Source organism: Populus alba, chromosome 18, assembly GCF_005239225.2.
Source record: "Populus alba chromosome 18, ASM523922v2, whole genome shotgun sequence".
NCBI classification, from domain to species: Eukaryota; Viridiplantae; Streptophyta; class Magnoliopsida; order Malpighiales; family Salicaceae; genus Populus; species Populus alba.
In genome coordinates this window covers 12,802,341-12,863,512 of record NC_133301.1, presented here as the reverse complement: position 1 = coordinate 12,863,512, position 61,172 = coordinate 12,802,341, and the positions used below count along the sequence as shown (strand labels likewise).

Below are 61,172 nucleotides of genomic sequence, written 5' to 3'. Positions count from 1 at the left end.
GAATTAAAACAACATATGGGCTTAAGCCCAGTTTCTAGCATTGTAGATGCCCGGAATTCAAGGTGTTTGGTGCTCGAGACTATGGGATTGTTTGGATTATAGTTAATGATCAGTTAGTTTGCCCCTTTGTAGATAGATGCCCAACAAGTCCTGGCGTTACAATTATAATTACAAAAATATACTATAACGAGTAAAACTAAAATATTTGAAATACCTTTCCTTACACAATTACAAATATTTTTTTTAAAAAATAATTTTTAATATCACAACATCAAAATAACTTAAAATTATAAAAAAAATATATTTTTAAAAAATTAGCATCTTTAAAAAAATATAAACATCAAAATAAAAAATTATTGAAGCTTGTGTATTCCATTTGTTAAGTGCTAATAAATTTTAAGCTTATTTATAATTTAAAAAACTTATGCTAGCCTCTAAAATAAAAAATTTCATATATCAATTATTTTTTTATTATTTTTTAATTATTTTAAAAATATCATCGTTATTCAGTTTCATGATTTTTTTCACAAAATTTTTTGTTTTTTTTTTTAATTTAATCAATTTTTTAATTTTTAGATTTTTTTACCGACCTCATTGAAAACTAACCCGAAATTAATGTTCCAAAAATACCGATCCATTAATGCTAAAGCTCTAATGCTCTAGATCCACATCCAGTTAATGCCACAAAAAGAATTTACTCTTCAGATTTGTAAATTTCAAAGTGTTTTTTTTTTTTTTTAAGGAATACATCAAAATATTTTGAATATCATCATATCAAATTAATAAAATAAATATAAAAAAATAAACTTTTTTAAAAACTCCATTACCAAACAACATCAAATTCATTTCCAATTAACTTGACTAATGAATTGAAAAGATAAAATTCTACAAAAGCAAGCAAGGTATCAAAATTTATCACTAAGCTACCAAGCCAAAGCTAATTAATCCCAAATCTCGATTTCCCATCTCAGGACTGCCAAATAGTACAGTAAAACAGCCTCCTCAAGCCCTCCTTCAAACCCTAATGTTCCAGTGTCAAACAAAGCAATGTATTTATCCTAATGTCGTAATCTTTTTCCCAATTCTTGTTTTCCTCCTTAACTCAGCTGCATCCAAACATGGTAATTGGTAAAAAAGAACACAAAAACTGGGACACAGTAAAAGACAGATAGAGAGAAAAGTGAGGCTCAGATCAGCATATGATAATCAGACATTGAGAAGTGAGACACCACCATGGCTGCAACAACCGGTTGCCCGTTAAAAAAAAACCCATAAAAAGGTCAATTTCACATACCATCCGGGTCACCCCGCCAAGATAAACGGGCACCCACCTTCCCCATTTGCCTGATTAGACATTCCCGGAAAAGAAAGCTTTTTTTTTTTATATATATATATCATCACAGCCTCATTTTATTGAGAGAAGAAGAGCAGAGAAGAAATGACGGGAAAAAAAAAGAAATAAATAAAGAAAAAGAAATGAAGCACGGTTGATTTTCTCTAAACGGTAAGAAATCATCGGCTCTATAATGCAAGCAAGGGGCAGGAAGAAAAGCGGGCCTCATTCTTTCCTTCTTTTCCAGGGAATGTCGAAACCTAACTGGCAGGATTTGCTAGGGTTTTATAGTGGCCTGGTTTTGCAAATCTTCCCGTTTTGGCCTTGGTTCTGGGGGTGATATTGGGCGAGCGGAGATCTACTCTGGAGGGTGTCTTGGTCATTTACAAATATGGGATTGATTCATCCATATATATGCCCTTGTTCTGAGTCTTCTGACTTGGGAAGCCAATGGAGAAAATGTAAAATATTATTGATTTCATTTTTTTTCTTAGAAATTAGAGTTCTACCGTTTAAATCCCGACAACCTATAGAACTCGTTTGTTTTTCTATTTTAAAAAACGTTTTAATACACTAATATCAAAAACAATTTAAAAAATTTAAAAAAAAAATTATTTTAATAAATTAAAAAAAAACACCTTAAAAATTAATTAATAAATAACACATTTTCAAAAACATCAATGAATTCTATCTTTTCCGCTTCAATGAATTGAAAGTTTGGAGGGAACAAGAGGCGAACAATCACCTATCCAAGATGGCCAAAATGTTGGAGGCTAGTTTAAACACAATGAAGTTTACACCCAAAAAACCCAGTTCTGGCAAAAGGAATGGTTGACGAAGCAAATGCACCAGACTTCAACAATGGACGAAGCTTGGTCCTCAAAATTTTTAATTTACACCACCTCCTTACCGTGCTGTGTGATTACAGCTTCGTTCACGATCTCCCCAGCTGAGCTCACAAAATAGGTTGTCTGCCATGGAAAAAAATGAACAAGCTCAGGCTTCCTCAATAGATGAAGGGCATAATTCTATATAATAGATAATAAATTAGTCAATCATGAAACACAAAGTGCATCTCAAGGGACTGTAGATGTGCGTTATAATTCATGTTATAAATTATGACTAGTTAAAATCATCAGGATTTGTCCAGGACCAGCAAGTTTTTCCAAATGAACTCTAATCCACTGTGAAAATGATAGAATACATACAATCTCGAGGGAGCTAACTCTATGGAGAAGAAACCCATCATTAATCATCTCTCTGTGGAAGTCGAAAAACAAAATGAAAATGTCAGCTCAACTAGCATGGGTGAGATAAATGGAAAACATAATGTACCAAGAGCAAGGTACTCACTTTTGAATAGCCAATCTTCCATTTAAATTAACCAAAGGTTCACTACCAGTTGGGTCTGCAATGCCTATGTGTGCCACTCCATCTTGAACGATGCGACTAGTGCAGCCCTGGCTGCTCATGTACACATCCTAGAGAGCAAAAGAAAGAAATACAAATTACTTTCATAAATAGGACACAAGCGAGTTATTGATTTTTACTATATTCGATTTAAACTAGTTTGCTGCAAGTTCATTCTTCAGAAAAATATATACAAAAGCAAAGATATATGGAGCAATTTCAGTTGGTGTTAGTAGCATTTTCTATTGATGTGATCCAGTATTTAAAACCATAAAAATAGGAGATTTTCTCTTAGCTGTCAAAGTTTGTAGACCTTCACTTCTTACCACTCCATGTTTCATAAAGATATTATGCAGAGGGCCATTAATTTGCTTTGCTTCCAGTTGCTCCTTGTCACAAATAACCACAGGGTGAAATCCAGAAACTATGATCCTGCATGAATGTGAAAGATTTACTAAAAAGGATTAGGGTTCCATTCCTTTCTGAAATCATAATTCAAGTTATTGCAGCTAAAGGCTTTAACATGAATGTTAAAATGACCCAACAACGAAAAACATCCGAATCTTCAAATTCTGTTCCACTTTACAGCCTGCTGGTGCTTGAGCTGAAAAGGCTAGATAAGTTATTAATAAACAATATGGTATTGACTGATTTTACCAGTTGTCAGTGGTTGCTTCTAGTGATTGCGCCAGCCAATTTAACTGCCTATTCTTAAAGTCACTCGTTGATCCCATGAGCATTGAATCCTTGAAGTTCAAAATAGGCCTCCGTCAGGAAGAGATGAGGAAACACTAAAAGAAAAATAAGTACTAAGAATCTACGATGGTACTCTTCCAAAAACATCAAAAGTACTCTGCACTTTCGTTGAAGAGAAATTAGCCGTGTGAATGTTCTAACAAAAGGCATGCAGTAAAAGAAGTAAATAAAGCAGTTGAAATGCAGAGCCCTAATGACTTAATAAAAAACTTTTGCAAGTTTCCCTGACAAATTGTGTTAAGTGTGTAAAATCAATAACCATGTCTCTACTTCTACTTTAAATCCAACTTCAAACATATCTACATAATCTGTAACCCGATATGATCTATTTTCACTCTCAGCCTTGCCATGAACCTCATTGCTGAAGGTAAAATGTGATACATTAGACAAGACTAATGGAATCCTATATTTGCAAATAACATTTTATCTGTATTTTTTAATAAAAAAAAATGCATGGTACATCAAATGTAGTTTTCCAAGTCCTCTGTTGAACCAATCATTAGTTACAAAATTCACCAAGCAGGCCCTTAATAAAGCTACAAATATCTAAAGAACGGAACACATAATCATTATGAACTGCTTTCTACTCTAATAAAATCACCTAATGCTGTCAGTTTATACAGATATATAGTTTCCATCATCCTCGTATAGGAAATAAGATGGGAAACTAACATTCTAGCATGTTCTATGCTTCTAGCATATCTCATAATGAGCTCACGGAGGTGTACAAATTTATTAAATCCAAATTGCATGTCCTCTTTATAAGACTGCTCAGATTTAAACAGCCCCAACTTGTTGCTGCAAATATTTTGCAGTGAGCCAATGAAGTGTAGATTGGGCAAATTGGTCCACTTCCAATTCCACGCAAGCATCCCAACTTGGTTTTGTTGGACTTAAGTTAGAAACTTGTACCACAATAATCAATCAATCTAAAGAAGGGGATGGGGGATTGAAGAGGATATGCCATTAAACAAAACCTAACTATCAAAATATTAACCAAACAGCATCGCAGAGATGCAGATTCTGAGGGCATCAACAATTGACACTGCAACTTCATTGTTGTGAAGATATATATATATATATCAAAGACTTATGCGGACTAATACATATTTATGTCATAGAAAATGCAAATAGAGTGCGCTTTTACAAGCAAGTTTATACCTGAAACGACCCAGTGTCCAAACCAACAACTGTTAGCATTTTTCCACTAGTAATGTTGACATGCTCCAGGAAGCATCCAACTTTCCCATCATTTGAGACTTTAGTAGAGTACCTACAAGCACTATTTTTATCATCCCCGATTACCAGTTATTTGAAGAAAGTAGTTTAAAAATGTTTATCATCAACCGCAATTCAAGATAAGGCCAAAAAAAAAAAAACAGATTGCATGCAAAGCAACTGTATTGACAATTGAAGACAGGTAACAATTCCAAGAGTATGGTATACCAGGGTACTTTCTGAGGTGGGAAGAGCCTGCTTGCCTGCAAAAGATATTTGCAGGATTGTTGCTAGCTGTTTATGTCAATGAAATGTATTAAACTTGCGAGAAACCATTTCAAAGTTGAAACGTATTTACACTTGATTCTATTACAAAGAGTACCTCAGTACACTTTTTGCAAAACATTTTGATTTTCAAATTAACAAGAGCTTAGGATTGGATCACAAGAAATCCATTTGACAAGAATAGAAAAGGTGTACTAAAGAAAGAGATTACAGATTACAATAGAAGGGGGGAAAAGAAAGAGATCTTACATTCTGTTTGAGTGGATCATCTTCTCCCAGCTCACTAATGTTCACAACAAACCTAGCTCTGTAAAAGCTTGCCACTTTCTCCATCTTCATCAATAACAGTATCTCCAATCAAAATTAGGAACATCAAATGAAAAATCAAATGGAAATACACTGTGGTGATTTGATTAATCCTGGGCGAAGTTAATGAGATGTAAACTCAAAAGCATTAACACCGAGGACTTCCTATCGCAACAAATATGGATACACACCGAATCTCTTTACCACAAACAGAACCAAACCAGGAATGCCAACACAAATGAGACAACTGAGAAAAATGCAAAGAAACCCCTTGAAGAAATTAACTTGATTAGTTAAAACTATAAATTCGATTTCAAAATATTTGGAAAATGAAGCCACAAACACGAAACCAGATCATTAACTTATAGAACAGGGAAATATAACAGAAAAAATGAGGTGGTTGGATTTCCAGCCTCAGTTAGTAACGTTAGGAATTAATAATTATGATCAAATCTTAGATATAAAGAAGCGTGCTTCAATCTTCAATGAAGAAAAGAGTGGAAATTGACCACCTGTTTGAGAAGAAGGTTTTGCTGTTTAAGGGGTCTATATCCTCCTCTAACACTGAGAAAGTAAACATCAAGAGGTCTTCTGCTACTGCTAGTGCCATTTCTGTTTTGAAAAATGGACATCTGGGGCTGACCCAAGTTGAGAGCAAGGTAGAAGGCAATCAAGAGAGAGACTTGCAAAACAAAAGTGCAAGCCCAAGATCGCCTTTTCTTTTCCATCCTCACACAAATTTCCTCTATAAAATCCCACTTCTATTCGAAAGCTTGTAGCCTATGATAAGGAAAAGCTAAAGAAATCTATCTATTATAATAATAATAATAAAGCTAAAAGGCGTGGGATAACTAAAGAAATCTGTCTTTTAGCCAAATTTAACTTTGTGGTGCATAAGAAACCAGTATTTATCAAACGAGTTGTATTTTTTATATTTTTTAAGTTGGTTGTTTTTATTTTTTAAATGTAATTTTTTAAAAATTAAGTAATTTTTTATTTTAAATTAATATATATTTTTAATCATTCTATATATAAAAATAATTTTTAAAAAATAAAAAAATATTATTTTAATATATTAAAAAAATACTTTAAAAAATAGAGTATTATAAATACTGAGATATAATTACATCATGCATGCTATTTAAGATGTCATGTCAGTTTCGTAAACATAATCATCAGTCAAGTGTCATGTCAGCCATAGAAGGAAGGAAATCGACAGTGCCACAAGCTATCTGAGCCACAAAAATCATGTCACATCTTCATGTCATGTCCACCGCTCATTCTTTCTTAATTCTTTTTTATTAATACATATATCCGCACAATCTATATAAATCTGGACTAATTTTATAATTTTAAAATTAAAAATTATATAATTTTTTTATGAGTATTATATAAGCAACCATAAAATTTCAATTTCAAAAATCATAAAAAAAACAAATTTTTTATTCCTAAACTCTTAGTACTGGTTTACCTTATTATTAGATTAGATGTTGAAATAAATTAACGTCTTTCCAGGATCCAAAATGCAAGTCCATTTATTTAATTTTAAAATCTTGTTTAAAAACAAAATCTTGATGCACTGGCATTAGTTGGTTTATTAAATGTATATTAAAAGTTGATAATGACACTTAAATAATAAATTATTTATGAAAAAAAATTTTCTTGAGAAAATACTGAGATAAATATATTAATTTTTTTTTTTATAACTATTAGTTCCATATATAATTATTTATAAAATAATCCCCAATATTAACATTAAAAAAATAGAGACTACTTTTTTTTTGAATAGTTAAATGTTCACACTTCACATACCAGTATCCAACCGAACTGAGAGATTCGAATTGAAACAAACCGGATCAGGTCGGTTTCTGTACATTAAAATAAAAACCGGGAAACCGGGGCCATGGTGACTTTGCCACATCTATGTTTCCAGTAGTTGAGCCATCTTCTGTAGTCATGGAGAAACGTGGGCTCTTGTCATGTAAATCAGAATGATGAACAACTCTCTCATGCTTCCTTTGATTATTTAAATCATCAAATAACAGTCCATGCTTGTTACCCTATTGTTCAAAATTAATAGACGCATCTGCATCTGCATCTGCATTGTTCTTGGAAAGGTCATTGAAGAACTTCTCTTGAGGTTTCACTGAATCACTTCTTTGAGATCCAGCCCTTGAATCCTGCTTTTGGGTATTACATGAAGGGATTTTTTAAAAATCACCTTCTTCTGTCCTGGTATCTGAAGAGCTGCCACTTTAACCTTTGGATCTGGCAGATGATCCACCATAACCTAGACCCAAGCTAAGCTCAAGCCCATTCTCATCATCCATGTTCATGAACGAAAGATGCCAATCTGACCAAGTTACGTCCTTTTCCAATAATCTTTAGAGACAGAAATAACGAAAGATGTGCTTTTTTAAAAAAATTTAAGATGTTTTTTTATAAAAAATAATTAACATGTTTTTATATCAGTTTAATGTGTTATATATGTTATGTTAAAAATAATTATTTTAATATGTTTTAAAATTTCATGATGTTTATTTTGAAATGTAATAATTTGAACAACAGTAAAACAATAACAAGAGCCACAATAAACGAGAAAGTGAAATGCTATGCGTTTTTTTTAATTAATTTAAATTTGTTTGATTCTCATATATATATATATATATATATATATATATATATATATTGGACTCGAGCCCTTTTGTCCAATATTTTTCCAAATTCAACATTATTTTGGAAAAAACTAGCTGTGTGACTTCTCATTCCTCATTTCTACTCAAGGATCCGAAATTACAAAGGGGAAAATAAAAGAAAAATATATGCTCCTTGTGTCACTGGAAATCTAAGTAAGAATCACAACACTAATTTCAGGCAATTAGAAAAGACGGAAGACTTCACTCATCTGCCTTAAATCAACTGGCGTGTAATATTTTGGAATAACTCACCAGAAGCTCAACTAGTCAAATGAAGACAGCTAGTTCGGATGCAATGAAAAAATCAATGTGCAGCAGAAATATACATCTCCTTTTTTTTATGAGATTTCTGCACGATCGAGCATATCTACCAAGGTCATCCTTCTGGGGAACCTTGGTGGCAACCTCAAGTACATGGCATCCTCAATGTTAATTGGTAGATGAGTCGCAACAAACACAATCCCTCCCTTCTTTCTATGCTCTGCGATAATGTACTCGAGCAACCTCACCCCGTCATCATCTAATGCAACAGAAGGCTCATCCAACAACCAAATTGGCCTGTCAATCGCCAGTAACCTTGCAAGCTGCAGCCTTTTTCGCTGACCCATGGACAACATTCTTGCCTTATCCTTTGCTAATCTTCCAAGCCCCATCAACTCAAGAGCAGGCAGAGAATTCCCTTGCTTGCCTTCAAGAAGCTCAAACCACTGAACATTGTCAAGTACAGTAAACTTTTCCTTGATGGCATCTTTCAGGGAGAGCCAGTTGAGCTGAAGCTTGTACTGATGGAACACTCCAGATTCAGTCACATCATGACCATTCCACAGTATCTGACCCGCAGAAGGCTTAGAAAAACCAGCTAACATTCGCAAAAAAGTGCTCTTGCCCGAACCGTTGCTGCCTGTCAGTACAAGCGCCCCGCCATCATGAACAGAGACATTTACATGCCGCAAGATTTGTTGGGCATTTCTCATGCACGATACATTGTCAAGAAGGATCCGAGGGAGGGGTGCTTTCCGAAGCGACATTGAGGCTTAAAAAATTGAAAGTGTGCTGTTGTTCAAGATTTTGCGCACAAACTTTCACCTGTTTGAAATCCAAAAGAAACTTTAGAATCTAGACAACCAGTGCTCAACAAGAAGTTAAAAAAAAAGAAAATTTGAAATTTTATCCCATAAAAGTGCAGGATAACATCAAGATGGATAGAGAAAGAAGTCAACAACCGAAAGGAAAATATAATTAAGGATTAACCAAGGCCACAGAAGCACACAACTGCAGATGTTAATAAGAAGTTTTCATTTAAGTCATCTAAGAAGCACGAAATTATGCAAGTTGAATTTGGCCTTAACACAGAGTCATTAATGACACCCGAAGACCACAGCATCATCCAGTACAAATAAAACCCAAATAATCACCGAAAACCATCCCAAATAGTTTTTTAAAAAATAATGTAAAGACCACTTCCAATCGTATGAAATCTTTTAGCATCACATCCCATCATGGAACCAACATAAAAACTGGCCAGTATTCACAAGAACTATTGTGTCACTAAAACATTAACAACCCAAAACTAAGATTCAAAATTTAATCAAGATATCCAAATGAAAAAAGAACAAAAATCACTTGACTTCTTCCATAAAGAACCAAATCAATATCCATAACCACACTAAAGAGATGATCTTCTACCCATATTTATATGCAAGCAAGATTCAACCACGCTCAGAAGAGAACAAAATTTAAATGCTACCATAAACATAGATTCATTGAGAAACTAAAGATAAATGTAACGTCAGTGCCTATATCATCTCCTAGTTCAACAGGAAAGCACATACTGATAATATGCGATGCATGTGTTGTCTTGAAATTCAAACCTTAAAATTCTTATACACCTTCAAATTCAAACCTCTATTTTGGATTCTAAAAAATACGAACAGACAAAGCCTTCACACAATTCATGAGCATCCATTAACCAGACAAAATTTCAAAGCTATTCAACTTCAAGTTCCATATTCAGAAACCATCCATGAAGGACAACAAACGCAGGAATCGTATTTATGGTTCTGTGAACAGTAACCCCAAAAATTAAATTGAGGGTTTTGATCAATTTCCATATAAACATGCCTAGTTAGGGTATATAATGGTAAAAACATTTCCTAAACCCATTATTCAAACTCTCGATCCAAAAGAAAACTCTTACCTGTGTTCTTGAGTTCCAGGAGGGAGAGAGAGAGAGGGAGGGAGACCAAGATTGTTGAGTTCCAGACACAAAGGGAATCAACACGAGAGGAAATCAGAGAAAGCAGATGATTTGTTGATTTCGACTCCAGTTCCTCGTTTTAGTCAGAGAGAGTGGAAAACAGGGAGAGAGTGCCGAGCGATGAGAGAGGGAGGAAGAGAGAGTGATCGTGTGCGATGATTAATTCTTAATATAGGTGGCCATTTTGGTCATTTCATCCTTTTTATAATTTTTTTTGTTTAATGTAATTTATAAGTATAGAAAGAAAATCATAGGATTTTTTTTTTTTTTTTTTGTAATTATAACTAAAAGTAAATAAAACAGACCACTTCTCTTATCTGTAGGAAAATTAAGATTCTTCTCATCAAGGGAAAAAGATATTAGCAAGCTGCGGATTCTTATCAATTCGGAGGTTACTCTTTAGTTTGTATTTTTTTTTTATGTTTTTATTTTTATAGCTTTAAATTGATATTTTTAAAATGATTTTAATGTGCTGATTATCAAAAATAATTTTTTTTAAAAATAAAAAATATATATTTTTAATACATTTCAGAGTAAAAAAATTTAAAAAAACAATTTCTATCACACTTCCAAACACCTCTTAGTTCTATTCTAGATTTAAAAAGTAAATTTAAAAAAAATTATAAATTATATTTTTTTCTAAACAAAGATTTTAAGAGAATTTTGGCTTTATTTTTTTATTTTTAAATTATATTAATATTAAAAACAAATTTTTTAAAATAAAAAATATTATTTTAATATATTTCTGAAAAATTATATTTTTAAAGATAAATCAAATACCCGTAGAATTATATAACTACATATTGAATCATACAATGGTAATTTGAACCCGAAAGCACTACTTCTTAATAAAATCAGTTTATTTTTATGTTTTAAAAATATTTTTTTTAAAAAATAAATATTTTTGGTATAAATTTATTTTTCTTTTTGTATAAATTCATTTTTTTAGTATAAATTTATTTTTTTATATTTTTTTAAAATATTTTTAATATATTAATATCAAAAATAAATTTTAAAAAATAAAAAATAATAACTTCTCAAGGCAGCGATCCATACGTAGGGTGTTCAGTCAGCTACAGGGATTCCAGCGAGAAGCACGTACAAACAGGATATATAGAAAACCAAAACACTCAGAGTCATTAGAGGTGAAGGGCATCCACTAATATTTTATTTCTCTTCCCCTTCGATCATCTCCTATAACTCAATTCCTATAATACAAAAACGGATCTCTGATGGCATAATAGAAAGGCTGGGAATGATGAATCAACATACAAGATACATATAACAGTAATATCACCAGTTTGTGATAATCCCTACCAGCATACAAAAGTGTTGCCACAGTGCTCCATACAAATTTCTTTCAAACCCGGAGCCATATCCAGAAGATTCCCAACATTGAACTAGTGCCTCGTCTCAAGGGCAACGGCTTCCGCAAGAGCCATCGTGTTAACAGCATTTGTGGATCTGGTGTTTGACCCTCACCCTGCTGCAGGTTAAATCTGAGTAATGCTGTTCAAATTGATACTATAGAAGTAATTCGTGGGCCAGTATCAGTGAGTGACCAGTTTAAGGTTACATCTATCAGTATGTACACATAAATGTCAAATAAGTATGGAACCAAAACATGGTTACAGAGATTTTAGCACAGTCGCAGAGGCACATGGCCATCCCTGGAAGCCATGTTTGAATCACTGGCAGATGACAGGATCTTCCAGGTGATTAAACAAGGCCCTCAAAATTAATAAGGCAATCCACTTGAACATGTATTCTCAAACTTCGCTTTCAATTGCTGATCCACCTTCGTTTTCGAGGAGGCCGCTCTGGTTTAATCTCTGAATCTGCAGGAGTCTCGGGTTTGACAGAAGGCAGTGCTTCATTCTCTGTCTTTTTTATTGCAGGGGCATCTTTCTCACCTGGCATCGGAAGCTTGAACCTCTCGCTCCGCTTCTTCAACTTCTCAACCGTGTCCAGGTGCCGGTCCTCCGATGGCTTCATATCAGTATCCTTATTTACCACTTCAGCAACATCTTTCTCTTCGCTCACAGGATGCTTCTCAAATTTTCTTAGGAAGTTCATCGGGAAGTTTACTGCCTTGTAAGGATCCGCCATTGCTATTCCTATGAATCTCTTTAAACTTTAAGGAAGCTGACGACTTGCTGATGTTGTAATCCCTCTCTTTATGGCTTGTCCAACGTTCCAATTTTGAGCGTCCTCTCCTTAAATCTTGTTGTTCATCATCTGAAGAAGCATCTTCCTTGTGCCTTTTGGAAGAGTTCCGTTGGACCAAGATCTCAGCATCTCCATTTCCTGGCGCACGAGAGCGTTTTAAAATCTAGCAAAAGTCAAAGATGAACAGCACCAGCTCAGCTCAAGGCACTTTCTAAATCAATCAGCAAGAGGCCAACTAGTCGACAACCGAATGAGTTGCTATGGGACAGAGTACATATACTAAAGGAAATCTGAGAGTAAACAAAAATAGTTTCCTTAAAGAAAATGAAACCCCTGTCTAAGCTCTCATTGTGAACTAATTTCAAGAATCTAAAAATAAAAAAATTTTCCATAAAGAAAATCAAATCTGAATCTAGCACACCATTGTGAACTAATTTCAAGAAATCTTAACAGTCAAAACAGCTCGACATGCCTAAGCATAACCCTAAGAATTTGCAGCACTACCTGCCCATGTACCTTGATCTCCCCTATACCTGCATTGGTAAGATAAGATACTGAAGCATTTGTAAGACTATAACCCGATAGCACATACATATATCTTAAAGAGTATTTTTGCACATGCTGGATATCAGTTCATATATCATCAGAGTTGCTTCAAGTGATATGGCCTCACGAGGCTTTTCTCTCCTTAGTATGTGCTTCAGTATCAGGCAGACTATTTTTTTTTTTTGCATGGTTATGGCATGGGATATATGGAACAGGCTTTACTTGATTAGAGAGAATTAGGTTATTTTGTGGAGGGTGGGGGTCATTCTGATCCACCTGAAGGGTTTGGGGCATGAAAGGATGAGAAAACATTGTGGACATGCGGTATCCGTGGGATTGTTTGGCAGTTGGAGATACAGCAGTCTAGAGAATTGGTATCTACTAAGCAGCTGTTGTGCATTTTGTTTATGGGCTCTTGGGAGGGAGAAGCTCCTGTTTGGATAGTTCCTAGTTGGTTCCTGTTAGCTCAGTTTTGTCATTAGAAGAACACCATGTCCACGTATTTATGTTTTTACCTTCACAGATACAATTTTCTTCTAAGACGTTTTTTTATACTACTTCATTTATCAATGACCTGACATCTTAAGGAGGATTTCCCTATCTACTACTCCTCCATTTCATTATTTTTTCTAGAGCTAAGCATGAGAAATACCATTTCATCACTGTGACCACTCTGGTCTTCTTGGTTTCTTCTGGAAGGGCCCAAAGTGCCATGATCTCCACCATCAGATTCTTTGTTCTTCCTTGTGTTTTCTTTACGCTTCTTCTCATGCACCCTCTGGTTATCAGAAGTATCCAGAGTGCGATCAATGCGAGTGCTTGACTTTTCCTGCCTGGATCTTCTCTCATCACTACTAAACTGATTTCCTCGTGCATAAACAGCATCCCGCACCCTATGATGTGAAAGACTTTCATCCTCCATCCGGTCCCTTCTTTTCTGGTGCTCACTGTTTCGAACAGCATCTTTAAGTTGGTAGTCTTTATCAGAAACTTTATATTCATCTTTCCCCCTAGCATGGCCAGCCCATGCTTTGTCATCCACACCACGCCCACTCCTTGCAGAAGCTCGTCCTTCTTCTCTCTCCCGTCTTGGTAAGTTTTCTTCATTGGATTGTTTTAGCCTATACAAATCCTCCCTTTCCCTCGGCCTCTCGCCCCTCTCTCTTTGGAACCAGACCTCATCTTTATGCCTAACAGAGTGATAGTCATCAAGATTGTCTCTATTCCATTGCTGATCGTCTCTTTCACGCCGGCGGCGACTGGTATTTTCTCTGTGGCCATGCAGGATCTCCTCCTTATCAGCATATTCTCTTTTCATATATTCCTCATCTTTCCTCCGTTTGCTGTGGTAGTCATCTACCGTTTCAAACCTACTCTTCAAACTGTCGTCTCTTTCCCTGTGTTGTGAACTACCATCCTTGTCATGATGAATCCTGTAGCTGCCATTCTCTAACTGTTTTCTTGGATGAAGATGTTCATCTTTGTCGCTCCTCTCAGTCTCCCGAATCTTACTCCGGTGCCTAGATCCCATTTCATCTCCAAGTTCCCTCTTCCTGTCTTCAGTTCTATATTTGCTACTATGTGGATCTTCATCTCTTTGTTGCCAAGAGATGTCAGAATTTTCTCGCTCCTTTCTCCTATCATAGCCCTCATGTTTCATATGCAAATGATGGGGCAAGCTAGGATCCAAGTCTCTGCGAGGATAAGAATCCTCCCTCCCTCTTATTATGACACGACTTCTTTCCATCTCGTGTCTCACATCACGATCCTTTCTCCGAAAATTCTGTTCATTTTCATCAAAGTGCCTTCTGATGCTACCTGAGCGTGTAGAACGTCCACCTTGAACAACCTCCTCCTCAACACCATCCTTCCATTTTTGATAATCTTTGCTACTGCCTGATCTTGCTTTGCTATTTTCACTGCTTCTTGCAGCCTTTGAGTCTTCATCATCATCAAGCTGTTGCAATGCAGGCTGTTCTACATGAGAACTTGCTTTTTGTTTCCTAGTAGAATGGTGCACATTTCCATCCTTGGGAGTATCTTTAGTGGTTTCTTCATTCTCACTCATTTCATCCCTTCCCAATCTAGAGCTTCCTTCAGCTTGCAAGGGCTCAGCATCATCTTTTTTCTCAGAACTCAACTCTCTTGCATCCTGAACTGTGATGGGAGATGATAGCCGCAGACTGTGTTTGCCAACCATACTTTCAGTTGATTCTTCCTCCGCGTTATCAATAAATTTCTTGTCACGTGAGCTTTGAGCAGGAGTTAAATGAGGTGATCTGTCACGGGATCTTCCCTGCATTTGCCTGTGAAGAAGTGGAAAGAATTAAAATTTTTTCAGCAGTACAGGTGCAGCTTTAACAAGTGAAAGCTAAACCAACATCAAAACTAATAGAAAACTTCGAATTATAATTTCTTGACCCATAAAACATTCACAACGGCCAGTATGTGGCCTGTTAGACATTTACAACTTAAAAGAAATTCTCCAACAACAAAAAAAACCATCACAAAAAACAATTTATAACCGAATAGGTTAAAGACAAAAATATCCATGGTCCAATAAGCAATCCAAATTACGGGGCAGACAAATGTGAGTTTTCATATTGACTAGTAATTGACAACTACTAGCAGCATCACGCAACTGTGTCATTGTGATCATGGAAATGTCCAAATAAATTACTATAACTAGCAGCATCACACAGCAGTGTCATATGACCATAGATGTGCATATTCTTGGTTTTTCTAATAAGAAATCATTAACTCAGTTTACATCTATTCATGACTCAGACTACATCTAATTCACAATTCAATATTTTTATGATCTTTTTGAATCCTCCAACCATGTTTCACTAAAGCATATAAAGTTGGCCAAGCTGCTCCTGCTAGCACCACTACTCATTATTTATGGTATCCTAAATGCATTCTCTAAAAGCAAGATTATAATCTCTTTAAGATGCTTTCAAATGTCCAAATGCCAATCTCTTGTTATCTGAAATATAAAGACTAAAACAAATAGAGAAAATGAGCAGATGCTGAATACATACAGCACAAGATGGATCAAGAGTAACTGGTTTAGTGGAAGGCATTCCTATGAGATTTCTCTCCTTTGGTTTTGAACACTTATTCTTCTCTGAATTCTTCCACTACTATAATTAATGTACAGCCCCCAAATTTCCTCTGGTTGCCACCCTACCAATCATTACACCAGTGCAAACCTAATTTTCACCCTAATACTCACCTTTGCCGCAACTCTTTCTCAACTCTGTACCAATTAAACCACTCAAAAGAAACCCTAAATCTATTAACATTTAACCACCATACCGAAACACCTGCAGCTTATTTTTTCCATTTTTCCACCAAGCTCCATTGTTCTCCAACCATTTGCATAACCCTAAACAATTATACATTCCACATCAATCTGAAACCCTAAATTTCCCAATTTAACAAACCCCAGCCCATCACAAAAACAAACAAATACACATTCCTTGGACATATCCTACACCGCCATAATGGAATTATTGAATATGATATAGCCTTATTCATACCTTTCCTCACGAAGAGTGCCAAAGTCCCTACCAGGGTGCGGAGGAGGGTGACCCCTAGAACCAGCATGGGGGTATGGAGCTGATGCTTCAGGATGGAAGGGCGAAACCCCATCTCCCTCAGGCATGTCGCGGGCAGAATTCATGTGAGGTGTTCTCCCACCCTTTCGATCATTGTAAGCCTGTGGAAAATCACCAGCATATTCATTTTCTGTCTCCGCCATGTCATCTTCGGCTACATCGCTTCCTCTAAAGTCATCTCTTTGAGGTTCGTCATTTGCTGCATCCTGGACACCATCTCCTGTGGAGGAATCATCTAGAGAGTCCTGGCAGATAATCTGTTCAAAGAAACTTTCAGTTACTCTACACTGCATATGTAGTGCGCAGATATCAGTCAAAGAAATACAGTTATATCAGAGCAATTAAAGACAGAAATGTTTGTTTACCTCAATAATTGCATCAGAATCACGAAGTCGAGGAGCCCGGCCTTCGATGGAAGGGATGCGTTCACCATGACCAGTTTCAACTTGTATTGCTCTGCCAGTTGGCTAAAGCAAATAAAGTCAGCCAGTGAATCCTCAAAGCAATATGAAACTGACTACAGATCTAAGGATCTGATATCTTTAAAACATTTACAGAAAGCAATGTTTTTTTGGTTCATTGGGGGGCCAATGGGCCTGGGACTACAGAATAAATATAGCCCTACTCCAATTCCTAAGTCCCCACTCGAAGACACCCCTCCCAATATTTGATCTGAGATCTCCAAATGAAAATCCCAGGTCTTAACAACATGCCCCACTGGGAACAATAGAAAACTAAGTTTGATAATTTGGACAATTAAGGAAGAACCAAACATTTAAAGGAACAAAAGTTAAATAATTCCTGGCTACACAACGAGAACAGATACATTTAAGTTGCAGGCAATAGATGAATGATAAAAGAGAGCCTTCTCAAAAAGACAGAATTTCATCTCTGGTTATGAAAAATAAATAGTCAAATCTTTATGCTAAATACGTGGAAAAGGAGAATAGAAGTCAAAGCTTACTATTTGGGCACGGAAACGAGCAGATCCTTTAGTCCAATCATTCTGTGCGTTGTCTGACTTTCCAGCATTTGAATTGTCAGCTGAAGCATCACGGAAACCTGTTGCTGCTGCTAATTCCGGCGGCAAATCAGGATCAAACTCCTAAAGTGAATGCAATAGAAAATCAGAAACTTTCCTCTTCATCAAGTTAAAACTGAAATACCATTCATTTCACATGCATGGATATCAATAGGCCACAGCATGCATATAATAAACACATGATGCCTAAGCACACAATTACCTGCTCTGCCCGCCCACTTTCATACACACGAATTTTGCTTTGCATTGTAGTCTCCAGTCGGTATTGTTCCTACACAATAGAAATCAAATTGTCTTGCATATTCATTTATCTAGTACATAATATAGTTAAAATATGTTACATACCAGCTGTTTGCAATAATCTTTCCAGCTCTCTTCATTCAAACCAAAGTTGAAATAGTCTGATACGTCCACACCCGAATATTTCCATGGCTTTTCTTCAAAGCCATCAATGTCAAAATCAAATATCGTCCTGAAAATAATATTTAAATTTTATAATCATTCAACAGGAGTCAGGAAAAACACTCTACCTCAATTGGACAATGCATGGTAGTCCCGTACTGAATGGACAATTCACAAATTAAAGAGCAAACAACAGGTTTGCCATGACATGCAAACACATCATATCTTGGGAATCAGCTCACAGGTACAGTGGATTTGAACTCACAAAAAAAGACATCAGCATGACAAGGCCAAGGATTTTAAAAGCATATTAGGTGAAGATTGATGAGCAGGATCATTATGTAGTGGCCATTCCACAAAGAAATTTATGCAATTATAGACCAAACAAACAGCCTGCTGAGGTAAAATCTCAGGCAGCACAGTACATGCACAGATGGCAATTAGAAGGTGTCAAATCTCAAACATCTCCAAATTTCCAGGCAGCATCCGATTTATTAATCTATCTAATTAGTGAATCTGGATTAACCAAAGTACAAATTTAAAATTAAAATCTTTTGCAGTTAATGGTATTTCACACACATAAATGTAGGAAAACAGCTCATCTTAGCAGCCTTAACAGATATTAAAAATAAATTATTTTATTCATAAAATTTTTATCTTGAGGAAGGACAACATCAACAGCCTTTTAGGGTGGGGCCATACTAAAAACAAAATTTCTTTTATTTATAAAATTTTCATTTTGAGGAAGGGCAATGTCAACAGCCTTTCAGGCTATGTAAACAGCATCTGCATTTTGTACCATCTCAAAAGGTTCTGTGTCTCATGCAAAAGGAGCTGATTTGAAATCCAATTTCCTGCATATTATTATAGGGTACAGAGTTCCTCAGCAGTGTTTCATAAAGGTTTTACGAGGCGGTGCATTAATCAGTTTGAAAATATTATGTTCCACAAAGATGAATGTTAAGTTCAATTTCCACTATATTCGAGAAACATCATCAAGATCATACTTGATCTAATAGAGAGCATGTGGGAAAAACAACAGGCTGTTTTGGAATGGGGAAACCCTCCAAAAATCCAATTTTATGGTTGATGTCATCTACATACCCATGACAGGTTTCATATGACAACCCTAAACCTGTCTAGTACTTAATGCAAGAATGCCTTAGAACTTGCTCCAGATCACCTGATTTTATGGAACTTAGGAAAATGAAAAATATTTTAAAAATCATTCATCTAAATTAGTCTTTCTTTTGTGAAGGCTTTAATAACACATATATCTAAACCAAACCCAAGGTAGAATCTATAGCATGAGAATTATTGAAAAAGATCAAATGATGGACACTACATGTTACCGACACAGAACCATGTAAAGATGTAAGGCTTTGATCTATTGCCGACGATGTTGTCATTTGTTACTCTTATAACATGAAATTTTGAACCTCTCTAGCAAATAGTAAGCCAGAACACCAATGAAAAATAGTAACAGACAATGAAGTAACAGCTCATAGAGATGCTTCTCTTACAATAAAAATTAGAGAGGAAAGAGGGTTAAACAGAGAGAGAGAGAGAGATGAGAAGATGAAACAACTGATACCCAATAAAAAAAAATTCTTGGCTCAGTGCTTTTCTTTTGGCCACAGGTCCATAGCATTGCCTATGTTATCCAAATATGCAGGTAAGACATAAAAAAGAAGCTGACAATTGAGATTGTAAGGAGAGCAATGAAAGCCCAGGATGGTACTGCAGAGATCATACAGAGCATTGACTAATACAATCAGTACTGACATTACAAAATTCCAGTAAATGAAGCAAATATTTAGCAAACAAATTAATGCAAGATATTCATAAAAACAAAACAATGTATTGAAACTTAGTGGAAAAAAGAAACCAGCAGCAGAATTTAAGTGAAAATTACTTGTGGGAAGGAAGCATGAATTCCGATCCACTGCCAAAACCCCGCCCTGCACCCCAAGCAGGGCCTCCAAATCCTGGATGGAAGTTCTTTTGAGGACCACCTTTTATTCCTACCGGTCGCCAGTCACCTCTACCACGACCAGCTATAGTACTCATGTTCATGGGAGGACGAACTTGACCTGGAGTTCCTCCAGGACCAACAATAGGAGCTGCAGGCATCGGAGCTGCCCCAGGTCTCACATACTGCATGAAAAAAGAAAATAAACCATAGTGTCAACAAGGAAATGAAATGAAAAAAGTGGCAAGCCCACCAAGTTAAAAACAAAAGTAACCATAGGCATCAAACAATTGTGGGTGAAGAAAACAATTCATACACAATTAACTTCTCAACAGTAATTGTTATTTTCATGGAGAAACTACAAGCTGGCAAAAGTAAAGCATGGCTCACAAAAATCAACCTTTCAATTCATGATTATAAAGCATATCAAAATTAAAGTCTAACTTTCCATCACGCTAGCAACAAACAACAGAATTAACCCAAACCAAAACATTTGAAAAGGTCAACCAATTCATCTTTTTAGAATTTGTATGGCATTAAAGAACACATCCTGCTTACCAGAAACAAAAAAAACTCTGAGGCTAAGCATGCCATCTTGTAGAGTTAGTTGTGAAATTCAAGCCCAAGATAGAATCCATAACAGCAAAGAAGTTATATTCTACCCTCTTCCTTTGCAAGAATATGAAAAAATTTGCACAAAGAGACAGGCAAGATGGGAAACTGAAGGTAAGGGAGGCACCTTTACAGCTTGGAATCAAGGAGGTAGTGAACAGTAAGAGCAAAGATGGCAAGGATAGTTTCAAAAAGACCAGGCAAGAAACCACACATTGATTTGACTGCTGGGGCTATTACAAGTTTTCAAATCAATCACTAAGCAGGTTCAACAGAATGGCTCCCCAAACTTATGGATTCCAATTTCAAAATGAAACAGATGTCAGTGGAATTGTTGAATTGTTGAATTTAAGTTAGACCTTTCAATGACCAAAGAGGAATAACTGAGTTTAGCTCAATATGGCTCATGACTACATGACCAACTAATACGAGAAATAAAAGCATTTCTATGTCATTGCTAGATACATCAATTATTATTTTTTGGGGGGGACTCACACCACATAAACAATAGGCTGCATGCCATTTGTTTGCAAAATTATACGCACATCTTATTGGCTATAACCAAATGGTGCAAACTTATCCAAATATCCCCAGCAATTACTTACCTTCTCGACTGTTCATGTAACAGCAGTACCCCTATTATACGCATGCAATAGATCAACCCATAAAAGTTACAACTATGAGCTTAATTGACACGTTCAAGCATTGAGAAACAAGCTTAGCTATAAGAGCTCTCCATGCATCAACAATAAAGATATCTCGATCATTTTCATCCTTGTAAGAATCCACTTCTTCCAACTGATAATCACAAAGACCAGAGATTGTTATTGTGATCCACAGGGAACAAATCTGACTTCAGGGCATTCTGATGTGATGCAGCAAAAGATCCCATCGTAATCAAACGCTTCACACATGTATAGGGGAGGTAAAAAGAAAATCATGAAATCTTGGAAGAACAGATGCCAAAGTTTGTTGGCATCCCAAAATTGTCCGCGGGATGTAATCTTTGTGCTAGCGTTATTATGCATTGCATCTGTTCCCAGGCATTAATGCTATTTCAGGAGCATCCAAGGAGTAATTACAATTAGAAAAAACTTGTTGAACTTCTTATCGTTTGCATTTAAACTAAGAATTTAGCGAGTGATTACTTATACAAAATCCCAGAGATGTTTCACCCAGGACAACCAGGTTTCACAGTTGACTACACAATTCTTCTCAAGTGTAGGCTGCCCTGGCACCAAAACTTAGGTGAGAAATATCAACAATTGGATTGAGTGAAGAAGCCCATTAAATACTCAACTGCTCGCAATATTTAGGAAATCCCTAACCTTGAAGCCAGATAACACATCTAGTCAGCAGAAAGAAGTAATGCCATGAAAAAACCACATAAAATTCATAAGCATCATCAAGTAAATTCAAGAATTCTCATTCAACTTTTTCAAGTAATCATACATTTGTAAGAAAAAAAGTATAAAAGCCACTCATATCATATGTACAAGAGTTACAAAAGTCCTATCTTGCTTTTCTTCTTTCTTTCTTTTAAAGCTCAACATATAACATCAACAACTACAACACTGACCTTAAACTGAGAATGAAACGGATGATGATGATACCCATGATTGTTATACCCAATTTTCGGTCCCACCACTGCATTCCCTTTCCCTGTCGCCTCTCCTCCTTCCTTCCTCTCCCCTTCCGCCCCACCTCCTACAGCAGCAACCCCATCCTCGCCGCCACCCCAATCCTTCTCCTCGATAGCTTGATTCGGTCCATCCCTATCCGTAACAATCACAAGCGGGTCCCCATCCTCATCATCATCGTCGTCATCACCAATCTCTCTGTCAATCCCCATGGGCCCACCAGGATGACTATTATCATTCAACACTATCTTCAAATCATCCTCGCTGTCACTCTCCTCGTCCTCCTCCCAATCCCCTCCTCCGCCGCCGCCGCCACTGACCACAGCAGAAGCTTCAATCTTTGTAGAATCATCCTCCATCAATCCAGGTATAATCGGTCGCGAATCTTCAAGAATCCCAGTATTAACATCCTCAATATCAAAATTTAAATCTCTGTCCTCGGCAATCGAACCTTTAATCGGAGATTCTGCATCTCCCAAAACCCTAACTTGAGGAGCTGAAAAGGCGGTGATTTCGATTGGATTTTGGTTGGGGGGAGCAGAGGGGTTACGGTGGGAAACAACGTGGAGGATCTCGTCGTCATCGTCCTTGATTGCGTCGTTGAGATCGATCGGACGGTGGAGAGAAGAGATAGCGGGGAGAGGCTGGGGAGCAGAGGATAGAGGCGAGGAGAATGGACGTAAGACGTCAGTGTAGAGATCTCCAAACTCGTCGTCGTCTTCCATTGTAGAGAGATAAGTGAGGAAAAGAGAGAGTTTGTTTGGATTTTTAGAGGGAGAAGTAAAGAGAAGAAGGGTTTTGAGGGTTGGATGGCGTGTTTGTTTGTTTCGTGTTTTATGCGAGGTGAAATGTATGAGAGAGTGGGTTCGGGTTCGGGTTCGGGTTCGGGTTCGGGTTTTGACATTAATTTTGTTATTATCTTTAATTTCTTTTCTATGAATTTATTCATAACTTAAATTATAGGTTTTATGTTCCATTTTTAATATAGTTTTTTTAAGAATTGTTTTGTTTATACTTGATTTTTTAAGATATTATTTTAATTTATCTATATTTTCTTTGAGTTTTATACAAATAAACTTTATTTCTTAAAATAAAAAATATTTATTTTTAAATGATATTATTGATGTATTGAGCCTTGCATAATATTTTTTTTAGGTCGTGAATTTATTTAATCAGTTTTATTTGTGTTTATCTTAGAATCACAAGTTTTTTAGAGTATTAATTTATTTTTTACTGAGTTAAATAAACAAGTTTAGTAAATACAATTATATGAATATCTTATTTTTTTAAGTGAATATCTTAATATTCGTTCATTTCTTATTTTTTTAATTTTTAATTTTATTTTTAACAATAATTTTATTTATTTATTTATATAAATTATTATCAATTTATTTTAGGGATTTTCAATTTATATTTTAAATATTGGTTATATAAAAAAACACATTAAAACTGTTTTAATTGCATAACTGATATATTTTTTAAAAAAATTATAACCCGTGGTGAAGCCCGCTTAAATGTATACAATGTCGGTCCATCCAAATAGTCTAGCAAGCCCAAACGTGTCAGCCCAGATCCATAAAATACCAGTCGTCCACTCCTCTAGTTCAGGACGGTTCAAAAGTTAACCAAAACGGCAACACAGAGCTTCAATAGACCACTACCAGTTCTAATAGCTTAGTCTATCGCTCGTTCATTTTCCTGTGATTTCTCACCTTCCAAACAGACCATAATAAATTTTCCCGGATTCGATCCAAAAGAAGATCCACAGAAAGGAAATTAAACCCTAAAAAACATGATCGGAGTAGGCAAGATCAAGCAATACTCTAATGTCCTCGATAAACCCCTCAGCAAGGGCAAACAAGAGGTAACCTTGTAGTTGTTCGATCTCTCACTAACTCAATCCACTGGCTTAGCTTTGAAGTTTTGATCTTTAGGATTCTGGTTTTGCAGGTGAGTTCGAGTGCGTTTGCATTTTTGTTTTCGGAGCTTGTTCAGTATAATCAAACACAGGTTGATAACATTGCTGAATTAGAGCGAAGGTGAGCTCTGCCGTTTTCTCTATATTGCTTGATTTGTATTTGTTCATTTGGATCATTTTGATGATAGATTTTAGAGAAATTAGCAAGGAAGAATCTATACTGGATATTTAAAGCGATAAATTTTAGTGTTATTCTTGGCAGGATAGATCAAGAAATTCAAGCGATACACTTGTGATGTGACTGTACATGGTCTAATTTGTTTAAAAAATTTTTGATATCAAGTATTTGGGTGCTTTCATTTGTAATAATGATCTTTGTGGGAAATATGGAGCAGGCTAGAGGATGCAGGCTATGCTGTTGGGGCTCGAGTTCTGGAACTTCTTTGCCATAGGGATAAGGTGATGCATTGTTAAGATTTCTCCTTGGAATTCCTGTCACTTTTAAAATTTCATTGGTTATGTCTAGATTGATGCAATTTTGTTTTTGCCGTTCTCTATGGAATGATCATACTCGCGAACCAGGAGTAGATAAGTTTCTTCAGAAGCTTTTTAGTTCTTTCGTTGGCAGTAAGTAGCATGGGGATTATATATTAATATCATGTGTATGCTGAGTTTTCTCCCCCCGCCCTATATGTTATGTGGCAGTTCGCATTCAGAGGCAGCAGGAATATAGGCATTGCCCATCTGTATATCTGATCAAAGTTTCTGTGCATGATTGCATATGATTGGGTTTTTGAAATAGGTGTGTGAAGCATGTGAGATGACTTTCAGTTTTAACTTATGGGCTAGTTGTGAATAATGAAGTACTCAATCAATGTTCCTATGCTAGAATTGCTGGCAGAGAATTCTCAGTCCAATCTCTTTTTCAGTGCAGGAAAATGTGCCTAGATTGCTGAAATTGGAGTAGCTTTCTATTATTTTATTCTCCATTCCACATCTGATGCCTTTAATGGCTGTGCGTTTTGCTGTCTGGATACTTATAATTTTATGCTGCCCGCAGAATTGATGCCTTGTTTATGCAGAATGGATATACTTATGAAACAACTTTTAACATGTTATATCTAGATCATGTATCAATCCAGGAAATTGCATTGTTAGCTATCCTAATGTCATCAACCTGTAATTTTTTACTGTGGAATCTTTGACTTGCCAAACTGTGAGGCTTGTAATACATGTTTATATTCAGTAAAATGCCACGAAGGTACTTTCATACATCGAGTCAAAGGCGTGGTATGGGCTTTCACTGTGGTTTATTTGCATTTCTCCAAGAACCTCATTTTGCTTTTCCCTTCACTCTCTCACCCTTGTGGCAATTAGCTTGTCATCATACAAGGGGTGTGATATAAGCTGTCTAGAACTCTGGCTATTTTTCCCCAGGAGGATTATTTTCTATGTTGAGTAAACTTGCGCCAACTATGGTTTGACAAATATGATTTGTCCTGGCTCCAAAGAATGCCAATAGGTTTTCTTCATTAACATTTATTTTGCATTGCATTTTGGTTCTACAAGTGCTATAACAATGCTTCTTTTGATGCCACAGGGCAACAGAAGGGAAACACGATTGTTGGGTATTTTGTCTTTTGTCCACAGCACAGTGTGGAAAGTGTTATTTGGAAAGGTAAGTTTATTTGCAGTGTTTGAAAGTTCAGTAACTTCTTAAACTACATTTTATGCGAAAATGGAAATTCATACTAGGTGTATTCTTTTTTATTTCATTTCCATTCCTAACATGTAATTCAGCATGTTTTACCCATTTTGTTTTCTCAAACAATATTTATTCATGTACCTTTTTTCTTTCCTGTTTGTGTATTGGTTTGAAATGCATGGAGTAAGTAAGGGTTCATGTAAAACTCATAGTTGGATCTTACCAGCTCATTTCCTGCTAATATGTTAGGTAGTCGATTCCCTTGAGAAATGCACTGAACATGAAGATGAATAAATGATCAGTGAGAATGGAAAGTCATTTTATGTGAAAATGGAAAGTCATACTAGGTGTATTCTTTTTTATTTCATTTCCATTTTGAACCTGCAATTCAGCATGTTTTGCCGATTTTGTCTTCTCGAACAACATTTATTTGTGTAACATTTTTTCTTTCCTGTTTATATATATGTTTGAAATGCATGGAGCAAGTAAAGGTTAATGTAAAACTCAAAGTTGGATCTCACCAGCCCCTTTCCTGCTATTATGTTAGGTAGCCGATTCCCTTGAAAAAGGCACTGAACATGAAGATGAATACATGATCAGTGAGAAGGAGCTCCTTGTCAATAGGTCATAATTATCTCCTTGGCCTTTTTTAGTTCATAATATGACAATTGCTGTCAAATGTAGCTGGGTTTGTTTTTTAAGTAATGATCTAGGTGCTGAACTGTCTTTGTGCTGTAGATTCATTTCAATTCCAAAGGATATGGGGACATTTAACTGCGGGGCATTTGTTGCTGGAATAGTAAGGGTAAGTACTAAATTTAATTCATACCAGTAAACTGACCTTTCAGTTGTCGGAATCTCTAATTACTTTTCCCCCTCCTTTTCCCCTTTGCAGGGTGTTTTGGATGGTGCAGGTTTTCCAGCAGTAGTAACAGCTCATTTCGTGCCTATGGAGGGCCAGCATCGACCTAGGACAACCATTTTGATAAAATTTGGTGAGGAGGTAAGGATTTTTTGTTTCCTTTCCCATTCACTTTTAGCAAATGGATCAAACGAAGATTGATTTTTCAATTAAATACTGCCTATTCTATTCCAGTTCTTGCATGCTCTGTCATCCCAGCTGTCTTGAATCTTTGTCATGTTATATGATAATTCCTTCAACTTTGGTTCTCACTTCTCAACATGCTCACCTGGCTACAAGCCATTTCAGTTAAACGATCTGCATATAACCTGTCATGAAATTGGATTGACATTTGCACATTACTACTGCAAGTATATTAGGAGTTCTGTAGAACTGGACCGAAGATTGCAGATAACCTGTCATGAAATTGGATTGACATTTGCATATTACTAATGCAAGGGTATGCATTAGGAGTTCTGTAGAATTGTCCTTTTTGTTCAATTTATAAAAGGAAAAGTACTGATATAGGGACATTGCATTTACTGGTCACTCTACCCATGCATTTTCTGGTTGCCAACATCTCTGTGCCCATCTTTATTGTCCTTGTGAAGACCACTATGGTTTATCTGTCTGCATGTGCCTTCTGGGCTAAATTGGATGCTTATAGTCTTCCTGCCAGAAATAAAAATTTGATCCTTTTCCCCTTCAAAACTTAGATTTCTGTTGCAGCCACTGCCAAATTCATGTCCGAGAAGGAGTTACCTAGTAATGCCACTCATTTTATTACATATTCTTGTCCAGAAGATATTTTCCACGTGTTCTGAAAAGGGCCCTGAATATTCAATTCATTCCCATTAAATTACTTTTCTGCATTATCTTGCTAAGTATTCGTGTGATTTAGCATAATGTTTTTTGCTGCTGTTTGCAAGGGTGACGTGTCGTTGAGCTTGTTGTTCACGGCCTAAAAAATCTGCTCTTTCGTGTGGAGTGTGAGCCATTCCTGCAATATTTTTCACCTGATTCTTGTCGTGGCCCTTTTCCCATTTCTCTTCCCTTTTTGCCAGGTACTAAGAAGAGAAGCAAGACTAGGTTAATGCTTGTTTGAATATTTCATCATGCAACCTTCGGTCTTCAGCAACCCGGTGAAGAGCAGTGAACTCCTTCAGCTGGAATCCTGTCAGCTGTTCTTTGTGACATTATTGGATCCCTGTTTGATTTTTGTGTATGCTCTTCAGAGCATGGAAATTTTAATGATCTTGTAAAAGCAATTATTGCCACTCTAGTTGATGTAAAGTATACGATTTCCCTTCATCCCAACTCATTTGATCTTGGTCAGGATGAGCTGAGTTGAATAGGTTCATGAATACATTTTTATCGGACTTCCACAACTCAGCTAAGCTTTTCATCCTCTCGAAGCCTTCCCTTTTCCTTGAGGTATAAATTCCAGAAGAGGTCAAGGTGCGCTCAAAGTCTGGTCTCATTCCTTATTAATGACGCGAAACAATCAAACATAGCTACACGCAATCACCGCCGCACATCTCCCTTCTTCCTCGTCTGACCGGACCTGTCTTTCTTTCCTGTTACAACTCTCAAACCTGAAATGAACAGCCCCACATCCCAGCCAGAAACCACCTCTTTCCTCCCATAAACCAAGTCGCTTGCTACTTTTATCACAGGTTCAGCGCCGACGCGTGAAGCATATCTACACCCACCACCGCTGCCCGGTTCACTCCCCAGTAAAGTTTTGTATTAAACTATATATTATAATCTATATTCAAAACATTAGAATATGGATATTATTGTTATTATAACATGTTATTCTATCTTATTTAATGTCTATTAAATTTAAAATACAATAATTATTCAATCTAGTCCAATATACATCAAATACAAGATACAATAATTATTATAACATGTTCAACCCATTCTGATCTAACCTAATTTAATTAATATTGCTCAGCATACTAAATACTACTCTAATGCAATTATTGTTGGTCGCTATGGTGTGAAAGCGATCCTCTTATTTCCTAACTTTTTAAATTTTAAATTAACATAAGAAAACATCTCTACATGTATAATTAGCTAGATCAGCGAGGAAGTTGCATTTTTAAAAATGTTTGAATAAAATCTATAGTCTAATAATATATTAATACATAATATTGCATCTACATAATCCTACAAGATTTCTGTCGATTGTAAAAGCTGATGTAATGCATAACTTGCCTTTGTTGATCACTCCCTCGTCCTTGACCAACGGGCCCTCCTTCCTTTCCTGCCTTTCCTCCCAAGCGCTTGAAAACCTGAAGAACTCGGCAAAATGTCACGTGTTCTTCAGAAACTGAAAACATTTATTATTTGGATTGATAGGGAAAAAAACCTTTATTTTCCTTTTATTTCTTAAGGGTGCTAATGGACTCTCCTTATGATCTGACCTTTCCAGGGAACTACTAGACTCACGAAAAAATCATTTCAACAACTATCTTCTACATGTCTTCAATTCTTACTCTCTTAAGAAGCATGGCCTTTAAATACAGCTGATTATGGCGTTTCTTTAGCTACTCACACTCTTCGATTTTCTGTCGAATCTCATATTGTCAAAAAATGGTGGTGACCTTCAAGAGCTCTAATGTAGTGAAACCAGCCACACCAACATGGACTGGCCGCGTTTCCCTTTCTGAATGGGATCAAATAGGAACAATAACTCATGTTCCCACTGTCTACTTCTACAAACCATCACCGAAATGGCTTTCACAATCCAATGTTGTTATCAATAACCTAAAAGACTCATTGAGCCATGCCTTGGTGCCATTTTATCCACTAGCCGGCCGTTTGCACTGGATAGGTCGTGGGCGCCTCGAGCTTGAGTGCAATGCCATGGGTGTTACACTCACTGAGGCTGACTCTGAATCCAAGCTTGAAGATCTTGGCGACTTACCATCTCCAGAGCACCAATACCTAATCCCCAATGTTGACTACACTGTTCCATTACATGAACTGCCTCTATTGCTAGTGCAACTCACCATTTTCCAATGTGGTGGTATTAGCCTAGGTTTGAGAATATCCCATGCTGTTGTTGATGGGAAAAGTGCACTTCAATTTACGTCTGAGTGGGCAAGAATCAGCCGTGGAGAGCCATTAGGCACGCTTCCTTTTCTTGACCGCAAGGTCTTGCGAGCCGGGGATCCCCCTTTGGCTCGGCCACAGTTTGATCACGCGGAGTTCGGTCTTCCACTGCTACTGTTGGGGGAGTTGAGTAATGCTGAAGAGAGGAAAAAGAAGACAACTTTAGCCATGTTGAGGCTGACCAAAATTCAGGTTGAGAAATTAAAGAATATGGCTAACGAGGGAAGAAGTATAGATCGTGGCCGTGGTTATACTAGATATGAGACCTTGACTGGACATGTTTGGAGGTCTGCTTGTAAAGCTCGTCGACACAAACCTGAGCAACCAACTGCTTTAGGTGTCTGCGTTGATTCACGTGGACGTATGCAGCCACCTCTGCCTGATGGTTACTTTGGCAATGCTTCTCTTGATGTCATTGCAGTTAGTCAAGCTGGCGAGCTCTTGTCAAAACCTTTGGGATATGCTGCAAGTAAAATAAGGGAAGCAATTGAAACGGTGACAAATGAGTATGTGATATCTGCAATTGATTTCTTGAAGAATCAACCAGACTTGACCAGGTTTCAAGACATCCACGCACGGGAAGGTGCTGAAGGGCCCTTTTATGGGAATCCAAATATCGCAGTTGTTAGCTGGTTAACCCTACCTATTCATGGCCTTGATTTTGGATGGGGAGAGGAGATTTATATGGGACCAGGAACTCATGAATATTTTGATGGGACTCATTGCTTCTGCCAAGTCCTAATGAAGATGGGTCAGTGATTCTTGCAATATGTTTGCAGGTGGCTCATATGGAAGCTTTTAAGAAATGCTTCTATGAAGATATCTTGTCTAACGGCCTGCAGGCATAGATAGTATAAAACAGGACCCAGCTGTCCTAGGCCAACAAATAAGAATCAGTAACCAGAGATAATTAAAAAAGAAATATGTGATCAAGAAAAAGAAAACTAATGAACATGTTTACTTTTATTAATATCAATCGATTCTCACATACATTCTATGAAAGAAGAAGAAGAAGAAGAAGAAGAAGATACTCATCTCATCACATGCCTACCATCATATCATGTCTGCTATATATCACCATGATCTTTCCTAGAGAAACTCAATTAGAGTATAGAGTGGGAAGAAAGAGATGGCAAGCCATAGTTATGCAAGAAATCTTTAATAAGCTAGTAGGACAGGAATGGCAAAGGTTCAAGAATAACGAAGTAAAGCATCAGAACTTACTCAGAGCCGAATCAAGCAACTTGAATATGTCCCGAACTGAGAATCAATGATTTCATATATTTATACAGGTAAACTTACCCTAACTTTTGAATTCAACACACCTTCCTCTATTTTTCCTTACACCCAAATAACCAACTTAAAAGAAAAAGAAAAAAAAGAGAGAAAGCACTTTGACAAGTTACAACTTGAAAATGCTAGAAATCATGAGAAGATGCAAGAGCACTATAAATTCAGAGATGCACAGATGCTTTTGGTCAGAGGTGGAGCGAGAATAACTTCACTTTTTCTGCATAAAGTAACATGGAATGCTAATACCATCATTGAACGATAAATGAGCAAAAAAGGAGATGTGCAAAACAAAGAAATGCAAAAAAATGTGCAAATTAGCTAAGAAAACCCTTTTATTTTATTTCACAATTTCTCCTCTTTAGGTAATCAGCCCTGATCATGTACATTCTCAACACTAAGACCGTACAAAAAACCAGCATATTTCTCAGGAGAGCTACTAAAGAAATTATCCTTCAATCTCATAAAAGTACTACAAGTAGGCAAACTATCAGAACCTTCTTGGTGACAGATACCAATCCTTCCAACTGCTCAGCCAGCTTATTCAAACCACCATGAAGACTATTACAAAACTTCATAAAATGCTTAATATCATAAAGCACAGGGAAACACAATTTGACAAGCTTAAAAAACCTTGCTTGTGTATCAGGCAATTTCTTGCTAGAAGGCATCTTAAGCTAGCATCCAAAATCACACCACTATGAAATGTAACCTAATGAACATTATCATTCAAAACAATCTTGGATGTTATTAAAAACTCAATAAACCTCCCACCAACATTAACTTATGTGTTCTTCACAAAATCATCGTCACTTTACAATAAAAGTTGGATAGAATCATTGGCATAAACATCCTCATCGAGGTTAAAATCACAAAGACTGAATTGCCAAATACAATATTTATCAGTTCCGCAGGCTGGTAAGTTTCCCTTTTCATCAGATAATGGAAGATCCAATTGAATTAAATCTAGAAGTTCAGCATTTGCTTTAAGGGTTTGATAATTGTAATCAAAACTAGTCTTGAAAAACCTGACTGGGCGTAAAACAATGCCAGGAAACTCAATGTCCATTGCAATGTAAGGGAAACCATCAATAATATTGAGAATCAATTTGAATTCTCTTTCTAGAGCATAGCTCCATATTTTCTTGATGAAAATCGAATCTTTGTTATGCATAACCGACATTTTAAAATTCAAGCCCAAACAAACCTGGAAAGGAAAAGTAACAAGAACCCAATTCAATATACAAAACAAGAAAAGAAACCCACAAATTAAAAAAAGAAAGAAAAAGACATAGCTCAGTACATCGGGAGATATATAAAAGAAACCCATAAATTAAAAACCTTAAAATTGAAGTAAAGAAAAAAGATTGAAAGATGTTGCTGTGTAGGAGATTAAGGTTGTTTATTTTTGTATTTTAAAAATATTTGAAAAAAGAAAAAAAATAATTTTTATTTGATTTTTAATTAATATTTTTTAATATTTTTCATACTATTTTAAATTTTAATATATTAATGTTAAAAATAAAAAAAAAAATTATTATTTTAATATATTAAAACAAAATTTTAAAAAAACATCTCAAAATTAAAGGAATATTATAATAAGCTAAAGATTATGCTATTAGTATTCATATTATTGTTTACAAACCATACAGCATGCTACAGATAAGCTTTCATAGCTCAGTTGGTTAGAGCACCCGTTTAGTAAGCGGGAGGTCTTGAGTTCGACTCTCAATGAAAGCAGATAACAAATTATATATATATAAATTTTTATTTTTTCAGTTCGACTCTCAATGTAAGCCCAATGTCAATGTGCTCTGTGCAGTGATTTAGCATTTGTTGGCGGCTGAGAATCCGAGGAAGAAGAAACAAGTCTCAAACCACTCCTGCAAATTCTTCTACATTATTATCCAAATTTATTGCACATTACTAGCAGTTGCTTTGCAGCTACCATTTGCAATACAAATTAATCCTGTCCCTGCACATTTTGTTCTTTCCCCCAGACAAGTCTGCACCGATCTACCATCTGTCTTCCCCACCCTTAGCAGACTTCAGCCTATCAATGTTATCACCATCAGACTTAATCCATTAATTTGGCAGGTGATACATAAAAACCATGCAAAAGCATGATCTCCCTCATAAGAAACAGATCTTCGAAGTTTACTTCTGTGTTGAGAAAGGGAGGACACGAAGTGGAGTCTTGAGAAATTATAAAGCTTGAGCAACAAAGCTTTTCAATTGCTTTGCACATCTGCTCCAGAGATATATCTCTAAGACCAGATGTGGCTTAAGAACCATTAAGAGGCCAGAAAGAAATGGCAGCTGCTTGTCCTGGAATATTCTAGAGTTCCTCTCACACCACACGCCAAATCATTGCCAAAAAAATCATACATCTCCACAACACTTTCACCTCCCTCGGAAGATACTGAACCCACAAACCTGATCAAAAAACATTCCCAAGTTTTGTGCAATACCAAACACTAAAAGAGACAGAAACGAAGGCTGTAAAAAAATTTGAAATCCAGGAAAGGATGCACAACCAGTAGCCCAGAGCATAAGCTATACCTTAATTTGAAGGAATTTCCAAACACGAGCAGGCTATTTTATGAGAAGTTTACGGTGTGAGCTTAGAACACACATGGTGACACCCAGGCAAAAAATATATCCTCAAATTTAAGTAAATATCACTTTTAAAAGCAATTCATGAACCCCACATTAATGCGAGTATAAAAGGTCTATATATGGGAAATATTCAATAAATATTTCCCACTAACATACATGTACAAAAAATGAAGAAAGAATATACTATCCAATTTTAAAAAACTGGCACTTTAAATATGTCTTTTTGTCAAAGTTATTCCAAAAACAATATTTAATGATCCTGGCTGAAAAAGAAGAAAACCTAGCATGCTACTGAAATCTAATACATTTTTTCCCTACATAGACAAACACTTCAAACTACAGTTTCAGTTCACTGGTGTTATACAAAGTTAAGACAAATTCTGATAAGATTTCTTGATATGGCTTGGTAAATGTTTTATTAATCCAACTTTCTTTTCGTTGCTCCTTTCGGAATCTGTATAACTAATTTTGGCTCTCTGATTTCAGCAACAAAATGAACCACTTAAGCAAATGCCTAATCAAAATAACCTGAAATCTACCAGCAGCACTTGTATTCAACACTTCATGACAAAAAAATAAAATAAAAAAATGGCATACACTGCAAATTTTTTTTGGAGGCACGCAATCAAGTGCATATATATTAGTCGCAACATATCAAGAGTCCAAACCAACCTTTTTTCTAGGTTATACCATGACCTTCGGCCCAGTAATGGCATCACAACTGAACTCAATCCATCCAGATCATCAATAAACTACAAACCATAAACAGAAATCTGCCAACAACATTTATGTTATGCAACACTTTACTATGAAAAACACTATGTACAAAGTACGATTGATTTGGAAGCAAACAATCAAGGTAAATGCCAGGGAATACCAGTCTCAGTACATGACTACTTTACGTTCATAACAATGAAACTCTATGCAAATTAACTAAGAAGAACAAAGAATCACGTCATAGAGGAGGCACCATGCCCTCATGCACCTTCAACAATTAGTTCCTACCAAGAGGAAGAGATCTACAACTATACGTCTCCTTGAAACTTTGCTTCTTTGACGAAGTAAATATGGATGCATATACCTCCTTTGTGGCATTAGTTGGTACCATATCAGTAGCCTTAAACCGCTTCACTGAACCACCATGACTAACCCCTTTCACATTCTCAACCTTCCCATTTCCTTTCACTTTCCCAACAACCTTATCCACTCCCTTAACATCAACAATCCCATGCTTTTTACCACTCAACTGCGACACCTCCACGCCCTGACCTGAAAACTCCTCTCCATTAGCCCCCACTTCCCCATTCTTCACCTTCTTCATTTTCTTCTCCTTCATTTTCGATCTCTCCTCCATTCTCTCCCTTAAAACTGCCACCTCCTCCTCACTCCCATTTATCACAATCTTATCACACTCCTCAAACGCTTTATAACAAACCAGACACTCCGATGACTTTACCTCCTTCAATGCCTTAGCACTCAAAACATGCCCACAATTCTTTAAAGCAAAAAACTTATACTTCCCATTAAACTCTAACCCCGTTACCGGACATTGAAACCGTGCATTACCCGACCCCTCACCCGGAACCACCTCTAACTGTATATCAATCATATCTTTCAAACCCTTTATATAACCAAACTCCCTAGGCAATTTTTTACCAATCAAAACCTCAACTAAAGCTTCCTTATTAAACATATTACCGAGTCGATCAATTACGCAAGGTTGCCTCAAGGGCTCATTCGAAAGTGAGCAATTAAGCCATTTCGATAGGCGCAGTTCATGTGGATCCACTTTATCAGGCTTTTTATCAGCATACATGTTGAGATAACAGTCCCTGGACTCCGCCCCCGTGGCACCGCCATCGCCACCGCCGCCGGAGAGCCTGACTTGTAAGATTAGGGTGCAGAGAGGGGTAATTTGTGGGTTTGGTAAACAGGTGGAGTCTTTTAAAGGTTTTCCGTTGAGGGTGAAATAGAAAGAAGAGGGATTTTGATTGTCGGTTATAAGAGAGAGCTTGAGATTGCAGAGGGTTAGGGTTTGAGTTGGGTCTAGAGTTAGGGTTTGGGTTTTGAATTGGGGATTCTGAGATTGGATGAAAATTTGATGGCTTTTTGTGTGCATTTTGCAGATGAGGCGATTAGGGTTTCTGGGATTTTCTAGGAATTTTATTTTGATGATTTGGGGATTTTTTTTGAGATTCTGGGAAGAGAGAGAGGTAATGAATTGGGGATTTTATTGGTTGCCAGAATGAGAGACACCGACTTAATGTCGTCGTTGAATTGATACATGTCGTTTGAATGACTGTTGGATTCGATGGGCTATCGTTTATTAGGCCTGGTTGTTTTTTTTATCCTGAGCATTTGCTGGACTAATTCGGTTCTGTCTTTAATGGGCTTTGTAGCCGCTTTTTTCCCCCTTCAAAAGCAAATATAATTTAAATTTGTTAAAATACTTATTTAGACACAAATTAATACTCTAATCTAAGAAGAATATAATAAAAAAAGAAAAACTGAAACTTTATATTAATATATAATATTTCTCTATTCATAAAATTAAAAAATTACAGCAACCACCTTTTGGAGATGTAAAGTATTAAAATAATTATTTTTCATTTAGTTATTGTCATAAATATAACTTTATTATATATTCTTTCTAATTAACAATATAAATTTCTTATATAATTTTAATTTAAGTAAAATAAAATAAATACTAAATAACTAGATTATAAAAAATATAAAATATTTAGATCATAATTATAAATTATGATTTTGATATTTTATGAAAAACATTTATCTTTGTTTTAAAAAAACAAACATATTTTCTATTTTTTTATTGGAGAAAAGAATCACTGTACTGAACCACTGTTAATTTGAATAATTTTTTATTTTACTTGGCTATATCATGGTTTGATATGGACCCCACATGTATATATAATTCCATCTTGCTGGTAGTTAGCTAGGGCGTGGACAGGCAAGTCTCTTCTTTGTCCATCCTCCACGAAAAGGACGGGAAAAGGATTTGAATTACAAGTTTTGTTTTAAAGCAAAACGACATTGATTTGGTTAAAAAAAAAAACTTATTTTGACATGAAACATGAATTGGTATAGTTTCTAGATTAATAAATCACTTTGTTAATCTCCGAGTTTCATAACTATGGATAAATTAATAATTTAAGGCTAACATTTTTGAAATTTTGAATATTGATATTCGAAGAACATTAATTCCAAACTGTTGAAAAAGGAATATTGAAATATTATCTCCAAGACTACAAAAAGAAATAAAAATAGCTATCAATATTATAATAGATGAGAGAGAGAAAAATTATTAATACTTTTTATTTTATTTTATTAACATGAATCTGGATCAACTTACACGTATTTTAATTAATTTTACGAATTTTAAAATTAATAATCATATAATTTTTTAATGATACAAATAAACTCGAATGTGTGAGCATTAAAAGTAAATCTAATATCTGGCCTTTTAAATTATTCTTCGGGATTGCTATAAATACTTACTTAATAGGAGAGAGAGATACGTGAATGAAAAAAAATTACATTTTATCCCATCAAAATTGGTAAGAAATAAAAATATATACTCAAAAATTATTTTTTTATAACTCCCTTTTTTTCATGTTTTCTCTCTCATTTAGATTGTATAGTCTTTCTTCTCTTTTCTTGGAGCTAATTGTAGGCACCCACTAGAAGCTTGATAAAGTCTCAAGCAAGGGGTTGGTGTGAAGCAGTGAGAAGTCCATTTCGAGGTAATGTCAATCGGAATAATGCAATGTGGTCCATAAATGCCAATGAAGTGCTCTTTACGGTGCGTCCAACCTGTTTTTTATATAAAAAAAAATATATTTACTTTAAATTAATTGATTTTAGTGTTTTCATGTATTTTAAATATACTAATATTAAAAATAAATTTTAAAATATAAAAAAATATATATTTTTTAATATATTTATAAAAAATATTTTGAAAAATATCCGATATCAAACACCCGAAATAAAAATGATGTATCTACTTTATATCTATATACAAGTTGTGGTCCAAATCGAAAAGATGATGGCCATTTATCACGCTCGCAAGATTTGTGGTTCTGCAGAACCCGCAAGAACTCATGGCTCCCCATTCTTCACCAGACAGCTGAATCCAACAAACCCCATCTTCTTTTCGAGTTTCAACAAACTCTTTTTTGGTTTGGATTCAAGCTACTGGTCTTTGTTTTAAAAAGATGTGTTCGATTTTATTTTCTAAAATAAAAATAAAAGATATGAACAAGCAGTTATTTGCTGAAGTAAAACTATATATTAAAAAACAGAAAGGGTGTATTAAGAGCAGCTTGCTCTGATTCTGTCTTCCATACCTGAAGATTAAGAGCAGCTTGCAAAATAAACGAGTGATCTGCTGTTAAAACTGGCCGGAGAAGATTTAAAGCTGCATTTTTCAAGCTTCAACTCCCCAAAAAAACTTACCTGCGATTAAGCTTTCGTGCTGTGGTTCAGGAAATTAAAACTTGGCCAAACTTAACCTAAGAGTTGTACTGTTGGACTGCGTGCACGTAGGAAAGAAGTTCCTACATATTGAAGATCAGAGATGACAAGGAGTTGGAAACTCTGCAAAATCGGTTTATTTACAGCAAAATTTATCTTTGAATCTATAATTATACAGCATGAAAGCGTTTCTTAGTTTTTCACGTAATAACCTGTGGACTTAATAGATCAAGCAATTTCTTGATCTCAAGAGCCATTTTTTATACGAAATAACAAAGAAGTAGCGATCCTTTTCTTTTCTACTAATTGAGGGTAGAAAAAAAAATAGAAAAATTATGTAGAGTGTTTTACAAGGTAAAAAATGAAGACAAGAAATCAAAGAAAAAATGAATATAAAAAATATTCCATATGCCATGTAGAAAATCAATGTGGTCCCCTTTTTCTTCCTTTTTTTTTACAGAACAAAAGTAGATAGAGAAAAATCCAAGTGTAATTCGCAAATAAATAATTCGTCAATGAAAACAAGAAACTGTCCTTGGTATTGACAAAGCTGGCAATTAAATGCTCGCTTGGCACTCTTTGAATCACCTAACCAACTTTTTTGGATCAGGTAGCTGCCATGCCAAAACGTGGCTGTGGCTCCTCTTCTCCTTATATATATATACCATCAAAAGCAAGCCACACATTCACCCAATTCACACTAGACACTCACTCATCTCCTACCTCCATCACTCTTTCTACAGAGGAAGAGAGAGCTCAAAGAAGAGGGCACTGCTGCTGCTGCTGCTGAAGTTGGATAGTTACTAGCTAAAAGTAGCATTTTTGTGCTGTTTTCTTTGTTGGGGTACAAAAAATGGCTGGGACTGGAGTGTTTTCAGAAATATTGGATGGCGATGCGTACAAGTACTACTGCGATGGAGAATGGAGGAAGTCTTCTTCTGGCAAAACTGTTGCTATTGTCAACCCAACTACAAGAAAGACTCAGTACAAGGTTCAAGGTACAGTTGATTAATCCCATATTGCAGTTCTTTGGATAATAATGCATGGCCCCGATCAGCACTAGGTTAACCTCAGCTTATTTGATGAGGCTACTGTTGTTATTGGATTTTTTTTGTGATAAATGTTCCTTTGAAAATTACCTAGTGATGAAAGAATGTGCACGCATGCATAGGAACGAAATTACAACCATTAATTTCTCTCACCATTTTTTATGATATATAGATGTTACGACACTACTCCACTGTAGTCTTGCCTAATAATCGTTGGAGAAAGAGAGACTCCTTAATGTGATGCATGTTTTATATTCAAGCAATTACCTCTATTTATGAATTGAGAGGATGAGGACAAAATCGTTTTTATACATGTAAGAAACTTATGATGCAATAAAGGGAGAGAAGGGTGTATAATTAAGAATTAGTAAATTTGATCCAGGGACTGTTGAATTTTTTGCCTTGGTTTGAAATGATGGAGAGAGGAGAGTGTATGATCTTGTCAATCTACCTGAAGTTTGTTTTGTTATCAAAATTTGGTATGGGTTTGGAACAGCTTGTACTCAGGAAGAGGTTAACAAAGTGATGGAACTAGCCAAAAGTGCACAGAAAACATGGGCCAAAACTCCACTATGGAAGAGAGCAGAGCTCCTTCACAAGGCAGCAGCTATCCTGAAAGAGCACAAGGCCCCAATCGCTGAGTGCCTGATAAAAGAAATTGCAAAACCAGCTAAAGATTCGGTCACTGAGGTATTTAAGTTTTTTCCATTTTCACGTTTGAGCTTGAACATGCACATTAATCACAAGAAGGGAGTAATTTATCTGATTTTCTTATTTGAATGGATGAAGGTTGTGAGGTCAGGGGATCTTATTTCCTACACTGCCGAAGAAGGTGTTAGAATCCTTGGAGAGGGAAAATTCTTGGTCTCTGATAGTTTCCCTGGGAATGAAAGGACCAAGTACTGCCTCACTTCTAAGGTATATTTCTTAGCTCACATTTACTAATCGCACACCTTCATTTCTTATTACCTGTATAATTTATGGTTGTGAGGGTGAGAATAAGGAAACAAAATTTAGTTCTGGTCAAAGTTGACTCCCATATCTTTTCATGGGATTTATATTTTTGATCAACAGAGAATGCAGACAAAAAGTTTGTTTGATGATGTCAACCTGACAAAACTTTCAACTAAAATTGTATAAACTGAAGAGGAGTTTGAATATAAATAAGAACAGTATGTGCTTGTATGAATATGATGTAAGAATACCTGCATGGATGCAACTTTACTCAATCGAATTAGAACCTGACAGAACAATCCAAACGTATTTGAGAGTAGGCACAGAGTAAGGAGCTTGTTTAGACGGATATTGGTGTCATTTTTCTGATACGATTACATTAAAGAGATAATAGGTGGGAGAAATTAACTAAATGCCAATTGTTCGAAGCTGTAGCTAGCGTTTGGTTATTGTAAAAAAGACGAGACATTTGGGATGAAGAGTATATGCATGAAGGATTTCTTTCCATAACTTCTACCATGATAATTGTTTTCAAAAGTTTTTATATTGGTTAGCTAATTCGATAACACTAAAATTGCAGATTCCCCTTGGGGTGGTTCTAGCCATTCCACCCTTTAACTATCCTGTCAACTTAGCTGTGTCAAAGATCGGTCCTGCATTGATTGCTGGGAACTCCCTTGTGCTCAAGCCTCCAACTCAGGTACATGAATTTTCTCCTTTAATTCTTTATAATGTTTTCCATCAAGCCATTGTATTGAAAATTCAAGGATCATTTATGTTGGTTAAGGGCTTGAGGTTGCACCTAAAATGAATGGTTCAGTTGTATGCAATTGAAGGACCTCGTTCACTATACGGTTTTACATAAGGAAGCAAAACATAAATTCTTTTCATAATCATAGATGAAGGTTTCATCCTCTTAGTCTCAACTTTAAATTTTATTACAGGGTGCTGTCTCTTGCTTGCATATGGTGCACTGTTTTCACTTGGCTGGTTTTCCCAAAGGCCTAATCAGCTGCGTCACTGGGAAAGGGTCTGAGATTGGTGACTTCCTTACCATGCATCCTGGTGTGAACTGTATAAGGTAATCAAGCAGTCATTGATCCTCTTTTGAAACTTCATTAGGTCCTTACTTTCAATTGATTGATGCATAACGTGTGAATCACAAGTTGCATTGTTTTCCCTTAGCTTCACGGGTGGAGATACTGGTATTTCAATTTCAAAGAAGGCAGGCATGATCCCTCTTCAGATGGAATTAGGAGGGAAAGATGCCTGCATAGTGCTTGAAGATGCTGACCTAGATTTGGTAGCAGCAAACATAATTAAAGGAGGATTTTCTTACAGGTATGAGAATTTTCCATAAATCTCGTTAAGGTTGCATTTTGCATGGATATTGTTCCATAAAGCCTAAAAAGTATGAGCATGTCAACGTGTTACACAAGACGAATAAAAATGTATATAGATAGTAATCTATCTTTTCTGCCTTAGCCCTTATGCTTAAGTTTTTTCTTTACCTCATCTATAACAGTGGTCAAAGATGCACTGCAATTAAGGTTGTCTTGGTGATGGAATCCGTAGCTGATGCTCTAGTTGAAAAGGTGAAAGCAAGAGTTGCAAAATTAAGAGTCGGGCCACCGGAGGACGATTGTGATATCACTCCTGTAGTCACAGAGTCATCTGCCAATTTCATTGAAGGGCTGGTTATGGACGCCAAAGAGAAAGGAGCAACATTTTGCCAGCAGTATAAGAGAGAGGGTAACCTCATCTGGCCCTTGCTGCTAGATAATGTGAGGCCTGATATGAGGATTGCATGGGAAGAGCCATTTGGGCCAATTTTGCCAGTGATAAGGATCAACAATGTGGAAGAAGGAATTCACCATTGCAATGCTAGCAATTTCGGACTCCAAGTATAGCTCATCTTCCCTTACAACATTGTTGTTTTAGTTAAAAAAGCTGAAGCATCTCAAGTGGATTGCCTTCCACCACTCTCTCCATATTTTTATATCGATGCTTGTTTCTGAAACATAGGGTTGCGTATTTACAAAGGACATCAACAAAGCAGTGTTGATCAGTGATGCAATGGAAACCGGGACGGTTCAGATCAACTCGGCTCCAGCTCGCGGGCCAGATCATTTCCCTTTCCAGGTGAACAAGAAATTTCTGAAAATGCTGACAAACTTATTACTTTATATTTTGCTTCAGGCCCAGGACATCAACTTGAGGAATAACAAATGCGTTGTTGACAGGGTTTGAAGGATAGTGGTATTGGATCACAAGGCATCACCAACAGCATCGACATGATGACGAAGGTCAAGACCACTGTCATCAACTTGCCAAGCCCTTCTTACTCCATGGGTTAGTATAATCTATCAGGGAACCAATAATCACAACTAGATTGTGTGCTTCTAGATTGCTAGTCGTTGTTCTGCTGCAGTAAATCTGGGCTCTAGCGTGCTCTGTTTTCTGATTTGGTTGAATATGTTTGAACATTACTCGATAAAAAGAAGAATAAGAACTGTATCTGTTGCTATCATATTTATTTGAAGCATTCGTAACCTAAATACTTGCTGCTAAGCTGAAATCTTTTGACGAAACAAGCGCATTGAGCTGGCCTTGACAAGCTGGTTGGGATTTGACGAGGAAGAATGTTTCTTGTTGGGAAGCCCTTTAACCAACTGGTTTATGAAATGAAGATGATTGTGTTGATCATTTCTGTTCTCCAGTTGGTCTTCTTCTTGTTTTTCCGTAGAATTTAGACATAGTTTTCTTTCTTCAGGCTCTTCGGGATCCTCCATTAGAAGTAGAATTTGAAGAGTAGCAAAGAGGGTCAAAGGAACTGCGGCTGTTAGGCATTTTTAATAAATCACATGGTGCAGGTGAAGCAAGTCGTTGTCCTGTAACAAAAAAGAAGAAGAAAAAAGAGTCGGTTTCCCAGCTCCATCATGTAACTCAAAACTGTTCGTTCATGAAATCATTTGAAAATAAAGGGAACCAATGCGAACGGGAAGTTGAATCCCAGAGAATTCAATATCCAATCTAATTCAACTAAAAACTCGCCTTGTATCATGTTTTAATTACCTTATTATTCTAACTCCACCTTAATTACCTTCGTACTAAATTCACCGTGACGGTTATCTTCCACTAAGAATTTCTGCATTTCCTTCTAATTATCTATTTATTTTTATATTTTAAAAAAAATTTATTTTTTTATTTTAAATTAATATATTTTTTAATTTTTTTAGATATTTTAATGCATTAATATTAAAAATAAAAATATTATTTTAATATATTTTTAAATAAAAAATATTTTAAAAAATAATTATAATTATACTCTCCAAATAACCCTAAATAAATACGAGTCCATGGTTTGCTTTTCCAGCCCAAATAAGCCCTATCAAAGCCTGACTGGAATTTTTCCTTCTTCCTCTTGTTTTCTAATTATGTAACGTCAAGAGATTCCTGCTTTGTTTGATCTTAAAGAAGCCTCATTTGGCTCGTCCCTAGCAGAAAATCCTGATTTTTTGTTTTGATAGTTTAGAAACGCGGTGGAAATTTTATTTTTAAAATTTTTAATTTTTTTATTTAAAATAAAATTCTTTATATATTTTTAAATGTGTTAATGTTAAAAATAAATTTTTAAAAATTTATTTTAATATATTTTTAAATAAAAAATACTTTAAAACTAACACCACAATCTCACTCTTGACCTTAAAAGAGATCTATGGTTTCAATTTCTACTGTTGGTAGTTTATAATTACTGTTGGTAATTTTTCTTCACCTTTTTGTGTCAGTTCTTGTTTGTGTGCTTCATTTCTTGAAAATTAACTAATTGGGTAATTTTAAGGAAAATCGGATGGATGTTCATTATAGAATATATTCTACATTTTTTTAGGGTTTGTTTATTCAATTTAAAAGGGCTTTGCCTTGAAACTTCAGTCACTCTTTTGGTTTTCAACACTATATGAAAGGTTATTTCAAAAACCTTTTTTTAAGACTAAAACCGCATATAATAAAAAAATAATAAAATGTTTTACCTTAATGCATTGCAAGTTTTGCATAGCGACCGTTGGATATTTGTATATCCTTTTGAATTAATAAAAAAATAAAATTAATTTAATTTGGGTGTTTATACATGTTCTATTCTTTTTACTTATTTGTTCTACTTGTTTTGTAAAGCAATAGCGTATGAGAAAATTTTTTGGTGAGAAAACACATTTAGTCTCTAAACAAACATGAGTGGATGGACAAAGATAAAATCAAGTCTAGCAGGCGAGTTGGTAAACTTTTGACAATAAAAATTTAACCATGCGAAAATTAAAGTTAGATCCTTGCATTTAACACAATTTCAAAATATTTTATTGCAAAATGCCTTGTATAAACTAAAAAGGGTTTTGATTTGAAGTTTCATGTTGGGTTGGCTGCATGGATGTGCTTCTTGCATCTAGTTATGTTTTAGACTATACTAACTTTAGTTTCATGGATTTAAATGTTATTTTTTATCAGTATTAATTAAAATGAGGTTTCTAAAATAAATTTGGTTGAAGCTTGCATAAACATAACTATGCATATTAATTACATGAATCAAAGATAATATATGGATTGCAACTTATTTTTTGAATAGTTCGTAAACAATCCATCCTTCTTCCCGTTAATCCTTAACGTACACTTCTTGATAATGCCCAAACAAAAAAAAATGAAAATAAGGCGTAATCAAACTTGACCTCTGGTCTACTAATATCACAATTCATCAGGTAAGAAAAGGGTTATAAAACCAAGCTGATTAAAAATATGTTTGGTTAAGCATAGTAGGTAATCTAGTTTGGGATTAAGAATTTTTTTTTTTTTTATGATTGTTAATATGATAGTTACTGGAGGTTTACATGTTTATTAATTTTAGAGTACGTGGGATTAGTCGAGGTGCGCTCAAGCTGACCCAAACATCCATATTTAAAAAAAAAAAATTATATTTGGGAGAATAGTTGCAGTTGCTTTTGAAAATGTTTTTCATTTCAAAACATGTTAAAATAATTTTTTTTTAATTATTTTTAATATCAGCATATCAAATAATCCGAAAATATTAAAAAATATTAGTTTGGAGAAAAAATAAAAAACTTTTAAATTATTTTAAAAATACACAACGTCAAATACATCCACATTAACACCACTCATATTACCAAGGCCCACCTGTGCTCATATAGGCCCGCTTAGGCCCACTTAGGCGACCTTTTATCGGTTTAAGTTATCTAACCATGTTTATGTTTAATATAAAGTAATATAAAATCGTTTTTAATAACTCACCTACCAGAATACCCCTAAGTCCTAACTTTCGATCCAAGGTCCGGAATGCCATGTTTTGCTCTTTTAATTATTATTTTATAACTTTGGATTTTTTTTGTTATCTAAGTTTTTATGTATTATTCATTTAATTATTCTATAGAATTACGAATTTTCAAAATTTTCTTCACTTATTTTTATAATTGAATATTAGGCATATACTAAATTTCTAATCCGAGATATACAATCATCGTACAACTCCTGTATGGAATTCAAGGAATCTCTGTACTTTTTCTTCGGTCTTGATAAAAACCTTCTCCGCTGAAAATGAATAAGAGAGCTCTTTACTTGGAAACCTGAGAATTGGTTTTAGCCTTAAAGAGACAACGGTGATTCTGATAACACTTGCCCTGTCAACTGCTAAAAGGTTTACTTTTGAGAGACTGGAAAAAAAATATGGAAAGAGAGGATAAAGAGCTGGAAGATGAAATCAAGGTAGCTGGAAATGCACTTCTTTCACCTCCATCTTCTGTTTCACAGCTCCTTCTTTTGCTTGAGGTACTTCTTTATTATCTCACACGTTCTCCATTTAATTCATCTTGAACAAGCTCAAGCTGCAATTTTTATTTTTATTTGTGAATTGAATGGTTTAGGTTTAGGACTTAGGTGTGACTAAATTAAATTACTTTGATTGGCACCTTCTGAAAGCTTTAGATTGGTTGAAATGCTTCCGATTCTGGTCATTTTTGTGCTGCCCTTCTTTTAAATTTACTTGATTCTTTTAGGTGCTGTAGGTTGATGTTGCATGTTCTTTTGCTTCTGGGTTTTAATGTTCAACTTGAATTAAAAGAAATTTGTTGAAGTTCGTCTCGTGTGGTTATTCAATATCCCATTTGAATGAAACCTAGTTAGAATTCTTTTTGGGCTTCTATCGGTCATTTGACTGTCAATAATTTTTCTTAACGTGAGGATCCTTTTGAACTTCTTGATTATCTATGTTGTACATGGAATGGCAGTCAATACTTCAGGTTAAATGTCACAACCTCTGAGGTGAAGATGTTGATTGAAGTGTTATAATGTATTATCCTCTATTTTCTGTTTGTTAAGCTCAATTTTTCTTGTCTCTCTCTGTTTAAATGCAGATGAAAATGCATTGTCTCATTCCTTTCCTTTTCTTTCTTTGTTTTCTTTCCTTAGAAACTTGAGAATTGTCTAATGAGAATGGATCAATCTCCTTCCAACTCAATGCAAAGGGCAGTAGACCTTGCAATGAAAGCACTTATGACCAAAGAACTTCTGAGTCATTCGGATGTTGACGTGAAAGTTTCTGTTGCTTTGTGCTTTAGTCAGATTTTGAGAATAACAGCACCAATTTTTTCATATGATGATGAACAAATGCAGGTACATACCCCTTTAAGTGTCTCATATGTTTTTGTTTACAGAGGAGCTAAGAATTTTAGTTGGCACATGATTGTACTTGCAGAGTCTTGTGCATATGCCAAGATACTTTAACCTGCCCGTGTTTCCAATTTCATATTCCTGTGTGTGTATTTTGGTTTACTCATAAATGTTCTCTCTAACATTGGATTGCTTCGCAGGTAATTTTACAGCTGATTGTGGCATCATTTGAAAATATATCTGACACCTCAAGCCCTTCATACCATAAAAGAGTTTTGATTCTAGAAAAGTTTGCAAATGTCAGATCATGCCTTTTGATGGTGGATCGTAAATGTTATTCCTTGATTATGGAGATGTTTAAGCATTTTTTGACAAATATAAGGTGAGATATTGACTGAGTGTAATTGTTTTTTCTTTTACAATCAACTTCTCTCAGCTAATTCTCAAGTAAATTAGTTTTTGTTAGTTTTTCAGCTTTTGTTCAGGTGTTCTTCCATCTTCTTTTATATAGTCACATGTAGTTGGTTTTAAATGATGAGGACTTCGATGTTTAACAGACTAAGTGATTCCCCCATGATGCACATTTTGTTGGCAAGGATTAATATTCCAACGCATCTTTTGTTTTCTTCACTCTTTGGGTCTTATTTCATGCTCCATTTTTATTTTTATTTTTGAGAGGGGGTAGGTGTTCAAAGCTGAAAGTTCCCATTAGTTTCACAAAGGTTGGTCATTTGTCACGCACAGCTGTATCCTTAACTATAAACCTCTTGTTTTTGTCATTCAGCTGTATTACGTTTTCTGGAGCCAAAAGAGGGCAGATATGCAGATTTTTTAAAGTATCATTGTGTTTTCCCCCTTCTATGGACAATAATGTAGCAGTTGCTTATGCTTGATTTTCTTTAAGTATGATGGTACAGCTATAAACCCGAGCGTTTTCATGGAAAAGATTGCAACTCGCAAGTGCATGTTGCATTTCTTTTTAATAGAATGGATTATAATTGTTGAACTGAATGTGCACAATTTTCAGGGAACACCATCCTGACATTGTATTTTCATCTATGGGATTAATTATGATAATAATCTTAGATGAAATTAAAGAGATCCCATTGGAGATTGTCAACCTCTTTTTGGACTTTATAAGAAATAGAAACCAGGTGAATGTATAACCAACCATTTTCCCTTTGAACTCTTCTAGATTTTTTGTTATCTAAATGATCAGATTTTTTCTTTTTTCCTTTTCTTTTTCACCAGGATGTTTTGCCTATTGCACAAAAGCTAGGAGAGAGAATATTTGAAAACTGTGGATCAAAGCTTGCTCCCTACGTGCCTAAGGCAAATTATTGTGGCCAGAAGCGTAGTAGGGACAAGCTGCAGGATTCAAGAAGTCATACCGAGGTTGCTGTATGTCTCATTTTACATTAAAATGGGATCTCTTTATTCATTTGGATTCACCATATATTCACCTTGCAGCTAGTTGTGAAGAAGGAAAATGATAGAAAAGAAGGCTGTGGATATCAGGGTTTTGAAGAGGAGAATAGAGAGGAAGACAAAAACACCAAAGAGAAGGATTTTAAAGAGAAAATACTTAAAGAGGAAGATGAAAATTTCCAAAGGGAGGCTATGAAACAGAAGAGAAGCAGAAAACTGGTCAAACCAAACAACAAGGTTAGTGTTGCACAATTTTTTCCTTGCCTCTTGTGTACCTTTATTTTGCAACACAACCATTTTGTAGTTGTGGGAAAAGTTTTTCTGGTTGCATGATATTTCTGTTAAATTACTTGATAAGTATCAAGCAAGGAATTTGAGTTGCAAAGTTCAGTTGGATTTACAATGCATTTACCTCACAGCCGGTTGTAAAGGAGAAAAATGATGGAGAAGAAAGCAGCAAAAAGCAGGTTTTTAGAGAGGAGAATAGTGGGGAAGGTAGAAAGGAGAAAATTGATAGAGAAGAGGGCTGTAAAGAACAGGGTTTTCAAGAGGAATACCACAATGAGGAAGGCAAGAAGGTTAGAAGGAAGGCTTTCAACAAGAAGAAACATCAAAAGGAAGGTATAGTTTTCCAAGGGGAGGAGATTGTGAAAGAGAAGGGAACCAGAGAAAGAGTACGAAAAGACCAAATAGTTAGTATTCCAATTGACGTTGCCATCTTGTCCTCTTGTTTAACCTTAATTTTGTAATGTGATTTCTTAGTTACCGGAAAAGTTTCTCTTGCTTCATGATTCACAGGGATGGTTCTTTTTTGCTGATTTTCTTGGCTAATAAAGCTCTGTTTTCTTCTTTTTCTGTTTTTTGTTAACAGAGACGAAAACTTAAATACGAGGGAAAACAAGCCATGGACACTAAATGCAGTGCACGGAAAATGCATGAGTTTCTTTCAAACTTAAAAGGGAAGAAGAGAAGCATAATTGAAAATTCAATCTTCTCTGCTTACCTTGATATTCCTAGATGCCCCATTAATCGCAATCTGGCAGCTGCTCTTATTGAATGCTATGATGCTAAAATGGATGCATTTATTGTAGCAGGCCGTCCACTCAAGTTCTGTGGCAAAGAAATTGAGAAATGCATCGGCCTCCGCTTTGAAGGGAAAAGGGTGGACATGAAATTTTTGGGAGCGCGGATTTCTCCGCAAATTGTGCAGAGGTGCTTTGAAATAGTCAATGGAAATGAAAGAACCAAAAAGAAGTCAACAGGTGCCAGTAAGGAAAAGAAAGATGGAGAAATGAGAAGTTCCATTAAAAAATCTAGCTGTTTGCTTCTGCAAAAACTAAAACTGATGAGGGTTGATGGAAAAGGTGAAGCTGAGGACTTCCTTCGCCTATCCATTGTATACATGTTCAATGTCTATTTCTTTCCAACCCATTCTAAATATATATCTTGGTGGCCACTCAAATTCCTGGAAAATCTAAATGATTTCGGCTCGTATGCCTGGGGACGGGCAGTATATGACTATTTACTCACATCTCTGGAAAAAGCAGCAAGCAAGTTGGCTGGCCAGGACAAATTTTATGCGTTCTTGAATGGATGTGTTCCATTGCTGCAGGTAAGTGGCATTATTGATTAAAATTCCTGCTTACTGATATTTTTATTTTTATTTGCATTTAACATTTTTCTGTTTTAATTTCTTTTAGACACTAGCATCGGGACGAATTAGCAAGTTGCAAGTCCTAGATCCTTCGACAAATCCAAATCCCTCTGTGCTCTATTATAATATGGATAGTAGGTCATTCGATGCATTTCAAAAGGTGTTGGCTAATCTGCAACCTGATGAGGTAATATGGCATCAAAACCAATAATGATTTGTCAAACAAACCTGTTATAATATGCAACAATAAGACAGTTACATGTATGATTGCGAGTCCTAGCACCTCTAACAAATCTAAATCCCTCTGCTCAATTATATGTCGAATAGTTAATTGTTGAATTCTCTTTTCAACTTATCAATTACTAGAAAATGGCAGTTTTGATTGTTTCTTTCTTGTTAATATATATAGATCAAGGAATGCAAAGAATGTGAAGTTGTAGTCAAAAGTTGAAGGCCAAGGTGAAGAGCACGGAAGGGCAGAAAATGTCACAATGAAGAAAAGTAAGATGAGTTAGAAATGATGATACAGCTCCTGTAGCTCATGATGATATCAAAATGCAATATTTTGATGGAACTTTTTATCACTAGAGATAGATAACCTGTCTTGTTTATTATTAATATTAATAAATTTTTTAACGACAGTGCTTTTTTATACTTTGTTATGTGTGTTAAATTAAATGAGATGTATCTGCTGTGCTATCACCAGATTGCAGTTCGTGTTTCATCTTCTCCAGTGCACCAAAAAAAAAAGTTGATTGGATAAATTCTGATTTGGAAGAACATTTTTCCATTGTTGTGTAACTAAGCATTTATGGTTTGTGTTTGTAACTTCACTGTCACAGACATTATCTTCTTGCTCCAACTATAAAAGGCTAACATTCTCTTCATTAATGGTAGATGTGTACTTAATCATTTTTAACTAGGAAAGGGAAACTACGTCTGTAAAACCCCAACTTGAAATTTGACCTGAAAAAAAATTAGGGTTTGAGATCAGTTCTGAATGGGCGTCAGAGATTATTCTGCTAGTCTTTTCGTTGGTGAACTTTTGTGGAAGTTTGAGCTAAAATCCTGATTAAATCCAATTATAAAAGAATTAAGCTTTACTATGGCCATGAACCTGGTGATATCAAATGACATGATTATGTTATACGATCTTTTGTTATGCACGTTTTGAGTTAATAATTCTATCAGCTTCTTGCTTCCACATGATTCCCCCTTTGAGACATTCAGTTGATTGCCACACTAATTCATTTGCCACTAGCTTTTCTCCAAAAACTATTCTTGGAACAGTTCTGATTTTTCCTCCTTCCCATGATGATAAATGTTTTAGCAGCTTATATATAGTTGAACAAACACTTGTAGAACCTCCATTAATGTAAGTGCTGAGGATTTCCTAGGTTATAGCCATGGAATAAAATGTTCAAGGCAAACTTGTAGTGGCTTTTACTTTTTTGACCATCTCTTCCTCTGATAATTTCTGAAAAATGTGATCATGCAAGGAGAAGGAGACGGCGGCGAAAAAGAAAGGTAGCAAAGCGAAACAAGGTTTTCCTTTAGTCCCAATAGAGCTTGTCAAGTAATGATGTGAAAAATGGCGAAGCCCCACAGCCTAAGAATGCCCTTTCGGAAAATCAATCCAAGGGAGAAAGTGTTCCGAAAGGCAAAAGATCAAGTAACAAGGTTCATTCTGAAAGCAGAGGTGATGAGAAGAACTTGGACCTCAGAGATGCAGTGTTGAATGGAGCTGGTATAACTAGTGAATCAGGAGGCAAGCTACTTGAGATAATTTGTGGAGTTAGTTATTAAGGTTAGCATGGAGGATAACTCATCAGTAAAACAGTGGCTCTGCAAAGAAAGGCGGCGGTGCAAGGGTGGAGCTAATGTTCCGAGGAGCTAAACCCCGGTGGTATGCTAAGGTCTCATTTTGTTTTCATTGCTCTTTTGAAACTTTGCTGATCACACTTAAGATGTGAGAGTGGATGAGTAGCATGTTGAACATAAGCCAATAGGAGAAACTGTTCTCACTTTAACTTTGATTGTTTGAGAAGTTTTAACTTTAGAATGATGTTTGAAAATACAGTAATACTTATTTTAAAAAAAAAATTATTTTTGATATTATAAAAATGATGGAGTTATTTTTTAAAGTTGTTTTTGCTTAGAGATACATTAAAATAATATATTTTTTTTAAAAAAATTATTTTAACATCATTATTTTAAAATTAAAATTATTCAAAAATATAAAAAATATATTTTTTTTATAAATCTCTGTTTGGGCTTTCTGCCGCATTTCTAAATGTATATAGCAAAATGTTCAAATAATTAAAATTAATTAACAATAAATAAAAAAATATCCATGCGTGATAAAGACGCGATCGGATTTTAAATATCCTTTATCAATGATTTGCTAGTTTGAAATGTATGATATATAAGCAAAGGTGGTAGGTGGAAGTCCAAATTTCCGAGAATATGAGAAAAATTCTACGACAATCTCTTGAAAATTGCAAGACATGAATGCATCCTTTAGGGGTTTCTGCGAAAGCGTTTAAAATTATGTTGTTTTTTATTATTTAATTTTTTCATATATTTTTATATCGTTTTCATATATTAATATTAAAAATAATTTTTTAAAAAATATTATTTTAATATATTTTTAAATAAAAAAATTATAAAAAACAACTCACTTTTTTATGCACACATCTAGTCAGAGTCAGAGCCCAATATCATTAATCCAAGCTAGCCTACAACTCTACTTGATATGTTCAAATTCGTCTAAACCAAAACCCTTTTCTTCTGTTCTCCTTGTAAAAAGCTGTTACTGTAATTATCACTACATAGTCTAAGAACTTATTTAGAAATATAATTTTGGTTATTTTTTAAAATATTTTTTATTTAAAAAAATATATTAATAATATTTTTTTATTTTTTAAAAATTTACTTTTAAAATCATTACATCAAAATAATTTAAAAACATAAAAATTATATTAATTTAAAATAAAATAAAAATTAAATTTTTTTAAATACAGTCTCGAACACCTTCTAATCGTAAGAGTTCAAATGGTGACTAACTTTTTTTGTAATAAAAGTTATCAAAAGCTTGTCCGATCCCAACTTGTTTTCTTAATTGCAAAACCTCCTAACACGTTGTGTAACTCCTTCACTGTCTTGGTTGAAAGTTGCCCAGAAGCTCATAGTTTATAGTAGGTCAAATTTGTGGAGCCCAGGGCAAAGTTCGTCGATGATTTTATAATTATTATCCGTCCAATTGAATCCCAACTTCCTTTCCTTAAAGGCCCTCTTGAAGTCGGCTTCATGTGTCGGCTTTCTATATCATCCACAGCTTCAAAAGCTATTTAATTTAAAAGAATTCACCTCAAACCAGGATAAGAACAAAAGTTTAGTAATATCATAAGAACTATGCCATTTCTTTTCTAGAGAGAAGATGAGTTAATATTTTAAAATACCATTTGCAATTATTAAGACAGCTCCTAACATTTATATATCCTTGACTTTATCATTGAATAAGTGTTCTGTATAAGTTATTTTACTATATTATATAATCTATTTTGTTTGCTTGTTTCTGAACCGTTGATGATATTCCCATCTTTTTCTTTTTCTTTTTCCTTTTCTTTTGTAGTATTTTATTCTCTCTTATAGTAATATAAATATAAGATTTGGAAATGATTATATGGAATATAATATAAGATTGGGATGATCTTTTGCCTCGTAACAACTATTAAGTGGGGCTTTAATAATTATAACTTTCCAAGGTTGAGTCTTTTATGGAATAAGCTGCTCGTCCGATCTGAGAGGTCTTCTTAAAGTTCTTCCCTTTCTTTCTAATCACTCCCGACCGAACAAAAAAGAAGAAGAAAACCCTAGAGTTGACCAATACAAACTACTACATTGCTTGTTTTAATGGTAAAAAAATGTCTTGATTGACAGAAAATTAAGAGTGTATTATCTTTTTCTCTTTTATTTTTCAAATTTAAATGGAATATTATTATCTAGGATTTTGAATTACACAATTAAAAACAATCCTCCTCGATCCTTGAGAGAGTTTCTCGATGCCTGATTACCACTCAAACCTAGAAAAATGGCTCCATGAATGTCTGGTATTTCTGACTTTTGTAATGGAAAGAAATTAACCGGGTACCCTGATCTCCAAAACGGGGCAATGATTACGTGCAGGCAGCTTCATTAACAAGATAGAAACATGAGGTACTGCCATAAATTCTCTTTCAAGAGATACTTTTCGGGGAGAAGAAACGCCAAACAAACACAATGTAAGGATATGATTTTTGTTTATCTTTGTGATCAATAGCTGGGAAAGCTGGCAGACATGCGGTCATTTCAGAGAATTTTGTCGTTGATAATGTAAGATCAATAGCCTGCAAAGGCTGGTCTTTACAGATACAAGCTAACATGGGGCACGAAAAAGAGGTCTGACTTAGCAAGCATATATGTTTGATTAGAGATGAAATTAGATACCCATTCTGATTCTACCATTTCCGAATTTGGAATTGGCATAAAATATTGCTTTTCTACCATGATGCAATTGTTTGTTTTTTTATCTATCTCTTGATTTGATCAGTCGCGATTAATACAGCACCAGATTTAATCCCAGCCTCCATGAAAACAGTCTTGGTTAAACGAAACAATATACGTTTAAATCATAATTAACTGGTGATTTAAGCAATGACGTCTAATAATTAATTAGTTTCTTTATGATAGTCAAAGAAAGGTGACGGAAGTACTCTTTTTCCCAGGTCTCCTCTCCTGTGTAAAAGTTGGTCGAAACGATTTTGACAGCGCAATAGCATGGGAGATCCCTAGTGATTTACAACTAGTGTTGCTTTGAATGATTAAAGCTGGATGCCTGCAACATTTCTATCTCATTTTTGTGGATAACTACGCCTGTTTTTCTCTAAATAAGAGACTTTACATGTAGATTATATATGATGTCAACAATCTCAGTATATCTAAAGTATCTAGGCATATGAGCTTGCTAGGATATATATCACAAATTAAAGCAGAGGAGAATAGCTTACCTATAAATTACAACCCCTCTAAATATACAAACAAGATAATCATGTTTACGCCTTGATTAATGGATTGTCAAGGCGTGCATGGATGTAGTGTCATGGGTGTGTCGAGGTGTAAAGAGAGCCTAGCTATGATCATCTGAAGAACACTACATATATAGAAACGTATACGATTGAGATTGGCGCAAGAGCACAAAGACATACATACATACATACATACGAAAGTACATACATACATACTGTTAGTGTCTTGCCCTGGCCAAGTGCCTTTGCTAAAGCTATTTCTAGCTAGCCATGACAAAACACCTTTTCCACTTCATTTTGAAGTTAGTTTTGTATTCAATCCCATCAAATCATTTCACCCTCTCGTGGAAAAGAATATGATGTGTAGCCCATCTTAATCACACTAATTTCAAGATGTGGACTCTAATCATGCCTTGACAGAAATAATGCGAGCTAATCCTGCTTAACAACCTAATTAATCCTAAACATCTTGTTCCCTTTATGGTGCTGATACAAGAAAGCAAATCACTGCGCAGTGTCAAAGGTACTGATAGCCAGGGAAGTTGATTGGCAGAAGTGGGAATTTTCATGGTGAGGAAAAAATGCACTTCTGTAACTTCGTCAGACGTCAGTAGTGACTTTGAACAGGAAAAAGAAAAAAAAAAAAAAAAAGAGTTGAAATTCTAGGAGTACATTAAATCTTTCATTGACTTTAACTAGGTCGAACAGAAAGAAAGAGTTAACTCGATGCCGTGTGAATTTGGTGATATGGCCTGTGTGTAACGTACCATCCACAATTATATTTCTACAGTTAGCTCTCCCTCTGATGGTAGAATTGCATATATATATTCGCTACTTTTCAGGAAAAAATATATTAAAATTAGTAAATATTCATTTTTCTCATCTTCTTTAATTTAAATAATTAATTAGAATGATAATTGTGACACACACACACACACACACACATATATATATATATGAAGAGGTCTACTGTTGGGAGCGCCTCTGATCCTGCACGCTAGGGTAGCCATGACCACATTCATATTCTCACAACATAGAAGAAACAATCACTCGCTATATCTTACGAAAATCCTCTCAAAATTCAAGCTTATATATTATGGAATATATCGTGTTAATTATACTTAAGCCACCAAAAAAAAAAACAAGATCAGATCTTATAATGTTATTAATTTGATTAGCTTGAACACTTGAAAAATTAACTCGATCGTTTCAACGCAATAGAGATGGTGCCTTTTACACCGGATATTGAAGAGTTACAATGCTTTGCTTTTCTTGAAAGTAAGAATATCCCATCTGTTAAACAATTTCAGCTCATCAATACATGATCCAGAATCCATTGAGAAAGCACAAGATTTTGCACTTTTAAAGTACTTTCGTAATGAGTAAAGAGTTGTTAAATTAGGGTTTGATAAATTTGAGAGAATATTCAAAAGGATTTTTCTTGAAAGCTTCTTATGGGCATGCATGTACTGGTGTCTGCATATAGAGGAGCATATATGTGTTTTAAATTCCCATTTAGTTGATTTGAGATGAACCTGTGGACGTTGTTTGCGATGCATTGAATTCTTTGGGAGGTTGTTCATGATTTTCAGAGATTTCCCTGCCTTGTAATCCAAGATACGATGCAATGAACATGGGTTCTGAACAGCTAAGATCCCATGAAAATTGGAAATGGTAACATATATCGGAGGAGCAGCACTTGGATCTTTCTGTGATCATGAACCCTCCAACAATCCAAATATCACAATCTATTTCTTTTGATTTAGTCGCATCTTCATTTGAGCATGTGCATGCAATTGCATTGGTAAGGAATATATATATATATATAAAACACATAAAATACTATAAATCATTCCTGCATTCAAGACTGGGATGTGATCAATGCATAAATTATATATATTTCGATTCCTTTTTTAGTTTTAATAATGTGTTCTCGGGTTCGCATCCTTTTCTTTTCAGTTTTCTGGACAGGGAGGGTGAACCGATCCTTGCTATTTTTTCTTTAAAATCTACATATTAGGTTAATGTATACTTATTTATAAATATATTATTATTATTATTATTACCTTATAAAGCTTTAATCTTCTTAGAAACTATATCTTGGATATTTCTTTTTTATTATTATTAAATAGATGAATCATGACACATAGCTCTACTCTCTTATTTTTAATAGAATGGACAATATATCATCAATCTAGACAAATAATTTGTTATTTTCTAGTTTAAATTTCAGCTATAGCCATTTCAAGTGGCTAAAAAATTGAGTTCGGGTTTTTGGACCATGAAAACTCAAATTTCAGTTTGTTTTAACATAATAACAACTCCAAAACATCCTAAAAACCTCTATAAACCTAGACACACTTTTTAATCTGTTTAAAAAACATAAATTAAACCAAGTTAAAATATGAATCACAAGTCTTGATTTACTTTTTTTGCCTACGTACGATTTCTCGACCTCTAATTGTCAAACCAAATTGAACTAAAAGAGGGATCAAATTTTTTTAAATTAAATTCGTTACTTAGTCTTTCAAATTTTTTTAACAAGAACCTAATATTTTATTTCATAAAATCAAAGTTTAATTTAACATCAGAATATTTTACAGCACATTTGACACGGAGACGAGGGATTAACAATAGAATTTCACAAAAATTTCTAGAGCTATGGAGATTTTGATGGGTGGAAAATGCCTCCAACTCCTTCACCTTTATTTTTTTTTGTTGTTGTTGTATTAGAGGAGCTATGTTATTTGTCATTTCCAGTAATTAAAAAAAAAATTATTTATATTTAACTACTCATCTTCGATTACTTTGGGTAGTTGATTGGCCACCGGCCTCGAATTAATTTGAGGCGAAATTGGGGCGAAAAATAGACATGGTCAAATAAATTAAAAAAAAAAAAACTGAATGTGGCGGCTAAATACGAGGGAAAGAAGCAAGGCCACTACTAGCAAGATATGATATAGTCATGAAATCACTGTTGTTTAATCGTGTTTTTTAAAAAATTTAGTTTAAAATTAATTTTTTATATATTTTTTAATTATTTTAAAAAATATTATTTTAATATAATTTTTAATAATTTTAAAAAAAAAAAACCAATCTTAACCACCCTATAATATAGGCTACAAATAATCAACTCACCATTACTTGATCATCACTTCATTCATGCAAGAATGTTGTCATGATTAAAAAAACCAGCTTGAGCAGCGAAACTTAGTGATTTCCCGATGTAAAACTTGGCTTATATATATCATATATTTTTTTAATTATTATTATTGAATTAAGATAATATTATTTTAGTTTTTTATAAAAATATTTTTATACAATAATATCATTTAAAAAATATATAAATAATAGCTTAGATTCATTCTCAATCCACAAATGACTTATTTAACTTACAACTATATTTTTAAAGTCCGACCCGGCAGATTAATCCAGGACTAAAATTAGGTCAAGTTGAAGAAGAAAAAAAATCATGATCCAATGTGATTTAGTAGGTTAACCTGACAGAACCCAGTAAAAAGCTCAATTGTAGCCCCGTTAACATTTGTTTTTTTTTTAATTAAAAAGATATCGTTTTGATTTTTTTAAAATAGAAATTGACCTGGATGACTCAATGACCCAGTCAAAATCTAGTGACCTGATCAAAACCTGAAATCCAAATTTTGAATCGGATTATGGACCGGGCCAGCTATTAAACCGGGTTTAAAAACTGTACTTCCAACTGAAATATTAGATGTGATCCGAGTGAAGTGGGGTCGCGTCGGCTCAGAGGATGGTTCTTGTAAATATGTCTGTGCTTAGATGGTAATTAATGGCGGTGGGTTGTTTGGAGGTGTCATTAGGATATTGATTAGCAGTAGCTAGTTGCTTGTTACGTCACATTTTCCATAAATGACAAAAAGGGTAAACTAATTAGCATTGAGCAACGCGGTTGAAAGCGAACTGTAATGTACTGGCCGACCACGCGGGGCTTATAGTACGTGTATTTATTTTTATGTTTTTTAAATTATTTTTTTTTAAAAAATTATATTTTATATTTTCAAATTATTTTAATATATTGATATTAAAAATATTATTTTAATATATTGTTAAACAAAAAATATTTTAAAAAATTATTATTATTATAATACCAAATAATCGGTTAAAAAATAACTGTGCAAATGATAGTTCATGAAAATTTTAAAGCTTTATTTAGTACTTTAGTTCAATGGTATTTCTAAAAATTTTATTTTTTTAATTTTAAAATAATTTATTATAATATTTTTTAAATTGTTTTGATGTGTTAATATCAAAATTAGATTTTAATTTTTTACAAAAAATTTTTATTTTGATATATTTTCTAACAAAAAAACACTTTAAAAATAATAACTACTACATTTCCAAACAACTCTAATACCATGTATAATTAAGATTACATGCAACACTTGTTAAATACTTAATTCTACAAAAATTAATGGATTTTTTAGTGCAATTAACAGGTAAATTTTTCAAATTCAATATATAAGCAAAAATAATATTCATAACACAATGATTTGAAGTAAAATGTTTAAATATACTAAATTAAAGTCATGTGTTTTCAAAACCATGTATGCGTGTCTGTATTTGTCCGCAATTATTTTATTTTAACTGTCAATAATACATACACATAAGTAAAACAATTTAAATAAATGATAATTATATACACAGCACCTCTACGCACATGAATTTTTATGATAAGAAGTTTCAATTAACACTTCATGTCAAAAGGGGGAAAAGGGCCCTTTTTAGAAAGGAAAAAAATAAAGGAAAAGAAACGGTCTTGGGCTCCTGGCCTCTAATAAAGAAAGAGTGGAACTCACGCGTTATCATCGACAGTGGCCATTGGACAAAGCTGTTTGGTGCTGCTATTTAGATAGTGTGTGGTATTTTGTTAAAAGTTGTTTTCTTAAAGTGTATTTTAATTTGAGATATATTAAGATATTATTTTATTATTATTTTTTAAAATTAACATATCAACATAATTAAAATAAAAATAAAAAGAATGTTTTCCCACACAAACAAATAATGTCTTAGTAGGCTGCTTTTTAATTAATAATATATGAAAATCATATTTTTTTATAACAAAGTTACAAAAGAAAAGTTTAAAAATATAAACAAACATTCTCTAAATCCACAGGTAACCCTACCATGGCTAACACACCAGCTAAACCCCCAAAGGATACATAGATGAAACAAAAGATAGCTAATCAAAACCCAAACAAAGAAGCTTCCCTTTTGCTATTTAATATCCTCCAATCCCTAACACACAAGGAAGAAGAAGAAGGGAAAAAAAAAAAAACAGGGAATTAGTGGAAGAGATCTCCTCTCTCTCCAGTCTTGGCCTAAATAAACGTTATTCGGAAACCCAAATGCCCTCTTCACTCCTGTTTCCTTCTCGTTTTCCATCCTCTTGAAGCAAACCAAATCCAAAACCCATCTCAAATACATATATATATCACACAAAACCCCAAAACCCTCAGGCTCTTACGAAATCTATAAATTCTGTTTCAAAAAGATGCAGCCTTGTAGTAGAGAAATGCAAGGGATGAACTCGCTCTTAAACCCATCATCACAAATCCCTCTGCAAGACCTTCAAAACCAACAGAACCCTTCACAGATCCAAAACTCTCACTTTGATCCCAATTCGTCCTCGAATGATGATTTTCTTGAACAAATGCTGTCTACTATTCCTCCCTGTTCATGGCCTGACCTCAAGTCTCCTTGGGACCTCACCATGCCCCTTAATACCAACGACAGCAGCAACTCTATAGCCAAACCTAGAGACTTGTCGGATGAAACCGCGCCATCTAATACCGACAATAGTAATCTTGGGTTTCATAATAACTTTGATGAGTCTGTAATTTTGGCTTCTAAGCTGAGACAACACCAGATCAGTGGTGGTGGTGCTGCCGCCGCTGCCGCTGCCGCTAAAATGATGATACAACAGCAGCTTCTGATGGCTGCTGCTCGCGGCGGCCTCCCTCAAAACGACGTCATTGATGGCTCCTCCTATAAGGTGG

At 34.9% G+C, this 61,172-nt stretch overlaps 9 protein-coding genes, 1 non-coding gene and 1 pseudogene across 17 annotated transcripts in view; 6 read left to right on the top strand and 5 right to left on the bottom strand.

Moving 5' to 3' along the window:
* Nucleotides 1-1,181: 1,181 nt before the first annotated feature.
* On the bottom strand, nucleotides 1,182-6,153 carry LOC118034337 (uncharacterized). 2 transcript variants are annotated; one of them, XM_035039597.2, is made up of 9 exons: nucleotides 5,821-6,153; nucleotides 5,252-5,335; nucleotides 4,946-4,980; nucleotides 4,661-4,781; nucleotides 3,401-3,489; nucleotides 3,070-3,175; nucleotides 2,687-2,814; nucleotides 2,542-2,593; nucleotides 1,182-2,304 (listed from the first exon to the last, which is right to left on the bottom strand). In XM_035039597.2, exons 1-9 carry the CDS (start codon nucleotides 6,034-6,036, stop codon nucleotides 2,227-2,229), a joined length of 909 nt encoding a protein of 302 aa, XP_034895488.1. In that variant the 5' UTR covers nucleotides 6,037-6,153; the 3' UTR covers nucleotides 1,182-2,226. The 2 variants fall into 2 exon arrangements, with proteins under 2 accessions (XP_034895488.1, XP_034895489.1); XM_035039598.2 differs by having other exon boundaries at nucleotides 4,661-4,772; nucleotides 5,821-6,150.
* Nucleotides 6,154-8,039: 1,886 nt separating this feature from the next.
* LOC118034338 (ABC transporter I family member 1) lies at nucleotides 8,040-10,465 on the bottom strand. Its single transcript, XM_035039600.2, has 2 exons — nucleotides 10,202-10,465; nucleotides 8,040-9,090 (listed from the first exon to the last, which is right to left on the bottom strand). The coding sequence occupies exon 2, from the start codon at nucleotides 9,030-9,032 to the stop codon at nucleotides 8,343-8,345; it is 690 nt and encodes a 229-aa protein (XP_034895491.1). The 5' UTR covers nucleotides 9,033-9,090; nucleotides 10,202-10,465; the 3' UTR covers nucleotides 8,040-8,342.
* A 1,007-nt stretch (nucleotides 10,466-11,472) lies between these two features.
* LOC118034339 (FIP1[V]-like protein) lies at nucleotides 11,473-23,091 on the bottom strand. Its single transcript, XM_035039601.2, is given in 10 exon segments — nucleotides 11,473-12,317; nucleotides 12,319-12,593; nucleotides 13,629-15,282; nucleotides 16,522-16,856; nucleotides 16,965-17,066; nucleotides 17,564-17,704; nucleotides 17,844-17,912; nucleotides 17,987-18,113; nucleotides 19,959-20,200; nucleotides 22,207-23,091. Coding segments are annotated over 10 exon segments (4,005 nt in total). The 5' UTR covers nucleotides 22,993-23,091; the 3' UTR covers nucleotides 11,473-12,043.
* A 793-nt stretch (nucleotides 23,092-23,884) lies between these two features.
* LOC118034340 (uncharacterized) lies at nucleotides 23,885-28,179 on the top strand. Of its 2 annotated transcripts, none has more exons than XM_073406057.1 (8): nucleotides 23,885-24,131; nucleotides 24,218-24,306; nucleotides 24,581-24,644; nucleotides 25,786-25,863; nucleotides 26,438-26,514; nucleotides 26,629-26,695; nucleotides 26,786-26,893; nucleotides 27,721-27,856. In XM_073406057.1, the coding sequence occupies exons 1-8, from the start codon at nucleotides 24,060-24,062 to the stop codon at nucleotides 27,754-27,756; spliced, it is 591 nt and encodes a 196-aa protein (XP_073262158.1). In that variant the 5' UTR covers nucleotides 23,885-24,059; the 3' UTR covers nucleotides 27,757-27,856. The 2 variants fall into 2 exon arrangements, with proteins under 2 accessions (XP_073262158.1, XP_034895493.1); XM_035039602.2 differs by having other exon boundaries at nucleotides 23,887-24,131; nucleotides 27,856-28,179.
* A 1,187-nt stretch (nucleotides 28,180-29,366) lies between these two features.
* On the top strand, nucleotides 29,367-30,814 carry LOC118034341 (spermidine hydroxycinnamoyl transferase-like). The gene is given in 2 exon segments (XM_035039603.1): nucleotides 29,367-30,626; nucleotides 30,629-30,814. Coding segments are annotated over 2 exon segments (1,368 nt in total). The 5' UTR covers nucleotides 29,367-29,392; the 3' UTR covers nucleotides 30,763-30,814.
* A 583-nt stretch (nucleotides 30,815-31,397) lies between these two features.
* LOC118034228 (probable CCR4-associated factor 1 homolog 6) lies at nucleotides 31,398-32,497 on the bottom strand (annotated as a pseudogene).
* A 373-nt stretch (nucleotides 32,498-32,870) lies between these two features.
* Nucleotides 32,871-32,944, top strand: TRNAT-AGU (transfer RNA threonine (anticodon AGU)). The gene has a single exon. It is a non-coding gene; the product is annotated as a tRNA-Thr (tRNA).
* A 1,664-nt stretch (nucleotides 32,945-34,608) lies between these two features.
* On the bottom strand, nucleotides 34,609-36,081 carry LOC118034342 (uncharacterized). Its single transcript, XM_035039604.2, has one exon. The coding sequence runs from the start codon at nucleotides 35,940-35,942 to the stop codon at nucleotides 34,818-34,820; it is 1,125 nt and encodes a 374-aa protein (XP_034895495.1). The 5' UTR covers nucleotides 35,943-36,081; the 3' UTR covers nucleotides 34,609-34,817.
* A 2,913-nt stretch (nucleotides 36,082-38,994) lies between these two features.
* Nucleotides 38,995-42,847, top strand: LOC118034345 (NADP-dependent glyceraldehyde-3-phosphate dehydrogenase). The gene is made up of 9 exons (XM_035039610.2): nucleotides 38,995-39,312; nucleotides 39,860-40,053; nucleotides 40,153-40,281; nucleotides 40,898-41,017; nucleotides 41,262-41,398; nucleotides 41,503-41,658; nucleotides 41,843-42,221; nucleotides 42,343-42,459; nucleotides 42,561-42,847. Exons 1-9 carry the CDS (start codon nucleotides 39,168-39,170, stop codon nucleotides 42,672-42,674), a joined length of 1,491 nt encoding a protein of 496 aa, XP_034895501.1. The 5' UTR covers nucleotides 38,995-39,167; the 3' UTR covers nucleotides 42,675-42,847.
* Nucleotides 42,848-45,625: 2,778 nt separating this feature from the next.
* LOC118034344 (uncharacterized) lies at nucleotides 45,626-52,098 on the top strand. Of its 6 annotated transcripts, none has more exons than XR_004685004.2 (11): nucleotides 45,626-46,146; nucleotides 46,786-46,989; nucleotides 47,187-47,368; nucleotides 48,014-48,140; nucleotides 48,238-48,387; nucleotides 48,457-48,651; nucleotides 48,834-49,106; nucleotides 49,286-50,026; nucleotides 50,115-50,255; nucleotides 50,478-50,569; nucleotides 51,568-52,098. XR_004685004.2 is itself a non-coding variant. In XM_035039606.2 (10 exons), the coding sequence occupies exons 1-10, from the start codon at nucleotides 46,045-46,047 to the stop codon at nucleotides 50,517-50,519; spliced, it is 2,151 nt and encodes a 716-aa protein (XP_034895497.1). In that variant the 5' UTR covers nucleotides 45,626-46,044; the 3' UTR covers nucleotides 50,520-50,722. The 6 variants fall into 6 exon arrangements, 4 of the variants coding, with proteins under 4 accessions (XP_034895497.1, XP_034895496.1, XP_034895499.1 ...); XR_004685005.2 differs by lacking the exon at nucleotides 51,568-52,098 and adding an exon at nucleotides 50,775-50,955; XM_035039606.2 differs by lacking the exon at nucleotides 51,568-52,098 and having other exon boundaries at nucleotides 48,238-48,381; nucleotides 50,478-50,722.
* Nucleotides 52,099-60,332: 8,234 nt separating this feature from the next.
* LOC118034346 (bHLH transcription factor RHL1) overlaps nucleotides 60,333-61,172 on the top strand; it is a 3,662-nt gene continuing 2,822 nt past the window's right edge. The window contains exon 1 of the mRNA XM_035039611.2: nucleotides 60,333-61,168. Coding sequence (XP_034895502.1) covers nucleotides 60,668-61,168 — 501 coding nt within the window. The 5' untranslated portion in view covers nucleotides 60,333-60,667. The remainder of the gene's footprint in view (nucleotides 61,169-61,172) is intronic.

Bases quoted from the DNA above. Each gene is read 5' to 3' on its own strand.
- LOC118034337 (XM_035039597.2), bottom strand. From the start codon at position 6,036: ATGGAAAAGAAAAGGCGATCTTGGGCTTGCACTTTTGTTTTGCAAGTC. The intron at 4,782-4,945 runs GTATACCATACT...TGATAAAAATAG, and splicing joins CCACCTCAGAAAGTACCCTG to TGCTTGTAGGTACTCTACTA. The intron at 2,594-2,686 runs GTGAGTACCTTG...CGACTTCCACAG, and splicing joins GGAAGATTGGCTATTCAAAA to AGAGATGATTAATGATGGGT.
- LOC118034338 (XM_035039600.2), bottom strand. From the start codon at position 9,032: ATGTCGCTTCGGAAAGCACCCCTCCCTCGGATCCTTCTTGACAATGTA.
- LOC118034340 (XM_073406057.1), top strand. From the start codon at position 24,060: ATGATCGGAGTAGGCAAGATCAAGCAATACTCTAATGTCCTCGATAAA. The intron at 24,132-24,217 runs GTAACCTTGTAG...CTGGTTTTGCAG, and splicing joins TCAGCAAGGGCAAACAAGAG to GTGAGTTCGAGTGCGTTTGC. The intron at 24,645-25,785 runs GTGATGCATTGT...TTGATGCCACAG, and splicing joins TTCTTTGCCATAGGGATAAG to GGCAACAGAAGGGAAACACG.
- LOC118034342 (XM_035039604.2), bottom strand. From the start codon at position 35,942: ATGCACACAAAAAGCCATCAAATTTTCATCCAATCTCAGAATCCCCAA.
- LOC118034345 (XM_035039610.2), top strand. From the start codon at position 39,168: ATGGCTGGGACTGGAGTGTTTTCAGAAATATTGGATGGCGATGCGTAC. The intron at 39,313-39,859 runs GTACAGTTGATT...GGTTTGGAACAG, and splicing joins GACTCAGTACAAGGTTCAAG to CTTGTACTCAGGAAGAGGTT. The intron at 42,222-42,342 runs GTATAGCTCATC...TCTGAAACATAG, and splicing joins CTAGCAATTTCGGACTCCAA to GGTTGCGTATTTACAAAGGA.
- LOC118034344 (XM_035039605.2), top strand. From the start codon at position 46,045: ATGGAAAGAGAGGATAAAGAGCTGGAAGATGAAATCAAGGTAGCTGGA. The intron at 50,027-50,114 runs GTAAGTGGCATT...AATTTCTTTTAG, and splicing joins GATGTGTTCCATTGCTGCAG to ACACTAGCATCGGGACGAAT. The intron at 50,256-50,477 runs GTAATATGGCAT...TAATATATATAG, and splicing joins CTAATCTGCAACCTGATGAG to ATCAAGGAATGCAAAGAATG.